The following is a 72,089-nucleotide window of genomic DNA, read 5'->3' on the forward strand; positions in this document are numbered from 1 at the left end:
CCCAAAAAACAAAGGCCAAATGATTTGTGGATCTAACCTCAAACAAGGGCCATAGGGGAGGGGAATGATAGAAATCCATTGGGCCAGATAAAGGGAAATGAAGGGAAGGGAGGGGAGAGGGGAATTGGAAATTAGAATTAATTGGTCATAACTTTCCTAGCTGTGTATTTGCATACATGACCAGGGTAACTCCACATCACGTACTACCATGAGAGTGGGAATCTACATAGAGTAAGCTATATGTTATGTGTGCATATTCTGCCAAAATACATCCCATTGTCATATATAACTAAAAATCAAAAATAAAAATAATTTTAAAAACAGAATGTTTCCAGTAGCAAATTAGAAATAATCATAGTTCAGTGTGTTTTATGACTATAAGACCAATTTTTTTATTACTCAGAAAATAAAAAATTAAAGATGTTGTTTTAAATAAATAGCAATATGCACAAAAGCTACATAATAATGCATACTTTAAGATGAACGTCTTAAAATCTTATATTTATATTTCATATTCAGGAAAAATAGATGATAGAGCAACAATGAGATAGTATTTCACTTTCATTTTTGGACTATTATATAAACATCTGATATCATAATATTTCACGAGGATGGGAAGCAAGAGGAACTCTTTCACACTAATGGAGGGAATACAAGTTGAAGATCAATGTGACACTACATTGAAAAGTTACACTGCAGCATGTCCACCATACTGCAGTATGATTCCTTAGCACATCCCACAGAGACTTTCCTACAATGGACAATACATAGAGGACTTTTAATAATGGTGTTTGAATTGCAAGACAGTTGGAAAAAAACATAAATATTCATTAATAAGAAGCTAAAATGGTTATAGTTATCATACAGCATTAATAATTGAACTAAGCTATACAGATTTACATGAATAGCTCACAAGTGATTCTGTAATAGGGAAGCAAGTTTGCATAAGAGTACACTAAGTATGTAATATTTAAGTTGAGAATATGTAAACTGTAGTTTATATTTTAAAGAAACAATGTAATAGAAATATAAAGACATTCATAGGAACATTTGGCTCCAAACTCTGAAGAAGATAGGCATCAAATGCATGAATTTTTGACCTCTTAGCTGGGTGACCAAAAGGAAATTATTCACTAGATAAATGTTTATAAACCTTAAATATAAATTTCTCATAATAAATTATAAATATTTTAATGTAAAACTTGTTAAATTAAAACAAAATATTTTAATTTAAAATTTTCTTTGAATTAAATTATTTAATTTAAAATTCTGTTCTTAAAATTTATTACGTAAGCCGAGCACAGTGGTGCATGCCTGTAATCGCAGTGGCTCAGGAGGCAGAGGCAGGAAGATGGTGAGTTCAAAGCCAGCTTCAGCAAAAGCGAGGCCCTAAGCAACTCAGTGAGACGCTGTCTCTAAATAGAATTCAAAATAGGGCTGGGGATGTGGCTCAGTGGTCGAGTTCCCCTCAGTTCAATCCCTGGTAACCCCCCCAAAAAATTATTATGTAAAACATTTTATGTACCTCTCTAATGTATATTTTATGTGAAACTTCTAGAGTAGTACTCATTGAAAATCTTTCAATGTAATCAAGTTTATGGCTGTAAGGTTCTTTTTTCTCTGTGTTCACTAATGTATCTCAACTGTCTAAATAAACTCCTAGCATATGTTAGGCACTTAGTAAGAATTTATTGAATATTTTATATGTGTTGGTTTGGCTTTCTACCTTATTTTGTTCTTATGATTTTGGATGTACTGAATTTTTTATTTTTTGGAATCAGACTTATCAGAATTTGTTCTATTTCTTTACTGTGGTAAAATTATTTTTCTATTATAAATCCTAGTTTGTGACTAGATTTCAAAATGTATTTCTATATTCCACTTGAATATGATATGCTTTTCCGCTCCAATCCTGTTTTTTAAATAAATCATCTTTCTCCACTGACCTATGACACCTCGATTAACATATTTTTAAAATTATTTTGCAAAGGATGTTCTCTTTATGAGCAATTTTTTACTCCATTTTTCCCTCTGATGATATTTGTTCAAGAGCAATATCTACCCTTTGAACCTAGGGGATATATCGTTTAAAAAATGACAAGGTCTTTGAAACAACCCTGTGTATCAGTCTGGGACCTGAGTTTCCGGGGAGCTGGGGAGGGACTGGAGCCTCCTAGTCAGGATTCTGCGCTGTGTTCATCTTTCCAGGCAAGAGCCTGAACAAGCTGCCGTAAACACCACCCAGGAGTCTGGCTCTCTGTCCAGGTCCAGTGAGCAGTGGAGATGGGGTGCTGACACAGAGTACATAGCAAGTGCCCTAAAAAATGAACTGAACTTCTCTGGTCTTCGATTTTGATTTTGTATAATGGAACCAAAAATGGACCTGCCAGAGAAAATCTAAAGATTCAATGACACCATATGAGCCATGTGCTCAGCACAATGTCTGACGTTCTGAGGCTGCTCAGTCATTGACAGTTCTTATAACATCGTGCATTCACCAGAGCACAGAAGGAGAGCAGGGTCAGATGTGCTCAGAGGATGAGCAGATGGAGTCCCCAACTGGCTGCAGAGACCATCCTCCTGTTGACCTACTCTGCAATCCAGTGCAGAGTAGGGACACTCTTCTACCACTGGCCCAAGTGTCTGAAGTGGGGAGGGTGGTCAGAGAGGGCGTCCTGGAGCCTCTGTGTTGCGTGGACTATATCACAGTCCTGCCCTCAGAGTGGAGAGGAATTGTGGAGAATTTCCTGCATGTTGTTAGGAGCCACAGCAAAAATATTGATACAGGCACCTTTGGATTTTATGACTGCCAGCCAGCAATTCACATTCATATGGTAATTGGACTCATGCTGTCTAGCTGGGCCCATTTTCAGGACTCAGGTTACTCATGTCACTCTTGTAATGGGAGAGTTCCCATTGGTTGGGAAAGGATGGTAGGAGGGTGTTCCGGGGGAAGGGGAAACCCCCCGGCTCAGGTAGAAGACACACGTGGCGGACCCACCTGTTAGGGGACGCACACGGCCTCTCTCTAAATAAAACTTTGTCTCAGTTTGACTGGCTTGTGTTTTTGTGCCCAACCGGGTTGCAAGATTGCAAGCCCGCTGCACTGACAGCTCAGCAGGGAATCGCTCAGCAGGGGTGCCGCAGGCAGTGCTCGGCAGCAGGAGCGGGACTCAGCCGGCCCGGGGCCGGGCAGTTTGCGGCATTTTGGTGGCCCTGTACCGGGAACGCCCAAAATTTAAAGGTGAGTAATATCGCTCGCCCCTAAGGAAAGGCGACAGAATGGGTATTTCTGTTTTGATTTATTCTGCTCTTATTTCAGGCTCTCTAGCCTTACAATTTTTTCAGATGAGTTGGGACAAATGGTTAACTCAAGGTTTGAAGTTATTCGGCCCTGAGAGAGAGAAAATTGACATAATCATTTTCCTCCTCTCCGTTTCTGTTTCATTCTGTTTTGGCTTTCTTCTATCCTATCTTATTGGGTTACGTTACCTTTATAGTAGATTAGAATCTAGTAAAAAACAAACCGAAAAACTGTTAAGTAAATTGTTAGAGGTCCAAGCCATGGCAGAAAACATATTAGGTCAAGCAAAACAAAAGGTCTCTCAAGCTAGTCAGATAGAAGAAAATTTGAACAAGGCAAGCTCAGGGAAAAAACGGTCGTCAGATAGGGAGGCTGCTACTAACTCCGTTCCACCACCAGAGGGCATAGTTCAACCAACAGCTTTACCTGCCTCCATAGATGATGAACGGAATCCTGAGGCGGGACCCCAAAAACTAGCATGCCCTGTAGTTGAGCAGGGAGAAGAAAAAGAACGAGTTTACCGTGCCTTAGATTTCAAAATAATAAAGCAATTAAAGGAAGCTGTAGCAGCCTACGGCCCGGCCGCTCCCTTCACAGTCAGTATGGTCGAATCTATTACCGGCTGGAACTTAACACCAGCAGATTGGGCTAACGTGTGTAATTCTGTGCTAAATAGAGGACAGTATTTATTATGGAAAATTGCCAATGAGGAATTTTGCAAGGAGACAGCTAGGCGAAATGCAGAAGCAGGTTACCCTGAACGAGACCTGAAAATGTTACTGGGAAAAGAGGAATTTCAAGAGCAGATGCAACAGCTCAGATATGATCCTGGCGTATACGCTCAGGTCGCTATAAATGCAATTAAGGCATGGAAAACTTTAAAGGGACAAGGGGATTTTCAAGGTCAACTATCTAAGATAATACAAGGAGTAAATGAGCCCTACGCTGACTTTGTAGCTAGACTTATTGAAGCAGCCTCTGAGACATTTGAAAATACAGAACAGGCAATGCCATTTATAAAACAGCTGGCTTACGATCAAGCAAATCGTTGCTGCAAAGAGGTCATTAGACCATGGAAACAGGAAGATTTAAACACATATATTAAATTATGTAGAGACATTAATGAACAAGGACAAGTCATGGCAGCTGAAGTAAAACAGGCTTTAAGTACCAAGCCAAAAACATGCTATAATTGCAATCAAGAAGGGCATTTTAAAAGAAATTGCCCCATAGGAGGAGGGTTTAACAAAGCTAGGTATCAAAAGAGTAGAATCCCGGGTATTTGCCCACGATGCCATAGAGGGAGACATTGGGCTAATGAATGCCATTCTCAAACCACCATAGAGGGTATTCCGTTATCAAAAAATGGACAAAGACCAAGTGTCTACCCACGATATCGTGGAGAAAGGCATCAGGCCCCGTTGTCAAAAAACGAATTGGAGGGCCCAATGCCCCGGGGCCCAAAACCACAAATATACGGGGCAATGGAGGAACCCAGCAGCACCATCAAGGTGGTGCCCAGGACGCATTATCCATCAGATCCCTCATCAGACAGACTAGAGGGAGCGCAGGGTTGGACATCTGTGCCTCTGCCAGAGCAGTATTAACTCCAGAGATGGGAGTTCAAATCATTCCCACAGGAGTAAAGGGACCTCTTCCCCAGGGAACAGTAGGCTTATTATTAGGACGCAGTTCTTCTACACTTAAAGGACTTATGATAAGTCCTGGGGTAATTGATCCCGATTATGAGGGTGAAATAAAAATCATAGCTAGTTCTCCAAGAGGTATATCAGTAATTTCATCAGGAGATAGAATAGCACAGTTATTAATAATACCAAGCCTACATGATAAATTTTCCAGTTGTAATGTAGAAAGAGGTTCCAAGGGATTAGGCTCCACAGGTGTAGATTGGGCTATGCTATCTTTAAATTTAGATTCTCGCCCTATGCTAAAATTAAATATTCAAGGGCATGATTTTAATGGACTGCTGGACACAGGCGCTGACCTCAGCATCATATCTCGCCAGGAATGGCCTAAACATTGGCCATTACAGCAAGCGACCCAAACGCTTAGAGGCCTAGGAGTGGCAACTAATCCCCATAGAAGTGCAATGGTATTAGATTGGAGGGATCCTGAAGGATGTGAAGGAACTATACAGCCCTATGTATTGGACCATCTCCCCATAAATTTATGGGGACGAGACGTCCTAGATCAATTAGGATTGACATTAACAAATAACGTCAATCCTAACGCGCCCACTACTAGGGCAAAACAAGGCTTTAGAAAAGAAAAGAGATTAAGAAATCAAGAACAAGATATAACAGCACCAATTCAAGTAGATCAAGAGATAGATAAACATGGATTGGGTTTTCAAAAAGGGCCACTGAGACAATCAAAATTACTTGGAAATCAGAAAGACCAGTGTGGGTTCCTCAGTGGCCCCTAACTAAAGAAAAGATACAAGTAGCCCATGATCTGGTCAAACAGCAATTAGCGGAAGGACATATACAACCTTCCGTATCTCCCCATAATACTCCCATTTTTGTTATTAAAAAGAAATCTGGTAAATGGAGATTATTACAAGATTTAAGAGCCATTAATAATGAGATGGTTATTATGGGACCTGCTCAATCAGGGATTCCCCAACTGTCTGCTTTACCAAAAACGTGGCATGTTCTAGCTATAGATATTAAAGATTGTTTCTTCTCAATTCCAATTCACCCCGAGGATAGTCCACATTTTGCATTTACTATCCCTGCACTGAATCATGAAGGTCCTGATCAGAGATATGAATGGAAAGTACTCCCTCAAGGGATGGCTAACAGCCCAACTTTGTGCCAAATTTATGTTGATAAAGCAATCCAGCCACTTAGAAATCAAAACCCTGAACTACAGATATTTCACTATATGGATGATGTGTTAATGGCACATAAAGATAAAAACACATTGCTAGAATGTTATGCCACGCTTACAAACTTATTAAAAAATTATAATCTAGAGATAGCAATAGATAAAGTACAATTAAATCTTCCAATTAATTATTTAGGAGTTCTATTATCCTCAACCATGGTCCGTCCACCAAAAATTCAAATACGAGTAGATCAACTCAAATCACTTAATGACTTTCAAAAGTTATTGGGAGATATAAATTGGATAAGGCCTTATCTAGGCATACCAACAGGAGAATTAGGACCTTTATTTGATATTTTAAAAGGTCCATCAGATCCAAATTCACCCCGCATGTTAACGCCTGAAGCTAGAAAGGCATTAAAAATCATTGAAACATATATGGAAAATATGCATTTGGATAGAATTGATATAAGTTTGCCTTTATTATTTATTGTATTACCGACAAAAAATATTCCTACAGGGGTATTTTGGCAAGAAGGTCCATTATTATGGATACATTTATCTTATTCTCCTAATACTATTCTTACTAGATATCCTGAGGCTGTAGGGCAATTAATACTCAAAGGAATAAAAGCAGCAAAAGGAGTGTTTGGGATTTCTCCCAATAAAATTATTACTCCATATACTATGGATCAAATTGATGAGTTAGCTAATGAGTTAAATACTTGGGCAATAATTATGTGTAAATCTAGTGTTGCATTTGATAATCACTTGCCATCTAATCCTTTGTTGTCCTTTTGGTCTAAGCATCCTGTAGTTTTTCCAAAAATAACAAGAAAAACCCCTATCATAAATGCTCCAAATATATTCACTGATGGGTCAAATAATGGTACAGCAGCAGTAGTTACTCCTGATCAAACTTTTACATTTTTAGTACCCAAACAATCAGCTCAAAAGGTAGAGCTCAATGCAGTATTGCAAGCTTTTATGATGTTCAAAGATTCTACATTTAATTTATTTTCTGATAGTCAGTATGTAGTTAATGCTATCGTATCTCTTGAAGATGCTGGTAGGATTTCTCCTTCCTCTACTGTTTTCTCTTTGTTTTCTGCTATACAAAGTCTAATCTGGGATAGAAAGGATCCATTCTTTATAGGACATATCAGAGCACATACAGGATTGCCTGGAGCCCTTAGTTTGGGTAATGAACTAGCAGATAAATCTACACATGACATACATATTTTCTCCACAATAGAAGAAGCTATAAATTTTCATAAAAGGTTCCATGTCAATGCTAATACTTTACAAAAACGTTTTAAAATAACTAAAGAACAAGCCAGACATATAATAAAACAATGTCAAAATTGTGTGACCTTTTTACCACAAGTTAATCTTGGAGTCAATCCTAGAGGACTGATACCTAACCATATTTGGCAGATGGGCGTCACACACTTGCCAGAATTTGGAAAATTAAAATATTTACATGTTACAGTTGATACTTCTTCTGGATTTTTGATGGGCTCCCTTCATCCCGGAGAAAAAACTAAAGATGTTATAGCTCATTGCTTACAAAATTTTGCCACTGTGGGTGTTCCTAAACAGTTAAAAACCGATAACGGTCCTGGTTACATCTCCAAGTCTTTTAAACAATTTTGCTCATCATTTGGCATTACTCATATAACAGGAATCCCATACAACCCACAGGGACAAGGCATAGTTGAAAGAGCTCATCAAACTATAAAAATGTACTTATTAAAGCAAAGGGAGGGAATTAGTAAGGGGTATATATCCCCCAAAGATAAACTTAAAATAACCCTTTTTACTCTAAACTTTCTAAATTTGGATTCATCAGGACTTAGTGCTGCGGAAAGACATATGTATCCGAAAAATGTACATAAGCCTAAGGTACTTTGGAAAGATATTCTAACAGGACAATGGAAAGGTCCGGACCCAGTAATAGTCTGGAGTCGGGGCTCCGTCTGTGTTTTTCCACAGGAGGAACAGCAACCAATTTGGATTCCAGAGAGATTAACTAAAACAATTTCTACAGAAAAAGAAGATGATTTGACTCAAATCCATAACAGCTGATATCCAGAGTTCCAGCCTGGCTATTCTTGCATCTGCGACAGTGATTTACCACGGTGCCTTTTTCAATATCTATTTTATTATTTGCATTTTTCCCACATCATAAAGTTCTATTTTATTTTATTTTATTTTACCTTATTTTTTAAGCTCATACAAACCTAGGTTAATGTTTTTCTGATCAGTTTTATTTTTTTTACTGTGTTTTATTTATTTATTTTTTTTTAACTGTAAAGTTTTTAAACATTGCAATGGAGATTTCACCTAGCTATAGCTACAAGGCCTTTATTTACTATTGTCTTATATGTTCTATGTTATGTATGCTGTTTTGTGTTGTATGTCTGTATGTGTGTATGTCCATATTTCATTTATAAGGAGCGCTCATGTATATATAGATACAAGTATTCAAAAAAAAAAAAATTTAGTCACGTGACTTATATGGTTTAATTTACTTTAGGTAAACAGCTGTTATTAAATTTTGTTTTTAAAGGTGGTTAACAGATATGTTTGTTTACTTTCACCTTTCCTTTTCATTATATTTCATAATTCTGTTCAGGATAATGTCTCTTTAGCAACATGGCCATAATTCCCATCTCCATCCCAGTGCCGGTGAAGACTAAGACCAAACTACAACTTTTATGATAGCTATCACTATAAACTGTATAAATTGATACATCAATCAAAATAACTCAATAAGACTGCTCAATCAAGGACTTAATTTACTTTGGGAGGAAATGGACATATTGATAGACTCCTCCAATTTGAACTGCTCAATCAAGGACTTAATTTACCTTGGGAGGAAATGGACATATTGATAGACTCCTCCACTTTGAACTGCTTACACAACTTGCCTGGACTATGTATCACCTGTATGCATTGTGCTCTATTTGTTGATACAGCGAACTGGTAGTGCTATATCTTAGCCGATGTGTCACCAGTGTTTCCAAAGGAGCCGTCTATTGGCTTGGTGTCGTGGCAATTCTGCGTCTTTCTCCCTTCTGCTAGTGATGGTCTGATTTTGGGGGCCAACAGAGGTGAGGCAAGAACCTCACCCCCCCACTGGCACCAAGGTTAAATTTGGGGGCCAACAGAGGTGAGGCAAGAACCTCACCCCCCCACTGGTGCATAGGCCTATTACACAGGTATGGCTATATACTGGACCGGTAGTCAGTGACAGGTATGATTCGGTTACAGTGGTATCAACCTAAGCCAGGAGACTGACGCAATAAGGTCAGTTTTCCCATGACGGGTAAGAACCATATGTGAATTGGACATACCTAACAGGCACGGTCCCTAGCCACATTTGCCTGTTGTTTATTTAAACAGAAGGGGGCAGATGTTAGGAGCCACAGCAAAAATATTGATACAGGCACCTTTGGATTTTATGACTGCCAGCCAGCAATTCACATTCATTTGGTAATTGGACTCATGCTGTCTAGCTGGGCCCATTTTCAGGACTCAGGTTACTCATGTCACTCTTGTAATGGGAGAGTTCCCATTGGTTGGGAAAGGATGGTAGGAGGGTGTTCCGGGGGAAGGGGAAACCCCCCGGCTCAGGTAGAACACACACGTGGCGGACCCACCTGTTAGGGGACGCACACGGCCTCTCTCTAAATAAAACTTTGTCTCAGTTTGACTGGCTTGTGTTTTTGTGCCCAACCGGGTTGCAAGATTGCAAGCCCGCGTGCACTGACAGCTCAGCAGGGGATCGCTCAGCAGGGGTGCCGCAGGCAGTGCTGGGCAGCAGGAGCGGGACTCAGCCGACCCGGGGCCGGGCAGTTTGCGGCAGCATGTGAGCAGGAAAAACCTCATGGGTGGCAGAGAGAGGGTCATCCAACCCTCAGTGCATGACACTGGCTTCTGGATTCATCAAAGTGCCATGGGGACAAGAGAAGGAGAGACTCACAAGAACCCTGGAGGGAATTGTGTTGAAGAGGTCGCTGCCCTTAAATCATCCACCAGTCCCCACTAAGTGTCTTGGGTCCTGGGAACTTGGAAAAAGCAGGAAAGAAGAGATGATGCCATCCCCTCCAGGTGGGGTGCTCTGGAGATGCCCCATCTTCCTGGAGAAGCCCCTAAGCCAAGGCACAGGTTCCCCCCCTAGGAGGCCCCCAGGGTGAGTAAAGAAGCCCAGTTCTTGTCTCCAGGAAGCCCTCTGTGTGACGCCATAACTTGGAAGTCCTTCACCCGGGTGTCCTTTGACTATCTCTGTCCCAGTGCCAAGAGGTCCAGGTGTTGCAGGGTTACAATTCTCAGGGATCGGAAAGGCCCCTTCTCCAGGGACCCCATGCCACTGGGCAGAGAGGAAATGCAGGGGGGCGGTCCCGGGAGGGGAGAAGCAACAGGAGGGTAGGGAGAGAAGCTAACCCAGGAATGTCACCGTTACAGGATGGAAGTGTCCAAGTGTGTGACAGAGGGAGAAATACCAGGCCAGCTCCCTGGAAGTGGAGGAGGCTCACTGTGGCTGACAGTCCCCCGGACCCCAACCCTCCAATCAGAGCCAGAGTGCCTTCCCAGAGCGCTGGACACTGTTTCCAGGGCCCGGACACCCAGGATGAAGACTGGTGTGTGAGTGTGTGTGTGTGTGTGTGTGTGTGTGTGTGTGTGTGTCGGGGTGTGCGTGTGCAATTAGTGGTTCTATTCATATAGGCAGTGGAGCCAACAGGAACCCCTGGAGGCCTGTTTTCCACAGAAGGCTAAGATGTATTCAGCAGGAGCAGTCTGCATTTACAGTTTACGTGGATTGTTTTGCCATTTTTGCTAAGAAGTGAGGTACGATTCCTGGGGGGCAGATGGGGAGAGGGAGGGCATCAGGAGGAAGGCGGTCACAGCTGAGTGGGCAGTGTCTGTCCCTGCCTGCGGCGTGTGCTGGCTCAGGGCTCAGAGTTGCTCGGCTTCACACCCTGCCTCCACACCCGCTCTCATGACACTAGGGCTGCCGGCTGGCCTCCTGCGTGTCCACCCGGAGAGGGAGAGGGAGAGGGAGAGGGAGAGACCACAGAAGGCAGAAGCACACTCCCCCTCCTCTGCTCCCTGTTTGCCTCCTTACATCCTCCTTGGACCTGGGGTGTTTCACCCAAACCTGGACACAGCACCCTCCGTGCCACCCTACCCTGACTTCCTGGCCCACGAGGGACCCAGTAACAACAGTGCTTGGTCGTCGGTTCTCACAGAATTACCCTTGGGCCTTCTTAGAGACTCCAGGACCAGCACCTAACAGCACCCTTTCTCAGAAGCCTGGCTCCCATCCACAGGGGGACCCTCTTCCAAGCACAGAGATTCCTGTGTAAGTGAGAGGGGCCCACTCCTCAGGTGCTGAGCTTCAGCTTCATGGGATCCCTCCTGCGAGGGTCCAAGTTTTAGTAATTCCAGCATGCAACCTTTCCTCCCACCCGCGGGAGCAGTAGTCAGTCCCTCCCTCCATCAACCCAGTTTGTCCCCTTGGCGTGCTCTACTTTCCAATGCCAAATTAACATTTTTAAAAAAAAAAAAAAAGTTCTGCCTGTTAAAGTAAACAACGTAATATTCTGTTTTTTGACTGATGCACTGAGCAGTTGCTTTCAGATCTCAGGAGGACCAGGAATTGAAAGAGTTGTGTTCACAGGACTCTGGGAATCTCCGAACCAGCTGCTGCTGCTGCTGGGCCCAGGTGATAAGGAAGACGGAGCCAAGACCAGATCCTCTTTCTCGCACATTGTCAAGTAAGAGAAAAGCAGTCTGCAACAATACAGGGACAGGTTGCTTTATTGTTTCATTGAGGTAGGGGCCTGATGAGAACGGCATAAAAGCTAGGGATGGGGCCCCCCGGAGAGCTGCCGAGATGGGACTGGAGATCAGAGAAGAGCTCCGGTGAGAGGACGTAGATTTCTGGACTCCAGGTCAGAGGAGGATTCCAGCACAGAGTTTGAAGGCTTCACTGAACCACAGCAATGCACCCAGGTTCCAGAGGTTGAGGCTGCTCCTTGTGTGCTTCAAATTCTGCTCTTCCAGGCTCAGGGTCCACTTCAGCAGCAGCCTCCAGACTGCTGGCTGCTGCCCCCTCCACAGCAGCCTGAGCCCCCTGAGGGCTGGCTGCAGCAGCCAGAGCTCTGTCTGTGGCGGTGGGACCTGCGGGGCCTGTGGTGGCTCAGGCAGCAGCCCCCACCCCCAGAGCTGCAGCAGCCCCCACCCCCAGAGCTGCAGCAGCCCCCAGAGCTGGAGCCACAGCAGCCCCCACCCCCAGAGCTGCAGCAGCCCCCGGAGCTGACACTGCAGCAGGAAGGGGCTGGAGGGCACTTAGGGGGGCACTTCGGGGGGCACTTAGGGGGGCACTTAGGGGCCTGGCACTTTTGAGGGCACTTGGGGGGGCACTTGGGAGGGGGCTGGCACTGCTGCTGGCTCTGCTGGCAGGACATCCTGGCAGGTGGGTGTTCAGGAGCTGAGGGAGGGACAAACACAGTCAGACCAGGACACAGGCCATCTGCCCACACTCGCCCTTTCTGTTTCATTCCCAGTTCACTCATTTTGAAAATGTTTTGATCATGCACAAGAAAACCACTTGATTTTTAAATTACTTTTTATAGTTTACTAAAATGCTTTCTTTGAGAGTCTCATTTCTAACCTTATTTTGGAGGTTGTAATATAATCTCCAAATAGGCAAAGAAAGCAGCCAGTTATTAAAGTGTAGGAAAAAAGACATGGAAATAAATAGACTCTAACCCAACATCTTCTCCATCACATCAGCAAGAATTATGAAAATGTCCAACATAGGGACCAGTTGGAAGCTCAAAATCCCTTTAAGAAAATAGCCAAAGCATTCCCTCTTGGAAGAATCTGAAACATTTTGGTTTTGCAGTAATAGGGACAACTTAACTGCAAAGGACTCACAGTCAGTGTGTCCCAATCTATCTATAATTTAAACCAAAAAGGTGACCTCGCTGGGCAGCACTATTCCCCAGAATATCATCTTTCTGTTTGCACATTCTCTGACCTCCAGTCCACATTTCCTTCAAACCAGTCTCCTCACTGAGTCTAACCAGAGTCACAGGTGTCTCTAATCCTATCTTCTAAGTACCAACATCTTCCTTACGTCTTTCCTCCACGGGGATAAAGCTGTGTTTCCAAACTATAGACCCACCATGAAGTTCACTCCAGTGGCCAACATGTTATTCCCAAAGCCAAAGAAACACACTCAGAAACAGAAAACAACTTCACTTCTCTAAAACTAGAGCACATAGCCCCTCTAATCTTCCCGGTTGCTCCTGATCTCTCACCACATGCTCCCCAGGTCCCTGCTGAGTGTCCCTTCCTGCTCTGGTTATAGCATCCCTCTGGGGAAGCCCCTGCTCCTGTTCCCAGTGGACACTCACCAGGTCACAGGAAGCACAGAGTCCGTGGACACCTCGGGAGGTGAATGGATGGAGACGTTCTGTCCTGAGCCTTTTTATACTGGCTTGGGCTCTACCCCAGCAGGTGACACAGGGCCTGGGCATGGGCGGACCTGCTTCCTGGCGCCCACACCGACCTGTGACAGGCGATGACTGGACGCTCCATCCATGGGACTCAGGATGTGCTTGAGCGGGAAACTTGGATGGGCAGAGAGGAGTGGCACCCTTCTTTTTTTAAAAATTTTTTATTAGTTGCTCAAAACATTAGAATGATCTTGACATATATACATTTGATTCAAATGGGGTGCATAATCTTATTTTTCCACGTGTACAGATTCCAGGATCTAAGAAGACCTTGAAATTTCCCATGGAAAATCTGAAAGGATGAGAGAAAAGCAGTAACTGAGACGATTTTGAACTGTGGTGTGGAGTGACGTAACTGGCATTTAAAAACACAAACATATTCAATTTGAAACTTTTTGTATTATGGTAATATATATATTTTCTGTGTTTATTTCCATAGCTTCGCATGTTAAAAATAACTAAATGGAAATTTAAAAATCAAAATTACAATATCTGAAAAAAATAAATATGTCCAAATTAAATATAACATTAAAAATCTATTGGGTGGTTTCAATAGATTGTAAACTATAGAAGTGATTGGTGCACTGGAACGTGAAGTAATTATCCAAAATGAAATGAAGAAAGGGAAAAATACTGAAGAAATGAACAGAAGATTAGTAACCTCTTGAATAATATGTAGTCTAATATATATGTATATATGTGTGTGTATGTATATGTCTGTGTGTGTATGTATATGTCTGTGTGTATGTATATGTATATATGTGTGTATATATACTTATATACACTATAAATATAATATATATTATATTTATATATAATATATATTATGTTTATATATTATATATATATATTATGTTTATATATAATATGTATATTTAGAGTCCTGAGGCAGCAGTCCTGAGGCTGAGACAGGAGGATCATGAGTTCAAAGCCAACATCAGCAAAAGTGAGGTGATAAGCAACTCAGTGAGACCCTCTCTCTAAATAAAATACAAAGTAGGACTGGGGATGTGGTTCAGTGGTCAAGGGCCCTGAGTTCAATCACTGTCAAAGGAAAAGAAGAAAGAACAAAAGAAAGAAAGAAAGAAAGAAAGAAAGAAAGAAAGAAAGAAAGAAAGAAAGAAAGAAAGAAAGAAAGAAAGAAAGAAAGAAAGAAAGGAAAATATTTCAAATTAATGGTCATTTTCCAAATATGGCGAAAACCATCCAACTCCAAGACCAAAAAATTAATAAATTTGTTTAAAAATTAATAAAACAGGATACATAAAAAGAAAGCCAATAAGTGGCTTCAACGATCCACAGGGAGAATGTAAGTTAGTCTTGGACTAAAAATTCTGAAGAAGTGTATTGAGGAAAGATTGGTTGAAGAGATCTGGTCAGATGGAGACTTTAAAATACCAGATCTGTGCAATAGTGGGATGGAGAGAGGGGGAACGGGAGAGGATCCCGGGGTAAGGGGTGCGAGGAGAGCTACCCATGGCCCAGCCTGACTGGAACCCTGTCCCTGTGTGATGGAGCGTGGGAGAGAATGAGGCTCAGAGAGGCTGAGAGGACCGGGTCCAGTCTGTGGGGAACCCATGGCTAGGAAAAGTCACTTGGGTTTTATTGAATGTTCACCAGAAATCCAGTGAAGGTTTATTTAATTTTACTGTTGTCACTGGACGTTTGCTGTTTTATTTAGCAGGGGAAGAATAATGACGTTAGTGTTCTACCCTAACACAGAAGATGTCTTTGGGGGAGACTTTGAAAACGAAGGCAACTGGGAATAAGATGAAACGATATGGTAACCAATAATCCCCCAAATGATACTAGGTGTTCATACTCCCATATTTGCAATTCCCAAATCTAAAAAGTACCAAAAAATTGAGTATTTATTTAATTATTGTCAATACTCATCTGGTAGCAAAACCGGGCCTGAACCAATAGTCATGTCAACTATTGTGAATGTTCCTGTGTTCTCTTGTAGAAATATTATGCCCTCCCCAGGGAGGTAGGACCCCTGGTGCCGTAGGAATGGTGGGGGGCAGGTTTCTGAGCCGTCCACCCTGCCTGTCTAAGAGGCTCTAGGATTCTGGGTTCGAATTCTGAGGCATTGGATTGGATGGGCTGACTCTGCAGTATACCTGTAGTTAATTCTATCCATTGCATTACTCTCCTTAGAAAAATCAAAATGTCCTGAATTTCAAAACACCCTTATCACCATGGATTTCAGGTAAGTGTCGTTAAAGGAGCACCAAAGCGTAACAGTTTTCAGCCATGACAGCTTTTCACTGAGCATTGCTATTTTGGTGAGGAGAGCCTGCGGGACACTCTGTCTGTCCAAATTCTCAGACTGGAACAAGTGTCCAATTCTCCCCATCTTTAACTGGTCCCCCAAGATTTTCTCAGCTCATATCCACCCCATTTGCTCTGATTCATGGTAAATTCTTACACGGTGTGTTTTCTTATTTTTCAATCATTCCATGATGTCCGTGGAGGAACTGAAAGCATAGCGTGTGCTCCTGCTAAGTGGAGGCCCACCCAGGGCCCCTGCGGGTTTCTGACCCATTCTCCTTTCACCTGTTAACTCCACTAAGCAGCCTTCAATACAAATCCCTTCTCTTTGTCTTAAAATATCCTATCACAATTTTTCAAGACGGTTGAAATTCCGACTTACATTTTTTCCATGTTGTTACTGGCATTCCATAGCAGACAAACCAGGTTAGAGAGTGAGCATTCTTTTTATTTTTCATGGGTGGCCCTCGGTTGGGACAGAGGTAAGGACAAGGCTTGGATTCCCTGTTGAACTGAGGGTGCCCCGAGGGCAAGGTTTGAATATTTTCCCTGTAAGTTAGCAAATCTTTGAACGCTTCTCCCTCATCTTCATTTCAAAAGAGAACATCTGACACTTTGGAGACATTCTGGTCATCACCGCTGCTAATGTCTAGTAGAAGAATCCAGGGGTGCTGCTAAATACCTACAAGGCCCAGAATGGCCGTCCCACAACACAGTATTGCCTGGCCCCAAACCAGCTTTCCTATGGGGAAATGAAGACCTTTCAGAGGTAACAGCTCCTGAATTTCTAATAGAACAAAACAAATCTCTAAAGAATGTTGGTGAGATACTGTGGAAATGACTGAGTAAGTGATTTATTGCCCGATCCAGACTTTTTATCCAGGCCAGGTCACATCTTTCAGTGACCGAGTGTATTTCTGATGGATTGCTGGGCTTCCTTCCCCTCTCTGGTATTTCCTCTTCCTCTGGCTGACCCCAGGAACAATGCCAAGGTAGGCTGGGTGTACTCATGTGCTGATGACCATTTGTGATGACTCTTTGCGTCGCTGTCCTTCAATCCAACATTCACCAGGGTATCGGAGCTTCCTGTCCCCCAGATATTTTACGTCTTCTTGACTTGACATTTTCCCAAGCCACTTTCCACCCCATCCCTCTCCTCTGCTATTCCCCGTCCCTCGGTCCTCCAGTGCCTCCTCCCTCCATGACACCTGCCCTCTACATTTCTAGATATGCATCCTTTCAGTTCATCTGGCCTCGGCTTGAGCCTGGATGTGACCTGCCTGGGTGACCAACCTCCCTCCTCAGACAGACAGTTCCTCGAGCCAATCATCTCCTTTCTTCCCTACTTCTCCTCTTAGGGGTGAATGTTTCACTGCCCAGAGCAAATGCACTTCATGTGTATTTAGTGTTTTATACTATACAGAACATTTTAATCTAAGTTATCTCATTTACTTATCAGAGCAACCCAGACACAATACATTTTGAGCCCCATTCTGTAGCTGGGGGAAAACCGTGTTAGGGAAGGTGCCTAAGCCAAGACCTGTCACTAAGTGAGTGGTGGGGACTAGGCTCAAACCCACATCTCACGATGCCTCTCCCATGCCACGTGCCTCTCCCTGGTTCATGGTCCCACACTCTGTGGGTCCCTCACCCCACACTCTCAGCTCAGTCTCCACCCCCTTCTTATCCTGGGATTTCCACCCACATCCTCCCTCGGTTGTCCCTGTTCTTAGTTCCAAAGCAGTTCATATATTCTAATGTGCTATATATAACTTTAAAAATTGTGTCCACTTTTCCATCCCCCCCCCCACCCCCGGTCACAACGTAAACTCCTTCAGAACCAGGATCTTTGTTTTATCCACTGATCTACCCAAAGCACCCAGAGGAGTGCGTGGCCCATGATAAAATCTCAAGTAACATTTGACTACGTGTCTTGCATGCACGGAAAACAAGTGCATTCCACTTCCAAAACAATTCTATTTCTTCCATATTTCTAGCAATAACCTTCCTAAGGGTTCATGGTCATTGAATTTAAGCTCTTGAGTTTTATGTAAAGGATGATTCTTTTTTATGAATGAAAGTTCTCCAAATAATGGAAGATGGAAGCATGTTGCTCCTTTAAACATAGCATGATTCCTCCTTGTACAGGGAGATAGATGGAGTTTGGGAGAAGGTAAGCCTGGGCTTGGATTCCAGTATTAGATTATGACCTCTCTAAATTAGTTACCTTCTCTAAATTTTTTTCTAACATCTATAAAATTAAGAGACTACTAATAGATTTTCAAGTTGTTGGAAGTATGAGGAAGGATTTCTGACCGTGGGTGGACTTCTGACGTTATGGAGGCTAGTTCCTGTGCAGCCATCAGAAAACCTTCCTCACACCCGCACACAGTAGGTCACCACCTTCCAGCCTCATTGCATTTGACCTGAGCTGAACACCACCGCATGGACCACAAAGAAGGGCACCATCAGGCACAGCTATAAGAACAGAAGTCTATTGCCGTTTGGCACAGACCGTCTTTGCCGTGGCCCATCCTAAGATTTTAATCCATCAAGCTTTCTTTGTATATCAGCTGTGTGTCCAACTATTCATCTTCTACAAATGCAGCTGACCTAAAATTCATAACTTCACACTGAACTTGTTTATATTTCCTTTGTCACATCAATTCCATGATCCTAACCCATGTTGAATCAGAAATTCACAGCTCAATACTCTCTCATAACCTGAAGCCTCCTGAAATGTCGGTTACTTTTTTTTCAAAGTTTTTCTCTGAGGTGTTGATTTAAAAAAAAAAAAAAAAGTCTATTTGAGCAAGACTTAGAATGGAGTCCAGAGACCAGCAGAAGATGTCCATACAGGGTTAGGCACCAGGAAGGGTGTTGATCCACTGAGGCCACCTCTCCCTCCTGGGGCTGTCATTGTGAGTCGTAACACACATGAGCCTGCTGTTACCTCTACTTGGGAAACATTCCTCTTCTCCATCCATCACCTCACTCCACTCACCTCTATGTCTCTGATTTGTAGTTGCTGCCTCTGGGCACTTGACCCACGGTGCCCCTCCTCCTGCGGACTTGCAGGGAGCTCTGACTCCCAGGTGGGAACTTATCAATCATCTGCCCTGTTTACCATCACAGCTTCAGGATCAAGCACAGCTTCCGGAAGACTACTGAGTCCCAATAATTAATTTACCAAGTGAATGGAGGTGTTGGTGCACCGGCGATAAATGGTTTTCTCCTGGGGGATGTAACACTAAAGAATAGAGAAAAGACATTGAACCAATTTAATTCTCAGGATGAGATATGGTGGTGACCAACCCAACGGGTAGATTTGGCACAGTCTGGGCTATTCCTAGTCCTTCAGACACTTCTAGTTTCAGATCAGGAAGCCTCATCTTTAGGAGGATGAGAAAGATGCTCCCTGGCAATAGGAAGCTTGAGATCATCAAGCAGCATGACTAATCTCAGATCAGCCCTGTGGAGGATCTGGGATGTCTAGGCATGCCAGGATTCGGGACAATGCTGTAGGCAGGGACCAAGTCTAGCTCATCACCTGGGTATTCTCCAGCACATCCCCAAAGCATCCATAGCTTCACTTCCTGAAACGATGGGATCACTATTACTCTCCATGGATGCATTCCGATTTAAATAGAACTGTTCTCTGACATATCACAGTCCTATCTGACTATGCATTCAATGTATTTTAGTCTGAAGAACAAACTTACGGGATGTAGAATTTCTTCCTTTTACTGTTTTGGGATCACCTAGATTAAAAAATAGATACTCCATCACTAGAATCCCATGCCTTAGTAGAAACACCTCTAACATGTGCCAGACCTCTCCTCATTCAGCCATGCACACCAGATGGAGGATTTAACAGAAATAAAGGAAAACATTTCTTGGACTCAAGGTACTTCTAGACCGAGGAGTAGAAAATTTGACTCCTCACACAGGTAAGTACATGAACTTCCCACAAAAGAGGGTTAACAGGTCTGGTTTTGGCACCATGTCCACATCCTACCCAACTTGAGGCCAGACATGCACCATTTCAACTGATCCTCTAGGTATTGAATAAACCCATTCATTTTACCTGTATCTTCTAGCTCCAGATGGCTAGAATAAGTTTCAAATGGAGGTCCTAGATTCTTGTTTTGAAGATCAAAATTGAGTAGGTCTGGGATTCTGTGTTTTTAAGTGAGTAACCAAAGCAATTTCACTCCTGCATAGTATCTACCATAAAGAAGGAATTTATATAACCCATCAGGTTGGGAAGGAATCACTGAGAACATCTAGTACCATATCTTCATTTTACAGTGAAGAACCCAGGGCAGGATATTTAGAAAGAAAAAGAAAATGATAGAGATCTGCAGAGACATGGAAGTAGGGTTCTAAGGTGGGAATCATCGTCTGCAGGTTTAATCTCTTATATTCACTTGGAGTGGTTCACCCTCATCTCTGGAAGCCAGGCTCTTATTCTAAGGCAGCATGAAGAATTCCAGCCTGACACCTGCTTCAAACTGCTTGGGGGCTGTCCGATGCATTTCTGGGCAAAGGTCCGCCAAACTGAGACAGAAACAATGTTTTGCAACATGTGAACTACCTAATGCTAATGTGAGGTTCAAAGGGGAGTCCCTCTCGTGGGTCTCTGAGTGCCTTGAAGGGCTTTATAATTTTGGTTTTGTTTTGTTTTACATTTTTTGAGTCCTTCGTCCTGGTTCTAGAGAAACTGTAAGATTTTCCCAAATGGTTGTACAGAAAGAAAGGTAGGAAGTGGGAAGGTGAGACATCAGGAACGTGGCAGGGCATTGGGAACAGAAGAGACGACTGGAAAATGTCTTCCAAACATTCTTGAAGGGCCGTGGGATATTTTCTAAACCATGCTCCTACCATCACAGCCGGTATGACCAAATGCAATAAACATCTCCCATCTTCACGAGCACGTGGATGAACACAGGCACAAAGAAGCATGAAAACCCCACAGACGATCGCGCACACACATGCTCTTGGTGCCTCTTTGACCCAAGGCCTTTGTCCCTGGCTCTGGAGACGACATGGGGGCTGGATCCTGCACAGCTTCGGTCAGTGGGAGAGAAGGCCATCAGGGAACGCCTAGCTCAACCAAAGACCCCTCCATTCTACCGACATCCAGCTCCTTTCCATATTCTAGTAATGGGTGGAGTCTGTCTCCAAAGGACAGTGCAGGCCACACCACTTGTCCCTGTAGGGTGACCTGCCCCCTGAACTTGAGGGTGGTTGGGGCTTCTCAGTGGTAAATGCCCTTTTCTCCAGTCAGCTCTGTGTATCTTTTGCATCTTGAGAGGATCTCTATCCCAACCTACTCCCAAACAGGAAGATACTTGTCTAACAGTGCATTTAAGAGACTGGGGTGCATTTTTAAAAATCCTCATCTAGAGCTCCCAAGCCTCTCCCCATGCCATGCTCTTAGGTGATGGAAACCTAGGATGTTCCCTAGGGGAGCTGTTGTCCCTGACAAGCCCCTCTGGGAATGTGACACAAAGCAGATGCAGCCTGAGAGCTTCCTGCAGTTTAAGAGGCAAATGTGGAACGAATAAAAGTTACCTGGTCAGTAATGGAGAGAACCCCAAGACTGTTGGGAAAATAACTGGGTTAATACAGGAAAGAGCTCTGGGAGAGGGACAGTGACGAAGAGCAAAGGGACCCAGGGTGGTGGAAAGAAGTGGAGAAGGGAGTCAAGTCTGGCTACGAGGCTTTAGAAAGTCACTCAGATCCCGTGCGCCTACATCTTCAGCTCCAGAATGACAGGATAATAATGCCTGCCTGATGGGTTGTTGTGGGAATTGGTGTATAGCCAAACAGACAGACAGACTGACTGAGTGACCTGTGTAGATGGGTGGACAGGCCGGCATCCTGTTAGGGCTTGGATATGAGTGTCCCCCCAAAACTCCGGTGTTGGAGCAGGAATATTCAGAGGTGACAGGACTGGATTAGGAGAGCCATACCCTAGTTCGTCCGTCCTGGTTTGAATGGACTCACTGCAGCCGTGGGGAGGGTGTGGCTGGAGGAGGAGGGGCACTCTTAGCACGCCCCGGAAGGGTTCCTCTTCTCTGACCCCCTTCCCCTTCTGTCTCTGCTTCCCAGCCACCATGAGTAGAGGAGTGCACCTCCGCCACGCCCTTCCGCCAGGCCAGAGCCATGGAGTTGGCTGACTAAAACTGTGAGCCAGAGTAAACTTTTTCCTCCTCTAAGTTGTGCTTGTCGGCCTCTTGGTCGTAGTAATGAAAACCTCCCTCATACACACTAGTTTCTGACACCCATAGGTACATGCTCTCTATGTAGAACGTGTGGGTGGATGGATTCACATTTTACCTGCAGAAGAAAATTCCACTAAACCCGTGATGAACCAAGGCTGCTGGGTGTCAGAAACACCTGAGGACTGGTTAGAACACTGCCTGCCCAGGGTCTCTGCTTTGGTAGGCTCAGTGAGGTGCACTTACATTCCCATCAAGGGCCTAGGTGACACTTATCTGCTGATCCTGGTACACCCTTTAAGAACCACTGTTCAAGGTGGCATGCTGAGGACAAAAAAAAAAAAAAAAAAGTCATGTCTGACCCTTTTAGAGGCCCTTCCCAACAGCTAAGTGATGAGTGTTTGTCAGTCGGTGCCTAAGTGGGTGGATTTCACACAGGTGCCATTTTCTTTAGATTGCGCAGGGTTTTGCCAGGTGATCTCCAAGGTCTTCTCCACCACCACTGCAGGGCGAGGTCCTCGGGCGAGAGACAGGTATCCTCAGAGCTAGGCCCTGGGCCTGTGGGGTCCAGCTTTGGCTCTATAAGTGCTAACTTCTGGGGCGTGGCCTGCGAGGAAGGGGCTCTGGATCAGACCTTCCAGGACCCAGGCCCTGCCTCTTAGAGGCCCCTTTCATCCTCTACTGACTGTCCTCAGAGCTGTCTCCTCAGGGGAGGGCCTGTCCTCAGGATCTCATCTCCCAGGGCCATATGCATACAGCTCTCCTCCCACCTGCAGGAACAGGAGAAGGAGGCACCTCTGTGCCATATGCATACAGCTCTCCTCCCACCTGCAGGAACAGGAGAAGGAGGCACCTCTGTCTCATCTCTCCTGTCTCTCCAACCTGCCCCCAGCACACTGACATGACTGCCATGCCTAACGGAATTTCAGAGTAACTTGGAAATGCAGAGCCTCGCTCCTACTCTTTTCTATAACCTCAGGGGGAAAAAAAAAGAGCAAATAATTTAGCTCTGAAAGAAGAGGCCTGTGTCCCCAGAAGGCTTCCAGGGACTTCCTCTCTGTTGTCTGTGGTTCCCGAAATACAGCCCTAGGGCTGAGCAACCTGCCAAACGCAGGCCCAAAGGCCTTCTTCGCTTCTAGCTTTGACAGCAATAGCCACCCTCCCTGTTCCCCCATAACAACAGGAACAGAGATGTGGAACAGAGATAGAAAACCCACAAGGCAACTCATTGTTAGAAAAGCTAACAATGATATCTGCCCCAAGATAGGCACAGAAATTTGGGGATACTCAAATTTGGGTACAGTAAATCTAAGAAGAAAAGTAGAAAATTAAAATGGAAGTTCGTATTACCTTATAATCATTGATATGGCTGTTAGAAAATCCAGAAAAATCACAAAATTTGGCCAGGATGTGGGGAAATAGGACTTGTGCACTGTTCCTAAGAGTGCAAAATGATGCAGCCACACTGGAAAACTGTATGGTGTTTCCTCAAAAATGTAAAAATAGATGGGCTGGGGATATAACTCAGTGGCAGATTGCTTGTCTCACATGCACAAGGCCACGGGTTCAATCCCCAGCACCACAAAAAAAAATTAAAAATAGAGTTATCATATGATCTAGGAATTCTACTTCTGTATATCCACACACAAGAACTGAAAACTATAAACTCAAAGAGGTATTTTACACCCTCGTTTGTTGCAGCACTGTTAATTATAGCTTTAAAAGATGGAAGCAGTCCAAGTGTTTATCCATCCATCAATGAACAAATGAACAAAATGTGGTATATACCACACTGGAATATTATACGCCCTTAAAAATGTGACACACCCTATAATATAGAAGAACGCAGAGGACATTATGCTAAATGAAATAAGCCAGTCTAAAGGACAAAACACTAATGATTCCACTTATAGATGGTACCTAGAATAGTCAAATTTATTCAGACAGAAAGGAGAATGGTGTTTGGTAGGCGCAGAGGGAAGTGGGGAATGAAAAGTTGTTATTAAATTTAATGAGTACTGAGTTTTAGTTCTACAAGCTAAAAAGAGGTTTGTGGAAGAGCAGTGGTGGATGGGAGCACCAGGAGGGGACAGGGTTTAATTTCCCCGACCTGCACACCTGGAAATGGTGCGGATGATAAATGTTGTGTCATACATATTTCATCGCAACTAAAAAACAGAAACTCGTGGCAGCAAACACGAAAGGAATGAAAAGCAGGCATTACTCGGGACGCAGGAGGAGAGCAGGTCAAGATCTTTATTGCCAGGTGGCCTCCTCTGTTGTCCATCAGGATAGAACATGGCTTAAGCTGCTGACCCACAGGTCCTTGTGAGCAGCAGCCTGCCCCAAGAGAGGCACAGAAATTGGGGGATATTCTGACTCCTCGGATGGGAGTTCACAATCTCGCTGAGCCTATGAAACGGACACACCTGACTAGGGAATAACCATTCAAGAGCTATTGCGAAGCAGTTGTCAGGTGGGTGGTGGGGCCAGTGCAACGGGTCCTAGGAAACCAGCACAGGTTCCTATTGGTGGGAAGAGGCAAGAATCTCCAAGGCAGAGGCACTGAAAGATGGGTAGGTTTTGGACGCTGGGTCATGGGGGAGAAATGATCCAAGCAGAGGGAGAGAGTGATCACAGGCTCGGTGGCGTGGACTCCTAGGGAATGTCCTAAGGAGCATCCACCACGTGCCCTGGTGGCCTGGCTGGTCTGGCTAGGGCTGAAGATGTGTAGGGACTGGGTCGACTTGCTGCTGGAGAGACGTCTAAGACTGAGGTGTGGAACCTGAGATCATAGGAAAAGGAGTCCGGACGAGGCCTTTGAAGCAGGGAGGCTTTGGGTGTCTTTGGAGAGATGCGAACAAGAACACGCTGGAAATTGTTGCTGGTGGAAGAGGGAGAGGAAGGGCAAGGTTTCCCAGGCAGGAGACCGCGGCATCTCAGCCCCTTTAAAAGTAAGCACCCTTTGCTCCTGAAAAAGGCCCACCTTTGACACCAGCAAAGCCACTTCCCTGGTCTCCGCAGCCACCTGAGCCCTGTGGCTCTGGAAACACATCACCAGGTCCGCAGCCAGCTCCACTCTCTTGCCCCTGGTTGCAACTATATGGGCCGTAGCTGGGGCCTTCCGTGTCTAAACGGCACGGATTGGACTCACAACAGCCTAGGTCTTGTGGGTACGGGATTGGATTGGGGCTGGAGCAGGGGCTGGGACATCGAACGGGCTCCCCACACGGCTCAGGGCTGGAGCAGGGTGCTGGAAGGGGAATTGGCTCTGAGTGCTCACAGGGCTGTGGGCATGGGCGTGGCCCTGGATTCTCACACTGCACTGGGCGAGGCCTGGGAGCTGGACGCGGAGCTGGGCGTGGAGCTGGACACGGAGCTGGACACGGAGCTGGACGTGGTTCTGGACTCAAGCAGGGTTCTGAAAATCGCCGTGCTGGGGGACACGGGCGGGGTTCTGGAATTATGCATGGTTCTGGGCGAGGCCGGGGACGTGGAGCAGGAAGTGGGCATCGTTGCCTAGACGGCTCTGGATAGCGGTCAATGCGCTGCGGTGGGCAGGACCTTGGGAATGGACGTGGCTCTACCCGTGGCCTCAGATCTGGGCAGGAAGCACCACCAGAGGGCTGTGGGGCACAGCTCTGAGAGCAGCCTCTGATGGGAGGGATCTGGACAGGACACCTCTGTGGTGGGACTTGCCTGGGGCAGCACGGGGAGGAGATCTCCACTCGGCACTTGGGCCCACATCTCTGCGAGCAGCTTGAAGGGCGGCCTCGGGGACAGTGGCTGTGGTAGATGGGTTCCGAGCGGCGGGGTGGGGTGCAGTAGGAACCTGAAGGGCATCGTGATGGCAGGCAGCTGCTGTAACGTCGTGGCGGGGAACAGCTGCGGTAGGAAGGCTGCAGCCGGCGCGGAGGGAGGCACCGGCCGGTGCTCTGCGACCGACGCTGCCCACTGAAGCTCCCATAGGAACCCTGGGTCTGGCATTGGGGAGCGCAGCTGCTGTAGGAACCCTGGGACTGACGCTGGGGGGCGCAGCTGCTGTAGGAACCCTGGGACTGACGCTGGGGGGCGCAGCTGCTGTAGGAACCCTGGGACTGACGCTGGGGGGCGCAGCTGCTGTAGGAAGCCTGGCACTGTCGCTGGGGGGCGCAGCTGCCGTAGGAAGCCCGTGACTGGTACTGGGAGGCACAGCCGTTGTAGGAAGCCTGGGACTGCCGCTGCCGCTGGGGGGCGCAGTTGCCATAGGAACCTTGATACTGGCCCTGGGTGGAGAAGCCTCCCTGAGCCTGGCCCACTGGTGTACATTCCACGTAGGTGTGCACAGCCTGGGGAGCTGGAGCCGGCACGTAGGTCTGGACTGGGTATTCCACATAGCGAGTTTCCGTGTAACAAACTGGAGCACATTGTACGTAGCAGGTCTGAGCAGGGCATGGGACTTCATATTGCACGTAGGTAACCTCAGGCTGGCATGGAGCCTGGCCCTGGACGCAGGAAATTTGAGACTGGGAGGGAGCCTGCGTGGTCTGGGACTGGCATGGATCCTGGCACTTCGCTTGCTTGGTTTTAGATTTACTTGGAGCCTGGCTCTTTACCTGGGTGGTCTTAGACTGGCCTGAAGCTTGGCCCTTCACCTGGGTGGTCTTGGACTGGCATGGAGTCTGGGAAATTTGAACTGGGCATAGTGTAGGACACTCCAAAATTTGCATCTCACAAGGGGCTTGGACCAGCACCTCGTTATTGGCATATGGGCCGAAGGAGGGTCCGAAGGAGGTGCCGAAGGAGGGTCCGAAGGAGGAGCCCTTGACACAGCACTGGGGCAGGCAATACTGAATCTGCTGCTGGTCACACATGGTCCTAATGCAGGTGGGTGAGTGGGACCTAAGGGCAGAGAGAGAAACGTCAGGAGGGTGAGAATTGGAAGGAGAGACCAGGACCTAAGAAAACAGATCTTTCATATATCCCTGAACTTTCTTCCTCTCCCTTCAACCTGCACCCAAGGATCCTTACTGACTTAGTTGGACCCAGAATTAGTCACTATTGCTCATGAGACCTGCCCTGGGTATGCCTAAAGGCCTGATTGTAGATAGCCAGGTTAGAGAGGTCCAGGATCTTCCCCGGGAGGATGGGTATACCCGTGTCGACACCAGAGGGCGCCGATGACTGGCGGATTCTCCACACTTCCTAAAGGGCTGTGCTGGGAACAGGCTTAGGAGGAAAGGAAATAAATGTCTTGCTCCCAGAGCTTGGATTTACTCACACGTGCATATTGGCAGCACATATGTATGTGCACGCACTTTAAAATGAACTATGGAACAAGTACTCGGGCACCATCTACACTCACATGAATGTCAAGGCATCCATTGGAGAGTAATGGATCCAGTTACCGGTCAACTCAAACTCAACATTGAATATTTGTTTCTCTGTATTTGATCTTTTTAGATGAATTCAGTTAAATAGAGCCTCGTAAATATGCAAAATCATTCACATTCAAAACGTTCCAGCCTTGGAAGGGCCTGGGATCAACTTGGTGACTTGTCTAGACAGGTTGCTGATATTAATCATCCAGCATTTGACAACCTGCTGGCTTCAGGAATGTTTTGTTTATTTTTCTTTCCTTTTTTTTTTTTTCCTCCTCAGCTCCACTGATGAATTACTAAGATGGAGTAACTCAGTACAAGATTCTTAATCACAAGACATTGTTCAGTCCCATGTCAAGACCTACAGCCAGGGCCTTACAAACACAACCCAAGGCACGCAGGCACCCACTCCAATACCACCCTTAGCCTGGGAGAAAACACGGGTGGCTGACACTTCTCTGTGGACAGGCACCCCAGTGAGCACTACAGAAGAGGGGTGGTTGGATAAAACCAGCTCAGACAGCAAAACACCTCTCAATAAACTCCCAGGATGCTGCAGAAGCTCCCAAAGAACAAAACCAGACATTTTCCATTTATAGAGACTAAGTACATCTCCCCTTGGGGAAGGTGATCCTCCCTCACCCGACTCTGTTCACAAGATACAAATAACTAATTTATTAATTAGTTGTTAGTTTTCCAGAAAGAGCAGGTACTGAGGAGGAAATCAGTTACCTGAGGATGAAGCCAACATTATTAAAGACAAATACACTGGCTTCATAGCCCTGTCTCTTCTCATGAACTCTAAAAATATTCTTATGTCTCCTAAGATGCTCCAGGCTGTTCCTCGGGCCAATTTCCCCCTCTTCCTCTGTTCCCAGCTTCTCCTTCACTGTGCCTGACTCCTGTGAATGTGTCCACCCATTGAACACACCCCCCCCCAACCCCAAGAACCAGCTCCTGCACTCACCCTCCTCAGCAGACACTCGATCATTCAGGCTAAGGCATCTGGGCAGAGGACCGTCTTTATATAAAGGGCCCTGGGTCTGGCTCAGGATGAAACAGCCTGTTGGCATCTTCCTGGCTCATGGCCCAGGTTGGCATTCCAACCACTGGGGCCCTCCCCTGTGTGCCTGTCTTCGCAATCACCTAGAGTCAGGAGTGTCTTGCTTCAATGTCAAATCTTCCAGTCTATGAAAGAGCAGATCATTGTTTTCTTCCTCTCTCTTCACCCTGTCAGTTTCTTCTCCATCCCTAAGAAGGGCTGGTAGTGGGCTTGATGAGGAGTGACAAAGGACTTGATGGTGCTATCACCTCCCTTCCTCCTTGCCTCAGATTCTCTCACGATGGAAGATTTCCTAAATTAAAGCAACCAAAATTACCTCAAGGCCAGAGACACTATGCAGAACGGAGAGGGCACAGGGTCAGAGCTGATTCTAAACCCAGGTTGGCTTACTTACAGCTGTGGGACCATTATTACTAAACCCAGTCTTAATTTACTCCTTTGCAAAATGGGTATAATTAAATATCCCTTTCTAATTATCATAAAGATTAAGGCAGTTATTATATCTAAAACCAGCCAAGAATGATTTTCAAAATAGCCAACATCCACTCAGAGTAAATGCATTTCATAAGCAGCAGACACAGCTGGATCAATGGGCAGCTGCGATAGCCCCGTCTTGAGTTGAGAAAACCGATGGCCACATAGCAGGTGATCAGCTAATGCTGCAGGGGAGTACTTGACGGCAGCAGGAGGCTGCTGGGGCTGTGAAGTGGTTCTTGAAGACAGCACCGTGCAGAACAGAAGTATTAAACTGGCATCCTGTGGGTCAGAAGCAGGCAAGATGGATATCATTCCATGCTTTTCCTGCATAAGATTGCAATTAGTTATTTTATATTTATAAATAGAGAGATTTCACCTGGGATTCCAGACATCCAGATTTTCTTCAGAAATGAAAAGACCTGATGGACTGTCAACCTGCCTTCCACCCACCTGATTCCCAGCGGCCCTCCTTGGACAGGACACACACTTTTCTACAAAGCTTCCTCATCCTCTACTCTATGTACAATGCTTTTCAAAGTGTGGATTTCCTTGTTTTAATTTACTTGTGCTCTTATTCTTCTTTGCTGAAATTAGAAAAGAAAGTAAAAAAAAAAAATCCTTCTGCATGGATCATTTCACTTGTTCTAATCACCCTCCAGCCTTTGTGTGCATTTAGATCCTGAGCAAGCTCATGAGCAGAGATTTTAGATTTAGGCAGCTTTTGAGCCTTAGTACTTACTAATGAAAGCTACTCAGCTATCATGAGCCTTGGACCCAGTATCTATAAAACAGAAAAGAGGTGGAGGGGGTGGAATGGTGGATACTTAACCAGCCATTTAGCTCTGTGGGCTCCAGGGTCTTCATATGAAGACAGAAGTGATAATACATTTTCCACCAGGTTCTCAGGAAGATACAATCAGATAATCAGTATGAAAGTGATTTGTAACCTGCAGTGCACGTGCCGATCATGTTGATGAAGTCTCTCCCATGGGGATGTCTCCCAGTTGAACGTGACTTCAGAGTCTTACCTTTGGGTCCCGTCACTCATTCCAAAGGAGTCCCCAGATAACATTGTAGACTTGAATAGGATTATAGACTTTCAAATGTTACAGCAACAAGACCCCCAGCAATGACCTGGTTCTACCCTGCCCTTCTATATAAGAGGACTTTAAAACCCAGGAAGAAAACCCTAATTGGGGAGGGAAAGCTAATGGCTCTGTGTCTTCTCTTCAGTTCCATTGGTCATCTTGGCCGTCTTGGTGCCCATACCCTGCTGTTTTGGTTACTATAGCTCCATGGTATAACTTAAATCTGGTATTGTGGTGCCTCCTGCTTTGCTTCTCTCTAAGATTTGCTTTGGCTATTTTGGGCTTCTTATTTTTTCAAATGAGTTTTATGACTGCTTTTTCTATTTCCTTGAAGAATGTCATTGGAATTTTGATAGGGATTGCATTGAATCTGTATAGTGCTTTTGGTAGTGTGGTCATCCTGAAAATATTAATTCTGCCCATCCAAGAACATGGGAGGTCTTTCCATCTTCTAAGATCTTCCTCAATTTCTTTCTTTAGTGTTTTGTGGTTTTCATTGTAGAGGTCTTTCCTCTCTCTCTCTCTCTTTCTAAATATCTTTTTTAGTTGTAGGTGGACACACAAGTCCTTTATTTTATTTTTATGTGGTGCTGAGGATCGAACCCAGTGCCTCATACGTGCTAAGCAACTGCTCTACCACTGAGCCACACAACCCCAGTCCCCTCTTTTCTCTCTTTTGTTAGATTGATTCCCAAGGTTTTTTTGTTTGTTTGTTGTTTTTTTTTTTTTTTTTTTTTGCTTTTGTTTTTTCTTTGAGGCTATTGTGAATGGGATGGTTTTCCTTAGTGAACTAAATTCCAAGTAACCCTAGTTCCAGAAAAGGACTCTTTCCACTTCAAGTTATTTCTCTGGCCACACATTTTGGTCAAGGAGTTCTGAACATGGATAGCATCCGGCTTTGGTGTTGACTGAGAAGGTATTCTGGAAAGCAGTAAAAAAAGAAAACTGAGAACATGAACCAGCTGTTCCCACCTAAATGTGAATTCTTGAGTCCTAATAGCTTTGTGTCTCTCCCATGCATCTTTTGATGAAATGTGTAGTTTTTAAGGGGAAAATACCTTTGCATCTCTGTATCCTGACATAATGTGTCTGTTGGTGGATGATGGATAGATGATTGGAAAGCTGGGCATGAAGCTGGGCTTGGTGCACATATCTTAGATCACTGGAGGATGAGTGGGTAGGCCAGAGTAGCACAGCAACCCTCGGTGCTTCTTAAAAGAGAAGATGTGGGTAAGGGTGTAAAGGGCCTGGAAGGTAAGTCTTACAGACCCCAGTGGTAGAGTCTTCAATGATATGATTTCAGAAATGAGTCATTAGACTAAAAGCAAAAATATTTAACTTCCAATCCTCTTCCTTCTCTGAGCTGTAATACTCTAGAGCCCAAATGTTCTCATTGGTTGAAGAACTAGAATGAGTACTGAGGTAGTTTAAAGGCCGAGATAAAGGTAGCATGGTCTTTATTCTTCAGTAGTCTAGAGTCCTACTTCCAAAGCGCATTCCTTATCTGGCAGAGCCTTCACACTAAATCGCCCCTTTAGATTGCCCTGGGGTGGACTTCTAGTCTCTGTGAGCCCATATGTGTTTTTAGATTTTGGGGGTTTTGACTCAACCAACTCAAAGATAAGTCATTCTCTCCCCTTGGAAAGTTCCTCCTCCTGAGGGTCTGTTCTTGCACAGGGGCTTTTTAGAATAGTGACCAAGTCACTCTCGGTCCTCCTTCTAACTTAACCCAACATACAGTCCCCACGTACTCTTCATTCTACTCCATATTTCTCTCAAATATTCCTCCTAATGTCCCTACCCACTGCCCCTGCTGGATCTCGGTGTTTAAGCACCTACGTGGTACAACAAATCCACTGTTTTCTCTGCTTTTAGTCTTTCTCCCATTTAACTTCCAAGTTGCCGCTAGAATGATCATCCTTAGAAAACAGTTCCCTTTGCTTCTCGTGGCCTCCTGGGACGATGGGCAAACTCCTTAGCAAAGCTTACAAATCCCGGTATAAACCGCTTCCTTCTGGCCTTCCAGGTTCATGGCCCTCCCCACTTACCTACCACCCCCCTAACATCGAATGAAGCCAGGCCAAGTGGTTTCCATCCCCACACGTGCCTCAGTGCCCCTGACAGCAGACCTGCTTCCCTTCCTGGGATGGCCTCTCAGCTCTCCTCCACTCAGGAGTCATTATTACTCATCCTCTGAGACAGTCCCAAGTCACCTCCTTGGTGGTGTCCCGCTCCCAAGGCCATGATTCACTCTCTGCTCCGGCAGCACTTGAGACACGCCTGTTTGGGGTTGTCACGTGCTCTGATTATTTACATTCCCAGCTCCCACACTAACTGGGAGCTCCTCAGGGAAAACAAGTCGTGTTGTAGAACACTTTATGAAACGGACACTGGGCCAGTGCATAGGATTTACTTTACCTCCTGGTTTAACTATTTAACTCTAATTTATACAGATAGGCACACATCCACACATTTACACGATGCCTGGTCTATGTCTTATGTTGCAGTTTATACACTGAGTTTTCCATTATCTATTGAAATCTAATCAATAGATACATGATAACATATTAAAGCCATATTCAAGTCCACAACAGAATCAAAGAGAAAGGGTGAGATAGATGGAACAGATAGGCAGAGGCTATCTCCAGAGAGAGATCACTCATTTTAGAGAATGGTCCAGAGGATATTTAGATAGAAGGGGCCGTTCAGAAATAGCAGTGCAGGTGGGAATACACATAGCTAGAAATATGACATAAATCTGAGAACATTTGATTCACAAAATTCTACAGTTATCAAATTATAAAAATTGAGATAGATAACAAAAGGTAGAGATGGAGTTATAGATTTTCTAAAAACATGGAAGCATAAGTGGTGCAAATTGGGAATGGAACCGAAGTGAAGGAGGCCTGGCGGTACAGGGGAGGACCTGTGGACGCCTTGATGCTGAGAGAGGGGAAGCCACGTGGAACGCACACGGGCGTCTAGGGACAATTCAGTGAGAATTGGCTACATCACTAGCCAACCTGGCACGGTTAGTTAACTGTCTTTTTTTTTTTTTTTTTTTTTTTAACAGAATCTCTTTATCCATCTTTTCAGACAATGTGATATCCTACTTGATTTTTACTTTATGGAATTTCAGAAATTATAAAGCTTATGATTTAAAGTTTTCCTTGGTGAAATAGGCAAATAGAACTGAAAGATCACACACACTATTTTTATAATTGCTTAACTTTATTTTTTCCCTTTTTGGTACCAGGGATTGAACCCAGGGGTGCTTTAACCACTGAGCCACATTCCCAGTCCGTTTTTGTTGTTGTTATTGTTATTTTAATTTTTATTTCATTTTATTTTTAAAATTCTGCTCCAGGGTCTATCAAAGTTGCTTAGAACCTCGCTAAGTTGCTGAGGCTGGCTTTGAACGTTCGATCCTCCCTGCGTTTCAGGTTGCTTCCATTCCTTTAGCACGAAGGCATGTCCTCTCCTGCGCCTCTGTGGCTCCCTCACCTCAGTGGTCCACTCCCTGCTGAGCTGCTGGGATTACAGGTGTGTGCCACCCTGCCTGGCTGTTAGCTGTCTTGATCTTTAAAATAGCCCTGAGTGGTGCATTTCCTTATCATTATGCTATCACTGAGAGAACAGAGATTCACAAAGAAAGTAAGTTGTGGTAGGTTATTAGCTTGGGAATGGCAGATTCAGGATTCAGTGCCAAGTTAATCTACCAAACAGGCCTGTGGGAGAATATAGATCCTGAGAGGAAGGCGGCCTTGAGTTAGGGATACGCAGAGATGCTCTGTGTTTATTGCAGACCCTTTCCAAGAGTTATGACCCTTTGAGACTATAACTTGTCAAACCTTAAAGCAATTTTGTGAGGTCTTGATTACGAGACCTAGGACATAAATACCTGCCCTCTGCTGCAACGATGAGTGATCCCAACGGATCGTGTCATTTCGTAAGGTTTCATTTTATGCTCCCTCTTATCACTGGAATAGCCAGAGGCGGTAGGGCTCATCCCTGAAATGGAGGTGAGACTTGTCCTCTAAGGTGTCTTTCAGCCTTGCCCTATAAATCGTGAGCTCTGCTTTTGAGCATTGAAGAAACCACTAATCACTAAGATACCACTGAGTTTCTCCTCCCTAAGCCCAGCTTGAACCGTCAGAGGCAAAACCTAAACCACATGGTACCTATGTGTCATTACACTAAAGGAAAAGGTAAAAAAAAAAAAAAAATGTACAATTATATCAGGTTTTCACCATAATACTAAATAGCTGAACAAACAAACACACCCAAGGTTTGTGTCCAGGGGCTCAAAGAAAAGTGAATATTGAACAGAAGAACTCCCCACTTCTGTTTGCAGCTATCACTAGCAGAGGCATGGAAAGTTTAAACAGAAAGCACAGAAATCAGTGGTAGAGAAGGCCAAATGGTTATGCAGGGAGACGTGGAGAGGGATAGAGAGAAGCTGGTGCTGGAAGCTCACAAAGGGCCCATTTTGACTCTTTTCCACACTTTGAAATTTGATACCATTGCTTAGGTATATTTTATTGGCAGAATGAACACTCACCGAGGCCAGTTGTGACTCTACTGACACGGAGAATTGGGGCTTTTGACAGGCTTACTATTTCACAACAGTCATTTCACTGAACCCATAGCATTCTAGGCCTAATGCAGAGCTAAATCAACTGCTTCTTAAACCTGAGTAACTTCTCAGGTAATCATCACAGTTGGTGAATCGTGCTTAATCAGATCCTCAAGTAAAACAGAGATTAATGTTACAAGTTCATCATTGAGCTTTCAGTATCCGATGATTTAGAAAGCAGCCAAGGAAGCTCTCTAGCAAAGGTAGAGCAAATACCCACCAGTCTTCCTGGGAAGCCTTTGACTACGTTCAACTCACATCAAAATCACCCCTAGGCCCGGTGCAGTGGCCCATGCCTACAACCCCAGCAGCTTGGGAGGCTGAGACAGGAGGATCACGAGGTCAGAGTCAGCCTCAGCCACAGTGAGGGGCTAAGCAACTCAGTGAGACCCTGTCTCTAAATACAATACAAAATAGGGCTGGGGGTGTGGCTTAGGGGTTGAGTGCCCCTGAGTTCAATTCCTGGTATCAAAAAAAAAAAAAAAATCAGGCCCAGGGACCAATAAAAATAATAGATTGATAGGATGCTAGGAAAGACTTCAGGATGCCTACACTGGTTAGAAAGAAAATAGAATATCAATTATTAAATCAAAATTTGAATATATAGATGAACTTTTGATGTTCAAATTATTTGTTATGGGTTTCAGAAATATACTGCCTTCCAATTTAAGACTTCACACACACACACACACACACACACACACACACACGTATATAACATATAAGTATATGTATATATAAATAAATCTTGGGGTTAATTTATTACTGTAAAAATCTATATATTCATTAGAAATCTGTTTTATTACTATAAAGGCATTAGAAGTTGTGTCATAGCCAACAAAATCACTTAAATTACCTGAGCCTCAGGTGGATTATATAAATCCCCATACTAATTTATGATATTAATATGAGATTTAAATTAGAGAGGCAGAGATAAAATTAGGAAGAGAGAACTACAGATTGAGTCAAAACAATGAATGAAATACACATAAAGCTGTGAAGTAGTGTGAGTATTAGATATGAATAAAAATGAGAAGAGAAATATGTGCAGTAAGATTATATAAATTGTTTATAAGAAAAATTTCAGGGGAAATTAAGATTAAAAATATATGGGGCTGAGGCTGGGGCTCAGTGGTAAAGCACTTGCCTGGCGTGTGTTAGTCACTGGGTTCGATCCTCAGCACCCCATAAAAATAAAAAAAAAAGGCATTCTGTCCATCTACAGCTACAAAAAATATTTAAAATATATATAATTCCTCACACCATACACAAAATTTAATTTAATTAGGTTATACACCTAGATGCAAATGCTAAAATTGTAAAATTCTTAGAAGAAACATAGGAGTTGGTCTCCATGACCTTGGGTTAAGCATTGCTTTCTTAGATATAGCACCAAAAGTAGAATAGAAAAAGTGGACTTATAAAAATTGAAAACTTTTATGCTATAAGTTATATCATTAAAATGAAAAAATTATCCACAGAAGAAAAAAAAATACCTACAAAGGACTCTTACACTCAATAATAAAAAGAGATGATGCAATTTTAAAATGGGCAATGGCTAAATAGACAAGTCTTCAAAGAAGACATACGCGCAACCAAGAGGCACAAGAAAAGAGGTTCAACATAACGAATTGTTAAGGAAATGCAAATTAAGGCCATAATGACATACCATTTCACATTCACTAAAATTACTGTAATAAAAAAGATAATTACAAGTGTTGCAGAGGATATTGAAAAATTGAGCACCTCAATATATTGCTGGTGAAAATATACATGCTAAAGTCACTGTGGAAAAGAGTTTGGCAGTTTTCTCAAAAAGCAAAATATAGTTACTACATGTTTCATCGATCCCACTCATAGTAAAATGAAAATTCCACCCATGCAAAATGAAAACATACATCCAATCACAACTCATAAATGAATATTTCATAGCGGCATTATTCCCAACTGGTGAATGGACAAACATAATGTGGTATGCCCATAAAATGGAATATTAATTGGCCATAAAAATGATTGAAAATCTGATCCATTGCTACAACATGGTTGAACCCTGACTCTTTCACTTTCACTTACGCTGAGAGAAAGAAGCCAGTCATGACAGACCACGTACTGTATAATTTGATTTATATGAAATATCCATAATAGGCAAATGCATAGAGACAGAAAGTAGGACTTGAGGGAATGGGACTGCTAATGGCCACAGTATTTCAGAATGAGGTGATGAAAATATTCCAAAATCAGATTGCAGTGATAATTACACAGCTCTGTGAAGATACTAAAAACACTGAATTTTAGACTAATTGGAAGAACTATGAATTGTATCTCAATAAGGATTATATATCTATATATTTGTGTATAAATGCATAAGTGTATGTTGCATGTATACAGATGGATACAAATGCATAGACGTGTAGCTATGTAGATGATATACGTACATTTATATCCATGAATCCTAGTGAAACCAAAATCACATTCATGAAACATAGTATCACAAACTTCGTGAGATCCAGTCTCTGAGCCACACCTGACACCCTCTGCAATATCCCCAGGGATCAGCCTCTGCTTAAACCTCAGCCAGGGAACTTCCCCAAGCATCTTGGGCATGCAAACACAGTTCACCTGGAAGGCAAACTAAAACCCAAGGAAGCAGTTATTCCTCTTGATGATAACAATTTGTTGGATGGTCCGGGGTGGTACCTGGGATTAAACTCAGGGGCACTCAACTACTGAGCCACATCTCCAACCTTTTTTCTTTTTCTTTCTTTCTTTCTTTTTTTTCTTTTCTTTTTTTTTTTTTTCTTTTTTTTTTTTTCTTGTATTTTATTTAGAGACAGGGTCTCAGTTGCTTAGCGCCTTGCTGTTGCTGAGGCTGGCTTTGAACTCACAATCCTCCTGCCTCAGCCTCCCAAACTACAGGGTTAAGAAGCATGGCTATCCCACCCACCGGGCATGACCCTTCTTTTATTTCTTCCCTGCTGATAGTCATTGTCTCACATAATGGACAGGACATTAGCGCATCAAGTGGAGCTGATTCAATTCAGTTCACCTAACGAGTATTTGCAGACCACCTATCAGGTTCCTAGAATAGGTTAGGGACAGACATCATCCATTCAGTCCACAAACACTCCCTGGCACCAATTCCTAGTCTCTGCCCTCAGGGATCTTATAGGCTAATGAGGAAGACGGGAAGATAAACAATGGTGGCCGCATAATAAGATCTCTGGGAGATCCAAGTTCAGAGTAGAAGCCCAGGAGGAAGAAGCGTCAGGAGTCCCAGCCTTCCAAAGCCTTTACCTTCTACTCAGGAGGAAAAGCTACACATTACACCAGGGAGAGAATGGAACCAGGAGCCCCTCAACATGAGGCTGGGGGGCCCGGGACACATGAGGCTGGTACCTGGGATAGAGTTTCGAGATTTAGCAAGTAAAAATACCAGATGCCCAGAAGAATATGAATTTTACAAAGACTGCGAATATTCTCAGTGCATGTATGTCCCACAGTGTTAAAACAGTTAAAAACGATGTTTCAGACTAGTACAGATGGGCAGGATGATAGTGATCATGGTAATGGCGCTGACTCATTCGTCCCTGCATGCCTTTACTCATCCAGAAAATATTCATTCAGCAATATTCACCACGTAAAAAGCGTGCTGCGCCCCACAGATGCAGAGGTAGTACACAAAAACAAACAAACAGCGCAAGCCTTCGGCTGAGCGGGCAAATATTAATGGAGAGGCCCCACAGAGAGCCGGCGACGCCCTCCTTAGTGTTTAATAGGGAGATCCAGAGGGCAGTGGAGAGCTCTAGGGCTGGGGCATGGGTGGGGACAAGCCATGAGACAGAAGGAGCTTTTCTGGGTGAGCAAACATGGGACTGAGTTTAAAGGCTCAGCAGAAGTGCAAAGAGCAAGCTAGAACAGGGGACACCGTACGCCAAGGGACAGCAGGGGGACTTGAGGGACGGCAGCACGTTCATGCAGCTGCAGGCAGTGGCAGAGAGCAGGAGGAGGGAACCAGGGCGTGCGTGGCTATAAGAAGCCAGATCTGTGTCCTCCGGCGGCTGGCCGCCACTTTAGGTAGAGGCGTGTTGTGCTCCAACTCTGGGTGCCCTGGGAGGGATGCTAGAGCAGAATCGGGGAAACAGGGCTGGAAACTGGGTCATAGCCCAGGAGGAAGGTCATGGTGACAGGCACTGTCCAACACCACTGACCCTATCTGATTTGACCTCAAGAACAAATAATAATGATGAAATGCAACAATAAAAATAAAATTAAAAAGAGCCAGTTGCAGGATGGAGCCCACACAGGACAGGGCGGAGCGTGAGAGAGGAACGAAACCAAGGCTCTCACCCTACAAAATTTAAAGCCCTGCCCATCTCCAACCTCTCAATCATGCCAGCCAATACATGCCCTGTGCGGGGAGCAAAATTAAAAAGAAGAAGTAAAAGCCACAGTTAGGGGGCTGAGCACCCCAGGGCATAGTCTTCCAGGTCAGACATTTGTGCCAACGCTAAGCCGGTCCTTCCATCAACTGTGTGGCAGCACAAGTCACTTGCCCTCTCTGAGCCTTGGTTAGTTCCGTCATATATAAAAAGGTAAATAACACCTGCTTCCTAGGTTGCTATTAAGGTGAATAAAAGGTATGTGAAGGGTCAAGTCATGAATAGGTCCTCAATAAAGGTAATTATTTTATTAGCATCATTATATTATCATCACTGTTACTTAAAATTATAGGTATTGTTATTACATTATGATTCAGCTAATGGAAAAATAATAATTTCCGTAACAGTTTGCAATGAGCCAAAATTATTTGGAAATCAAAGAATGTGCTCATGTGACATTGGGTGTCATTGAAAGAGTCGCAGATTAGGGCTCAATGGTGCTCCCCAGGTAACCTCTCTGAATCTTCAGTTCCTCATCTCTCCTTTCTGCTGGTTCTATTTGTTGCTTACTTTCCAAAGAATGTTATAAAAATAATACGTAGGATAAAATTACAACATTGATATAAAAAGTTGATATAAATCACTCTAGGCAAGGGGGTTGTACCCCTCTGCCTGTGGGCCAGTTTTAATCCCCAAACCTGGGACTGATTAAATGACGAGATCACTGACCTGCTCTGAGCCTGCGTCCTGGGAGTGGCCTGGACAAAGTGACCTACTCCCTAGAATGTGTGGATACTTGAACTGGGCCACACTGCCTGGAGGAGCACGGATCAGCCCTGGGGTGCAGGAGAGGCGGTATGAGTGTGTGTGTGTGGTGTGTGTGTGTGTGTAAAGGGTTAAGTCATGAATAGGCCCTCAATAAAGGGGGGGGGGGTGTGTGTTCAAGAGCAAGAAGCAAGAGGCACTGAAAGAAGAGACTTCATTATTTCCCAAAGTGCAATTCAGCGTCTGAAGTTCCCGTAGAGGGGATTTTCAGGGGCAGAGGTCCAGGGGAAAAGGAATTTGTTTGGAATATAGGAATGAGGCCTCTGAAAAAGTCAGTTTTAGCATCTCAAACTCCAAGCCTGGAGAAGGAATGGAGGGGAGGGAAAGTTGAGAGGAAGGTGGTCAGCGTTCACCTGGGGCCTCCCACAGTTGCTCCTCTGGAGAAAGGGCTCAGGTCAGCAGCAGCCCCAGGGCCACGGCAATCTCCAGAACCCCGTAAAGCTGACACTCAAACACAGGGGCTCTGGGACACCAGAACTGGGGAGAAGGTGGTTCTGTGGTGCCCCAGGCGGAAGCCACAACCCCCAGGGCTATAGCAGCCCCAGCAGCCAGAGCCTCAGCCACGCAGGGAGCAATTACACAGGCACATGGAGCTGGGCACTGCGGAGGGGACTTCAGAGGGCAGCTGAGGGGACATTTAGGAGTGTGACGTTTTATCAGGACTTGTAAAGGGGCTGGCACTGCTAGTGGTGCTGTTGGCACCCAACTTGGCTCTATAAAAGCTCTATATAAGCTTCTTGTCCCCAAAGGAAACAGGTCATTCATTCATTTTTGATCCCTAATTTCAGTGATGTCTGGTGACGTATTTGAGAATGTTTCTTTTCTTTTCATTCTACGTGTGTGTGTGTGTGTGTGTGTGTGTGTGTGTGGTGTTGCTGGGAACTGAGCCCAGGCCCTCAAGCCTGCCAAGCAAGTGCTCTACCACTGAGCCACAGTCCCGGCCCAAGGACCCGCATTTACCAAGGAGTGCATTCTACAGACCACAGCTTCCCTCACGTACCCCCAGCCCAATAACCTCTTGCTTTTTCTCTGACTTCTGTTTTTCCACACAGCTCTACTCCCCTGGAGCGGTTTTGATGTTTTGTTTTGTATTTTACCAAGCATTCACCTGACTCAGTGCAGGAGCAAGAGCCACCACTGACCTGCGATAGGGCTGGGAACTGAAGGCCCAGCGCTGGAGCTTTTCACCCTGAGCCTGCTGCGTCTTTCCTGGAGTGAGGCGCAGCCTGTGTGTACAGAACAGTCACTTTCACATCCTTGGAGCAGGCTGACTCTTACAACCCTGGGGCTCCAGGATTTCCCTGGCCAGAGGCCAAGGGGAACCCCAGAAGCCAGAGATTGCCCAGATATCTGCTCCCCGGGCCTCCTGTGGTCAGCCATTCCACTCGAGGGCCTTCACTCATTCATTAATTCAATAAATATGCATTGTCTGGTTTGGTCCCAGGTTTTGCAGTCTTTGTCATGAAGATGAGCCAAGTTGCCTTGAGGACATATGTGTAAACAATGCACAGTAAAAATTCTGCTATGTGCAATAAGAAGGCACCATGACGCAAGTGTGCACATCAGGACAATGTCATGCCTGTGTGCGTGCTTTTCTGCTTCTCCAGATGGAGGACCTGTGAGGGCAGAATTCATTCATCTCCATATGCTGGGAATACCATCAACAGAATGGGTAGCCTCGGAAAAGGAATGAATTAATTGACCGACTAAATAAAGGAATGAACAACTGGGTGCTTTTTAGACCCATGGGAAGAGGCTTGGGACACCTTCCTTTGGGCTTCAGAAGCTCCTGCAGCCAGGTCCAATGGGACGCAACCCAGGGATGTCATTATCTATCAATGTCCCCACAATATGAGATGAACCGAGAGCACAGGCAAGGAGACCGCCTGGGGAATTGTGGCGCCATGTTGGAGCAGGTGCTCTGAGGGGCAGTGGGAGCTGGGGAGGGCAGGAGACAGTGCCAAAGGTGATCTGGTCATGAGAGAGTCCGTTGGACTTTGCTTGAAGGCAGGGTTTAAGTGTAGAGGATGGTCAGATAAGTGAAAATCCATATTGTCTCATGGGTGAATTTGAAATTGGAGGCAAAGAAGGCTTAATTAAGCAGACAGTTAATTAGTTTCTATCTCTATTAAGTATTAAGCAGACAGTTAATTAGTTTCTATCTCTATTAAGTACTCAAAATATAAGAGCAATCCATTTCTGAAGAATTTAGGCTGGTGGGGAAGACGGAGGGGTACACACGTGGTTTCTCTACCGAGAAGCTCTGGGTGCTGCTGGACCGTGGAGGACACATGACTCAAGACCAGGGAGGATCATAGGGACCTAACTCACGCTAGGAACAAAGGGGAGGCCATTGTGGACGTCAGGATCAAAGACAACCGGGATTCCAGGCTTGAAATGTGGATAGAGATGAAAAGAGGGGACAGGCACTGCATAAAAGGGTCAGCATTAGTCTAGGAGAAGAAAAAGATCAGGACAAAGAAAAGTTATTATTCAGAGGAAGAGAAGATTCTTGAAGATGATCACCTTTGTCAAACGTTCCAATGAGCCCACTCCACTTGACTGTTTTGACCTTGATTGCAACCTCAGAGAGGCTGATTCCAGAGAATGAAGAGCAGGAGCCATTATTTAATTTCTTTATTAATGAATGGGCTTAATGAAGAGGTAAATAATCCAGGGGTAAATTGCAACTTTACATGGGATTAAAAGGACAAATAAAATAAAGGCACTGTTTCTTGAGAGTTAAAAAAAAAACTTTAATGGAATATAAAGCAATATCCAATGGAGTACCCAAAAAATGTAGAAAAATAATGCAAGAATTTCAAATATTTCAAAGGAAGTGAATAATGAGGGTTGGGTTAGTTAAAGAGGTTTGCTCATAGATTCAAGGTCACTGTTGGGAGTGGCCATGATCACGGTGAGGTGATGATGCTCTTGTTAATGATGATGATGATCTGAACAGGGTGGTGATGTCAAAAGAACTGTACCCTGTGGAATAAATGTATTTCTTTGGGCTTTGAATTACAATGATGGAAAACTTAAACACACACACACACACACACACACACACACACACACAGTACTTAGTGTTTATCCTGGTTCCTGGCACAGAACTCCAAAATTCTTAGATTTCCTTAGTTGTGGGCATATCTTTTGTTATCCAGAGCAAATCCCTTTAGGCCTTACCTGAGTTTATGGTCATGAGGTGCCTTAGGATGCAGCTCTGGAGAGCTTCAAGATTGGGGCTGGCCAACGCGATCAGAAGGATGGGAACTGCAAGGTCAGGGATTTAATCAATGAGGCTCACATAAGTAAACCTGGGTAAACTCCCTAAAGCACAGGGTTCCCTCAGCTTCTGGGTTGAACGTGGTCAATCACTGGCAGAGTGGACTGATGCAGGAAGGCGTAGGAGCTCGGCACCCCTGCCCCCCATATACAGGCCCTAATGTGTCTGCTGTGGTGTGGGTAAAAGTCCCTCACAGGCCCATGTGTTAAAGGCTTGGTCCCCAGTCTGAGGGATTGTTGGGAGGTGGGGAACCTTTAGAAGATGGGTCCTAGTGGGGGACATTAGGGCACTGGAAGCATGGCCTTGGAGGGAATATTGGGGCCCTGGCCTTTCCTTTTTTCTCTTTCTTTTACTTTTGGCCATACAATGAGGATTGCTGCTAGGTTCTCCTACCATGATGTGCTGCCTGGCTGCAGACCCAAGTTCAATGGGCCAACCAAACACGGACTGAAAACTTCAAAACAGTGAGCCCAAATCAACCTTTTCTCCTTATACGTTGATTATCTTGGGAAATTTGTCACAGTGATACATAGCTGACTAACACAGCGTCTCTCCCACGGGACTGCTCCTGAGTGGTGTCATTTATAATAAACCTGTAAGTAAGTAAAACACTTTCCTGAGTTCTGAGAGTCATTCTCCTGAATTGTTGAACTCAGAAGGGGTTCATGCTAACTCCAGGCAGATGTATGAGTAGCCTGGGCACCCCATTTGCAGCCGGCAGCTAAAATGAGAGACTCTTGAAGAACTGAGCCAATAAACGTGGGATTTAGCCTTGCTCTGGGAGTTGGTGTCAGAATGGTATTGAATTGTGGGACCCTCAGTGAGTGCTAGGGAATCGCAGAATTGGAGTAGAAAATCAACATGTCTGTGGTGTCAGAATGTACTTCTCAGCTGTCCAAAATCATTCAGACACATTTATTCCTGGGTTAAAGTTAATCTTCATAATAGCCTGACGTAGGCAACTATACTTAAATAACCCCCAGTCCCTGCTAAAAGGAGTATTTTCTAGTGTAGAAAAGCTAATAACTTACTTCAAGTTCACGTAACCAGAGTTCTACTGACATAAGATATACTCTAATTCATGTGTATCAACAATGAAAACCCATTTCAGTGATGTAATAAAAGGTCCATTCCCTGTGTAAATGGAATAATCATTATTTTGTAGTGCAGCATTTTTAGACAGTGGCCCGAGTGTCATTTGGGTTAGTAAAGGCACAGTCTCTTCTTGGCCAAAGCAACCCACAGAAAGAGGTCCACACAGAAGCTCTGACTGGGCCTCGGGGCTCACCTGCAGTCCCAGAGGCCTGACATGCTGAGGCAGGGGGATTACAAGTTTGAGGCCAGCCTCAGCAACACAACTTATCCAGACTCTGTCTCAAAATACAAACACACAGATAAAGATGTAGGGTGTAGCTAGGAGTGGAGTGTCCCTGGGTTAAATTCACAGTACCACAAAAAATAAAGCCCTGAGCCCAGGCAGACCTAAGAGGCCTGTGCAGGCACAGCCAGAATCACAGCTCTGGTCTCCATCATTCGATATTATTTTGTATCTCCCTTTCGATGCCAACAGAATTATTTGCTTCTGGAAATAATCTGGGGTTATCTTTCTCTTTTCGAAATTCTCTTGCTGCATCGCCCCATATGGGAGAAGAGCCCTCTCACCACGAGTCAAAGAGGGGTTTGCTCCAGATGTGCCTCTGGAGACTGTCCCTTTAGCCATCCTCGTGGCTATGTCCAGTGGGTTCCTAAATCTCTCAGAAAGAACCAACCGCACAGCAGAGGTGGGGGCCGAGTGGTGACCAGGAGGGAGTCCAGGCTTCCCCGAGACTTTCCTGAGACGTGGTGGATTAGAAGGACACGGAGCCCTGAAGCCTGCACACTGGCAGCACCAATGCGTCACGTGCCAAGAACCCCCAGGCCTTCTGATCCTTGAGCCGTGAGAGATGTAAAGCCCGGGACTAATGGGTTCAGACGGATGCTTGGAAAGATCGTGGGCTGCAGTGTCGAGACAGATGGGAACAGAGTAAGACCACAGCCAGGAGGCTCCTCTTTAGTGTTTGGTGGTTTAGGTGAGGGGTGGGTATAAGGGACAAAAGAGTTCAGAATGTGTCTGGCTTCTGGGCTAGACAGATAATAATGCATTATTCACTAAGCTGTAAGTGAACGCAGGGAAGGCTTACTGAGTGGATACCAGGAGTTGAGGTTCATTTTGTAAAGTTAGAGTTTGAAACTGGAATGAAATTCTTGACTGGTGAAATCTAAATGGCAGCCAGAGGCATCAAACAGGAGCTCAGGGAACAAATTCAGACTTCCTCTGTTGACGTGGAAGCCATTTAGTTGAAAATAGCTTTTGCAATCCCAGATAAGCCTGCTGTGGGGGCTAGAAAGACTGCAGGAGGCCGGACAGCAACGCCCCTACTCCCATGAAATTGACATTAGAGTTGAGAAAGGTGGAAGGAAAAAAAAAAGTAGATAAGAAACCAGGAATCTGTGGTAAGGACATTAAAATAAATAAAACAGAATGAAGTGATTAGGAGGGACACCGGTGTATTTTAGACTCTAGGGCACTGTGGTCTCTCCGCCATCCGCATGGTGGTGTTCACCGATACCAAGGACTAGGAGAGAATGCTCAGGACAGAGGAGGAGATTGAGAGCCGAGGGAGCCGACAGTAAAGGGCAGATTCTGACAGGCCCAGGGTCTTGCTCTTCCTGTGTGAACCTGGGCAAATTCTTTAATTTCTGAATCTCAATTTCCTTGCATATAAAATTAATGGAGGATCAAAATAATACATTTTAAAAGTTGTGAGAACTAGTTGAGAACATTATATGAGGGAGTGCATAGAACACTTTCTGCAAAAGCAGGGCCGTGGATGTACAGAATTGGAGAAATCAGGATTCTTGGACCGTGACAGAGCTGTCACTGGTTCATGCAAGGTCCCCTTAATTTTTCAGATAGTTAATCCTCCCATCTTCTCATTCATTCATTTGAAAAGAATGAGAACCCACTAAACAAAAGCTGGGATCTTGAGAATAACCCCCATGCTCAGCCCACTCTCCATCTCTGCTCCTTCCCACCCAAAGGACTTATTATTCTGAAACAAATTTTCACCCACATTTTCTTTTTCTTTTCATATTGTAGTCACATATGTAACAACATAAAAAGGATCACTTTTTCCTGGTTTAAATGTATGAATAGGCTGTCATGCTTTACATAATCTTTCAGAAATTACTTATTTTGTCTACTCATATTGTTTTGTGTTGATTCAGCTGATTCATTTTCAATGTTGAATCCATCGGCTGAGTGCATATCTAATAATGAATCGTCGGCCTCCCACTTAATGGGCAGTGGGTTTGTCCCCATATATGACTGTTGTGAGGAGTGCTAGCAGTCTCTAAGTTTTCGCTCATGTCAGAAATACTATTATTGTTATTATTAAGAAAATAGAGTAATAGGCCTAAAATCAGAGGAAATTCACATTACCCAGAAGAAGACAATGTCCTCCATGGGCACTAGACTGGTCTCTCGGCAGGAAAGGGAAACCACAGACTGGACTCTGCATACCCCGTGCAGGGTGCCTGACCACCGGACCCACACTCCCAGGCCAGGCTTCCATCCCAGCCCGGCCAGGCTGAGCCCTGGGGGACACAGGAACCTGTGGGGGTGACGCTGGTGACAATAAGCGAGGGACACTGAGGTGCAGTAGGAAGACTTTATTATTCTGTGACACAGAAGGAGTGCTGGGGAGGGGAGAAGCTTCTGCAGGAAGGTTTCAGCTTCTCAGAGCCCAGGACGTGGGGGACGAGAGAGGGAGGGAGGACTGGAGGCGGGACAGGTCTTCTGCACTCGGGTGGCTCGGGGTCCTCAGGGCCCAGGTTAGCAGCAGCCCCCAGACTGCTGGCCACCTCCACTGCTGCTGCCGCAGCAGCCACCGCTGCCCCCGCTGCTGCCACCACTGCTGCAGCAGCCACCGCTGCCCCCACTGCTGCCACAGCAGCCACTACTGCCACCTCCACTGCTGCAGCAGCCACCGCCACCTCCGCTGCTGCAGCAGCCAGAGCTCTGGTGTCGGCGGCGGAGAGACCTGCGGGGCCGGTGGTGGCTCAGGCAGCAGCCCCCACCCCCGGAGCTGCAGCAGCCGCCACCCCCCAAGCTGCAGCAGCCCCCGGAGCTGGAGCTGCAGCAGGAAGAGACTTGAGGGCTCTTAGGGGGACACTTTGGGGGGCACTTGGGGGCCTGACACTTCTGAGGGCACTTGGGAGGGGGCTGGCACTGCTGGCTCTGCTGGCAGGACATCTTTGAGAGGAAGGCAGTGAACCTAGAGAGACGGTTGAGAAGCCATCAGCAGAGTGGCAAGCAGAACTATGTCCTTCCTGCACTCTGGTCTCCAGATCCTCCCTCCACGGCAGCTTATTTGTGAACAAGGTCTGTAGCCGACATTTGGAGGCTGATGTAAAGTATGAGGAAGACTCTCCCTCCCTCTCTTGCTCTTTCTCCCCTGACCACCTTCTCATGGGCTCCGGTCAGGCCCCTGGTAGGCTGCCAGCTCTGCAAACAGCCAGCCTGCGGCTCAGAGCCTCCTTTGCTGGATGGACCACCCTGTGCCTGTCGGGTGGGTCCTCTGGGAGAACTCACTGGAAGAGGGTTAGAGGGGAAGCACCGAAGGCTCAGAGGTCAGCAGGTAACCCCAGGGCTCCTGTGGTCTCCTCCTGACCCCACTGTCCGCAGAGCAGTTCTGCTCGCTCTCCCACCCTAAGCTGGGACCCTCACAGCCTGCTTCTCCCCAGCTCCTTACCAGACCACGAGAAGTCGGGAGAGGAGGTCACCAGCCTGGGCCCTGGTCAAGCACAGTCCCTCACACGGGCTGCCCCTACCTTCCCCTGCCCTCCCTCCACGCAGTCCCATCTGCCTTCCTCCCTGTCCAAGGACTCACCTAGTCAGCGGAGGACGCTGGAGCTGTCACAGGCAAGGCCGAGGACTGAAGAGCCCAGTGCTGGAGCCCTTTTATCTTGCCATCTTTCCGGGAGTGAGGCACAGCCTGTGCATGAAGATCAGTCACTTTCACAGCCCAGGAGGAGGGTGACTCTCTTACACTCCCAGCCCCTGGGCACCAGGATCTCCCTGGGCAGGTGCCAGGAGGAATTCCAGAAGCCAGAGATGGCCCAGATATCTCCTCCAGAGGCCTGCTGCAAGCCAGCCATTCCACCTTATCCACTCATTCACTGCTTAATTCCATAGATATGCAATGTCTAGCTGGGGCCCATGATTTTGCAAGCTATCAGTGACACAAAGATGACCTGCTGCTCTGAGGAACTTATAGTCTTCAAGCATGAATATGGAAGTAATGATCTGCACGTTTATGTGCCAGCTGATCTTGATCTTTTGTTCAGTTCCCTGTAGCTCTTCCCTTGGGTGTCTGATGATCTGTCCAAGTTATGAACCACTTGAAAATAGCATAGGTTTTGATTGCCTCTGCATTCCAAGTGCTCGGTGTAGTCTCGGGCATAGTCATCTTGAGAAGATTAAACATCAGGAAAGAAGCAGGCAGATATTTATAAATCACGGAGGCAAAGACTCGGGCTGTGGTGTGGAGGGCGTGAGAGTAGGTGGGCAGAGTGCAGACCCAGAGGGACCTATGGGATGTGGAAGCTAAGGCCTTGGAAAGCCGGATGACCCCTGGAGAGCACTGGGCACACGATGGGGTGGTGCCCCCATTACAGGGAGGGGGAACTCGAGCTGTGGAAGAGTCAGGACAGACAAATATTATTTTGAAATTAGAAGTTCCTATAAGGTTTTGCTTCAGGAGAGAAGAGGCCTGAGAATTAGAACAGCTTTGGCATTGAACTCTTATACATCTTTAGGTAGCTATTCACAGAGAAGAGGGGTTTTAATGTTGACGTTAATTCAGCACCTATCAAACGGGGTCACATTGCTGTGAATAAGGAAATATCCCTAAATATAATGAGCTCATAATGTATTCAGGTATCACCCGCTGGCCGGACTGGTGATATGACCTGGGTTCAAAGGAGCTGTGTGTATCAATAACTAGGAAAACGGTGAAGAAACCACACAGTACCAAACTTAAGTCTCTAAGGCAGGACGGCTCGATGACCCAAGGGTCAGCACAGCACTGGAAGAAGCAAGAGGGGGAGCATACCCGAAATCTTCTATTTATTGGGGAAAAGACATTCGAGAAAGTTCCACCCAAATAAGGCAAGGGATTGGGCTTGGAAGGGTGGAGTCTTGCTTGGTGATGTCCTGTGGTCAGCAGGTTGACCGACATCTTGGAAAGCCACACCCATCTCAGGTGCTATGTGGGATCACAGGCAGAGCAAGAGAAAAGGCCCCATATGTCACAAGGCCAAATCAGGCAGCAATGTCAGGCCAGTCCCCTCATACGCTCAAATGCTCATAGCTCACACACACAGCCCACGGCTGGCTGGCGACATTCAGGGTGTTTTTTCAGAGAACAGAATAAGGAGCTGAGGTTGTGGCTCAGTGGTAGAGCGCTCGCCTGGCATGTGTAAGGCTCGGGGTTTGATCCTCAGCACCACATAAAAATAAATGAAGAAAATAAAGGTATTGTGTTCATCAACAACTAAAAATATTAGAGAGAGAGAGAGAGAGAGAGAGAGAGAGAGAACAATTTTCTGAGAGACGTCTGCCAGAGTCTAATAGGTATATATCTATAGCAGGGCATGACCTAAAATAAATCTAATTGCCTTCTTGATAATTAAACAATGAATTGAAGAGGTACCGAGGTTGAGGTCGCTAAAAGAGAGCGTGCCTGCTAAAAAAAAAAGAGACAAAATGGGAGCTGGAACTTCTAATGGGCAGGTAGGAGATGTATCAGTCTGCCTTCTGTTACAATCACAAAACACCTGAGACCGGTATTTTCTGTTACTATAACAAAATATCTACCCTGAAAGGAACAGAGTCTTCCTTTGGCTCATGATTCTGGAGATACAAGGTTTAGGGGCCACATCTGGTGATATCCTCTTTGCTGGCGGAGTCCCAAGGCAATGCAGGGCATCCCATAGTAAAAGACGGAGAACACACATGGTTTTGTGTGGTTTCTCTCCATCTTCTTACTGAGCCACGAGGATCTAATCATGGCTCTACCCTAACGACTTTAATGCTATCACTTTCCAAATGCCCTGCCCGTAAACATCACAGCTGACTAAGTTTCCACCCTCTTAGTACCTCACAACAAAACGTAGGGGGGAGATGGAAAACTGAAGTAGTCTGAGAAAGAAAGTTGAGATACTCACCTGAGAAAAAATCAGAAGAAAAATATGACATTTTAGAGAAACATGGGAAAAGAGATGATAGACAGCAAAAATAAGAATACTCACAATGTCCAATGCTCCAGAGACAGAGTCCACTGGGGACATGGAAATACTGATTGAGTGGTGAGGACTGAAGTTACTTTATAATAATTTTAGAAAAGACTAGGATATGTAAAGCAGAGACGATCATTTCAAGGAGTTTATGGATAAATAAATGATGAGTTTTCTGAAAAAATACAGGAACCACAATTTTTATACTACACAATGCAATTTTTCCTATTATAAATTTGTATTAGGGCTGGGGCTGGGGCTCAGTGGTGAAGCACTTGCCTAGTATGTGTGAGGCACTGGGTTCGATCCTCAGCACCCCATCGAAAATAAATAAATAAATAAAACAAAGACATTGTGTTTATCTACAATTAAGAAAATTTTTAAAAAATTGTATTATGCATGATCATGATGGCCAACTGTCCATTAGATTGTGGTATTATGTGGCAATTCAGAAAGCTTAGTTTTTGAAAAAAAATATTTTTCTTAAAACTTGATTTTTAAGAGTATATGGAGTCTTAGAAATGATTATTCAAAAGCCAATAAGTGATGAAAGTGGTGATGACACCCACCCTGATTATATCTGTAGTGAGAAGAAGTAGGGTTGACATCAGGGAAAGAGAAGATTGAAATAGAGCTGAGAGAAACAATGAGAAACATTTCAGAGATTACCACCAAGATTACTGCTGATCAGTATCTCTTCACAAGCTTTGGTATTTAAATGGGCATCATTCTGCCTAACAAGATTCCTTGCCCCAGAAAACTGGTGCTACCTGAGGTGGTCAGAAGTCTTCGTTTTGTCCTGTTTTCCTTGTTGGACTCAAGTGAGGCCATAGTAGGTATTTATGAAGATAAAGATGGCAAAAGAATGAGGGTTGGGTGTGTCGATAGCTATTGAATGTTCTACATGCAGAACATGATTCTGGATAATCTGGAAGTTTGGGAGAGATTTGACACCACCCTCACCTTCAAAGATGACTTTAGAAGTAAAGTTTAGCATTTAGGAGGCCAAACAAACAGGTACTCTGCTTTTATATCAGGCAGACAGAGCCTAGTGCACACAGGTTATTTTCTGTGAGATCAAGCTGTGACTCTCTGGAGGGAGAGACCATGCCATGGAAATGAACACAGGTGCAAGCAGAGATGTGCGAGAGTGAGACGGAGGGAGGGGTGAATAAAGCATCCAGGGCAAGGATTTTATATAATCAGAGTGTTAGTAATATGAAAACGGTGAAGAAGAGATTGTCATATAAAGTAATATGGGGAAAAGAGGTAAAACTCTTTGAACTTAATGGAAACTAGAGAGCCACACTTTACCCTCTAATTGAATGACTGATTCTGTGTAGCGTACAAATTTAGAGACTATTATCCTATGTGCAAGAAAAATGAAGACTCGTTTAATGGGAATTACAGCCAATAAGTACTCCAGTGGAATCAATACTAGTGGAGGTCACATGTTCTTGATTCAAGAGACTCAAGGGATTGTATCAAATGAGTTGACGATAATCTCCGTATTTTCACTTTTTCTTATGGTAGTAAGGATTGACTCCTTTCTAGATTATCTATTTGCTGGCTGTAGGTAGGAAGTCTGGCTTGTTAGCCACAACTGTTTTTCTTTTTTATTGTGTTTGCTCTTTTTGCATATACATGACAGTAGAATGTGCTTTGACCTGTTATACATACATGGAGTCTAACTTAAATTAGGGTCCCATTCTTGTGGTTGTTCATGATGCGGGGTTTCATGGTGGTGTGTTCACATATGAACAAAGGAAAGTGATGTTGGAATCATTCTACTGTCTTTCTAATTCTATCCCCACTCCCTTCCCTTCATTCCCCATTGTCTAATCCAATGAACTTCTACCCCCACCCCCACCCCCACCCCCCACACACTCCTTATTGTAGGTTAGCATCCACCTATCCGAGGGAACATTCCACCTTTGGTCTTTGGGGATTGGCTTATTTCACTTAGCATGATAATCTCCAGTTCCACCCACTTACCAGAAAATGCTCTAATTTCATTCTTTTTTATGGCTGAGTAATATGCTATGGTGTGTATGTATATCACATTTTTTTTTATCCACTCATTTGTTGAAGGGCACCTAGGTTGATTCCATACCTTAGTCATTGTAAATCGAGCTGCTGTAAACATTGATGAGGCTGTGTCACTGTAGTGTGCTAATTTTAAGTCCTTTGGGTATAAATGAGGAGTAGGATAACTGGGTCAAATGGTGGTGCCCTTCCTGTTTTCTGAGGAATCTCCATCCTGCTTTCCAGAGTGGTTGCACCAATTTTCAGTCCCACCAGCAATGTTTGAGTTTACCTTTCTCTCTGCATCCTCACCAACATCTACTGTTACTTGTATTGTTGATGATTGCCATTCTGACTGGAGGGAGATGGAATCTCAGTGTAGTTGTGATCTGCATTCCTCTAATTGCTAGAGATGGTGACCATTTTTCACATGTCTGTTGGCCATTTGAGTTTCTTCTGTGAAGTGCCTGTTCAGTACCTGCCCGTTGGGTTGTTTGTGTCACAACTGCTTTTCATAAACCAACCACAGCCTTCTCGTCCTCAAGGAAAACGCAACAGCTGGAGAGCTGTACAAACCACACACAAAGGGCAGGACTGGGGATCTACAGAGGAGTCCCTGCTCACCACCCACCAGGCTCCTCCAGCCCATCCTCAGTGCAGCCTCAGGTCCCCCGGAGCCTCCCCTTTCTCCTGGCCTCACCCACACCTGCCCCACCTACCTGGCCCACCCACACCTGCCCCACCCACCTGCCCCACAGCCTCTTCTCCTGAGGTCAGACTGTGAGTTCCTCCGCCCACACGGGGAACCCTGCATACCAGGGGCAGCACCGCCCTGGATCCCGCCTACAGAGCAGGCGTCCTGACCCAGAGGACCGGGGGATGGCAGGATGGCATGAGCATGAGACCAGAGGGTCCTCGTCACCAACAGAGCAGAGAGCGGAGCCACCCAGCCCCACTCACTCAGTTCCAGGCACTGGTTCCTATTGACCCCGGAGCTGGGAGGAGCTGGGGACAGGAGAGGGTCTTGAGGGTCTGCCAGCCTGCCGCTAGGAGAAGCCACACTTCTCTTTAGACTGATGACTCGCTTCCAATTTTTAGTGAGGTTCATTGGTGACATTCTCCAACAACACTCAGGGGCTGACCACACTTTGTACACGTTCCACACACTGTGACATTCACCACGTTTCTGGAACCTTCAAAGACTGCCAAGGAGGAGTCTCTTTCTGGGCCTTCACTGAGTTGTAAATGGAGCTCAGCTTGAGGTTTGTTCCCATAGCTCTCTTAGCTCCTTCATGGAAATTTCCGTGTTATTTTTCTTTGTTCTTTCTATTCCTTTGCACTAATGAAGATAAGGAGACCATAAGGCTGGAGGTGATATGGGACAGGGTGGAGTTTAATCTAAAACCTGTAGCTAACTTGTGATTTTGCCTTAGACTGGACAGTTAAGCTTGCCCTAAAATGAAGAGAGTATAACAGCTAATAAAGACTTCTTCAAAACTAACATTTTAACTCTATAAATTTCATTTTCTTTCAGATGAATTCCTCTTCATATCTCCCTCAATACTCAGCCCTCCTTGAAGCCATGCCCCCCAAAAGCACAGTCCCAGAGGTCATGCTCACGGGGTCAGGAATGTAGGTCCCATGGCATGTTCCCCCCAGGGGACAGCCCCATACTGATAGCTCTATCCCAAGGCACAGTAGAAGCTCAAACTGGGCCTGAACGCCTTTGTTCATCTTCCATGGTAAAAGGAGAGCAGCACAGTGGTAAAGATGGGGTGCCTAGAGAAAGGGAGGGGCTTGAATAAGAATGTAGGGGAACTGGATGCTGCTAGGTGATTTTTCTCAGTTTCAAATTTTCTTCTCTCAGCCTGGTGACAGGGACTTCTCTCCATAGTTTTGCTTAATTTTCTAATGTGTGGCAGAAGTCATGTTTTCCCCACGTGTTCTATACACATCCGAGAATTCTAGGGGCCAAAGAGAGACAGAAACGCAGACTCCAGCAGTCTTCCAAGTTCTGATTTTCCTGTTAGACTATCTATCTCATGTACAAATGATTGACACCAAGAACACCCATTTAATTAGAGGGAGGGTCCACCTGTCAGTCACAGGACCATGGATAGCTCATGGCTCCTTCAAGACAACTGCATCAGATACCAGACTCCAGTCTCAATCTGCTCATCTCCCTGCCCCCCTCCAAAAAACACAGAGCAATAACCAGGAACCGATTAGTAGTGCAGACCCCAGACTAGGTCCTAAAAATTCTTCCTGTAGAGATTCCAGGATATAAGCTTTCTGCATAGGAGATAGAATAGAAAAGGGGAAGAAAAGAGATGTTATGGGCTTGTAAAATCCCCATGTGTCATTTTATCTAACCCTTACAATAGAGCCACAAAGCCACTACTGTTATTTCTATTTTAGAAATTAAGTCTCAAAGAAGCAAACCCCTCCTGCCTGAGTTCACTGAACTTGCTGTGAGTGGTAGAAGTGAAGTCAGAACCTTGAGGCGTTTGATTCCAAAGCTCCTGTTCTTCCCGCTGTGCGAGTAGCTGCTTTTGCCTAAGGGTGAAACCCACAAGCTTGTTATTCTGGGGAGCTTGCTGATGGGGGTGTAAGTTAGACCCGTCTCTGGACAGGCTGGGAACTCTGAGAGGAGACCACCCTGTGTTAGCCTGGCTCACTCTCCAGGTGGGCTGAGCCCAAGGAACCACCTGCACACGCCTGCTGCTGTGCTCGGGGAACCTCCACCCACGAGCTTTGCTGAAGGTGGTCCCAGAACAGGTCCTCTGGTCCTCAGCAGGAGCCAACGCGAATCAGCTCCAGAGGGCGGCCCTCCCCTCCTGGGCTTCAGTGGTTCTCACACGTCCATCTCAAGTGAGAGCCACTGTCCTCTCCCCGACTCTGGCTTAAGTTTTGTTACTGGCTTGTCGTAGCCTGACCCAGCCTTCCCCTCCAAACAAGATGAGCCTCTTCATGCTCCGGGCCCGTCAGGCCTCATTTATTGTAAGTATCATTTCCTTTAGTTGTTGGACAGTGGAGAACATGCTTCCTTCATCTCCCCCACGCAGCACGGAGTACAGAGCACGTGGTCAGTGCAGGCTCATCAGGGAATGAAGGAGCCCTTCCTGAGGCTGGGGGACCTGAGGTCCAGAGCTCCAGGTGGGGGTTAGGGGGGAACTCCTTAGACGTGAGGCCAAACTCCACTAGCTCTGGGCTTTCTGGAGCCTCCTTGGGACAGTCCCAGGCTAAAAGTCCAGAATCGTAGGGACGATGAACATCAAGCTTTTAGGAGATCTGACTTAGAAGGAACAGGCTCATTCTGAAAAGCTCTTTTAGGTGAACAGAGGAACACGAGAACCAAAGGGATCAAGAAGCAGATGGACGAGGAAAAGAAAAAGAGTAGAAAGAACCAAGGGGCACTAAGTGTCATGAAAATGAGAATTAGAATGTTTTATGTGAATAACTTCTGTTCTGGGTCCCAACCCCTCCCCTGCCCACCCCCCCCACCATGTGGATCTGGGTCCGATCATTTAACTTCTCTGAACTCCAGTTTCCTCATCGGTTACCACAAAGCATTAATGATATTGATCTTTCCCTTACTCTTGCCTACAGCTGCTTTTAAAATGGGATAACAGACTTAAAATTGCTTTGTGATTCCAAAAGACCATGACAACTAAATTTAACCTTGCTGCTCCCAATTTCAGGGGGATTTTATTCCAACAGGAAAAGCAAAACAATCAACAGATGAATGTGGAACAAAGTATCAGGTAGTAAAACAATCAGGCCGAGCAGCCCCAAGGCAGGGTGAGGGACGGAGGATGGCGCTGAGTCGGGGTGATTGAGGAGGGCTACGCGGAGCACTTGGCACCGTGATGGTTTCGTGACAGTAGACAGGATCTAGCTTGGTGTCTTCCGGTCTGAGAAAGCCTTAGAAACTGAACCCATGAGTGTTCTCCCGTGTCCCCTGAGTAACAGAATGGAGTCACACAACATGGGGAACCTTCCCCAGGACAGACACAGGAATGGGGGAAGATTCCGTCCTTTATTCGGCAAGAATATATCAAGTGTCACCTTGTGCTTGTCCTGGGAGACAACAAAGCAAATAAGGCCTGGCTCCCAGCTCGCGCTGTGCCCCGGCTGGTAGGTTAGGATGAACAGGTCTCCCAGCGGGTCGTCCACGTGGGCCAAACACGAGGCTGGCCACGGGGATCTCTGCGAATATTACTCACCACCGGCCTTTCTCAGCCCGGTGCTGCACATGCTATTCCACCCCCTCTCCGTCCCTCGGGGCCCAGCCCACCCCAACACCCCAACACCCGTCTGTGTCACCCGGCAGATGTGTAATCAGGTCAGCGGCAGCCTTCCAGGGGCGGAGCTGCCTACGGGAATCAGATCTGATCGGAACATTTTCTCCACCAACTCCTGTCTCAGGACTGTTCAGATTCCCCTTCTCGCCCAGCACCGAACCCAGGAGAAGGGCTGTTCCCGGGGATGGAGGAGGTGATCCACCAACCTCTGCCTATCTCCAGCATCTCAGGAAGACACCTCTGAACTTTGAGGAAGATCCAAGGAATTGACACGGAGGCTGTGAGAGCTGGAGCAGGCTCCGGTGATGGCATCCCCCACCTTACCCATTTTACAGAGGAAGAGAGAAAGCGGCTTCTTCAATGGGATAACAGGAATTTGTGGTAGAGCTGGGCTAAGGAAAAGTTGGGAGACAACGCTTTTTATCTGACATGATTGTCACTTTTTACCAAGTCACTTTTCATATTTATTGGCACAATCCTTCCAAGTGAGGATAGGAAAACTGTGTCACTTAGCTAAGATGTGCTAGGCACTGTCTTAGGCAGTTTTTGTGGGACACAGTTGACCTACATGCAGAGGTCATATTACTTGTCTGGAGTCGCAGGCTCAGTAAACACGTCTGTCTGACTCCAAGGTCCAGCTTTACCACGGTGCCAGCTGTCTCTCCCCCCACCCCCAACTTGCCAAGTAGTGCAGATCCATCATTTTATTGCTCAGGTAAGAGAATATCACATGTAAAGGGAGCAGTGATGTCCACCACATGGAAAGCCCTCAACAAATAAAGGGCGATTCTCTCTGTTCTTCCCTTTAGGTTTCAAGAATAGATTGGAGGGCTGGGTATGTGGCTCAGCGGTAGCGCGCTCGCCTGGCATGCGTGAGGCCCGGGTTCGATCCTCAGCACCACATACCAACAAAGATGTTGTGTCTGCCGAAAACTAAAAAATAAATAAATAAATATAAAAAAAGAATAGATTGGAGTCATTTTTCTTACAGGTACTTATTAACATTGGCTATGTATTCATACACAATCTATTTATAATAGGTGTAAAATAAAAATGTAGATTACATGAGTATGCTGTTCACCACGATGGATTTGGGTGGAATAGGAAGTCTACCTGTATGCATTAGCCTTATTTTTCAGAAGTTATTACAGAAGCATTTTCCTGGAAGAGGAAACATCATAAAAACTATCCTACTCAGGGAAGGGCCTTAGAACTCTACTCTGCAGACTTCTTCTACCACTTCGGAAAAATTGTGGGGAAGCACACTCATTCTGAATTCCAGAGAGCAGCCCCTCAGCCTGTCCACGAGAACTCTCCTCAGTTTCCCAGGGGTTGGACTCTGGATTCTCCCCTCATAGTTCCAGTCATAGATGCATCTTCACTTTGTTTATTGGATTATATTCTCTTTTCTCTCTCTCTCCTATAAGCTCCGAAAATGGTAGAAATAGTGCTGAGAACAGAGTAGATGTTCTGTACCTACTTATTAGGTGAATGAATGAAAATCTGACACAAGTTGCTTATCCTTCTTCCAAACCGCCCAGGCCTCAGGCTGCTCCGTCTCCTGAAGCCCATAAAAGAGGAGGTCCCCACTGTCGGGTGTTAGGGTTCACTGGGGGGTGCTCCTGGCTGCCTCCAGAGTCTGGTTCCCTTGGTGGCCACATCTCTTTACACTGTCTTTTCTACCTGTCTCCTAAACCCACGGCAGGGCTCTTCCAAAGGTTTGTTCTCCAAACTCAGACCCCCACTTCCTGGGGATCGGGGACTGTATTTATTTTCAAAATGACATTAACTTTCTAGGCTCTAGGTGGTGGTCACACAGGTGCGTTCATTGAGTACTAATTTATAATTTGTGAACTTCTCTAGAAGTCTGTTATATTGGAAACATTTTAAAAGCCTTAATAGTCACTCAAATAACAAAAGAGAGAGATGGAGAAGGAAAGAGAAAATCATAAGAGAAATAAATGAAAAAAAAAACAGTAATAAGGGAATGATCAGATAAATCACCGACTAGACACAGGATAGAAATGATAGAATATCAAAAAGAAAGATATGATTATATGCACTAACCAGAATTCATGCTCAACATTCATTTGTTGTAGAACAATATATATTGTGATCCTACAAAATAAAAAAGGGGACTATTAAGACAAGAAATCGACTGAGATTTATTAATGAGTCGGGGTTCATTCCCTGCTCTTCCTTACTCCATATTCCTGAGCAACCACAAAAATCTCATGTTTTTGTCTTTAAGCTTTATAATTCCTTCCCTTCCTCCCATACAGAATCAATACAATTGGCTAGAGAGAGAATTAGGATAGCAGGAGGAAAGAGGAGAGGTTTTTGTTTCTAGGTCAAGTTCTGCAAAACAGAGACGCCAAGATTGGGGGGAGAAGAGAGAAAATGAAGAGGGAGCTGGAAAGATTCAAACCGCATGATTAGGACCAGAACCTTGGGCAGCAGAGGGCAGGAACGCGGTCAGTAAAGAGAGAGAGGAGAGAAGCCGCAGAGCCTGGATATTAGAGAATATTGGGGAGTTTAATGAGGAATTACTAAGCAACTGTGGAGGTTGAATAATGAGAGGAATGGAAAACGGGATTTTTAAAAGTATGCGATGGGTGGCAGAGTGGATTCCCTACAGCATTCTGTGATACACCAGCGCTGGGCTGGACTCCTCAGATGCCATTCTCTGCCGACTAGACCACAGAGGGCTTCAGGAATTACTTAGCTCGTGAGTTCTGTGTATAAGCAATACTTAGACAAGGGTCTAGACCGATAAAACCCAAACCGAAGAAGGCTATCCCTAGAACAAGTACGGAACTAGAAGTTGACCAGCTTTAATTTTGACCTACAACCTCTGTATGTTCTAATAACATTCTTACATAGCTCTGGCTGGCTATATGATTTTAAGTGATAAGTATAAAAAAATCTCATGCTCATATAAGTTGCAGAGTAAGCATATTCCACCTTTCCACTTGGGAATTCCAGAGGAGCACAAGGTCCCCAGTAGGGCTGTCCCTGACTCTGAGGGGACATCCAAAGGCTGGGCCGCCAGTTTAAGCTGTCTGGATGGGCAGAGGGGTATGATCTGAGCAGCTACGTGTTTTCAGATATCCAAAGGCAGCAAACGACTCAAGCTGACTTTCTGCTGGGGTCCCAGCACAAACCAGAGACTGCTTAGGTAACACAGTCTCCCCGGCTCTCACTCATTCTTTTATGCATTCCCCAAACATGTGTTTTCCTGTGCATCAGGTCTGTGGCATTGTTTAAAATAGTTGTGATCCCACTGCCCAATTTTTAATGTGTGCGCTTTAGAGTCTCTTGTTATAAAAGTCCACCCAACAGAACCCTCCACAGATAGCCATGCAAAGGAGAAAGAAGTGCTAATAATGATGGGCAACTGGCCCCGAGGGAGCTCTTCCCCCACGTTCAGCTTCCCCGTGGAGACCTCTCACTGACGGCCAGAGCCAACCTGGGCAGTGTCTACCCACTTCAGGAGAGCTGTAGACTCCTTGTTAGGCCTGGACCCTGTGGCCTATGAGATAAGAAAATGCAATCTACCAAAGTCCCCTGTGGGTTCAAGCTACAGCCACAGCAGTGGGACCGTCATCTGGCAATGGTTCAGAGAAGACTGGGTTTCCCAATCCCTTCAACATCCAGAAAGATAAACCAAGAGCTTACATATGTTAGTCATGCGGCCATGACAGCCTGTTCCTGGCCGGACCTTCTCCTAAGACTCATCAGAGGACAGGAAAGAGGTGGCTCCAGCCCAGATCTTCAGCCTGGATCCTGCTAACTTGCCTAGAGGAGCTATGCCCAGCCCTCTAGAAGGCAGGAGGGCCCAGGCTGGGGGTTGACCAGGTTGGTCTGCTTGCTCATGTTGATGCAGATCATTCTTCTAATTGAAAAACAAGAGTGAGAAGAGAGAGAGAGCTTTTCGGACAGAAAAGCACGACAATGTGAATGAAAGAGACAGACAGGAAGCCACCGGGCATTGCATTCATGGTTTTATTCTTGCCAAAGTTTGGGGTTTGCGCTGACTTTGGCAGGCTGCCTTGTTAAAGAAGCAAAGGACGGAGGTGGAGTGAGGAGGTTCTGCATCACTGGGGTGGGGGCCGGGGAGGGACAGAGCTGGTGAGGGTCTCAGAAGGCAGAGCGGGGCTGTGCGCTCCTGAGCAGGCCCATCTTTTTCTATTTAACAGCAACAGTCATCGTCACGGTCACAACACGCGGGACCTCGGGACCTCATGGGGATGATTCCCAAACAGCAGCACCCAGAGCCGCAGCCCCCAGAGCCGCAGCCCCCGGAGCTGCAGCACCCAGAACTGCAGCAGCCAGAATCCTCACAGCAGCCCGACGATCCTGTGCTGCAGCCCTGAGGACGCTGGACCCAGCGTCTCAGGGGACTGACCCCGAAGGTCCGGGGAGCCAGACAGCAGTAGCTGGTGGAACAGGGAGCAGAGCAGGGGTCAGGGGCACAGCCCTGCGAGGATGAGCCACCCCCAGAGGCCTGAGCGTAGTAGGTCTGGGAAGGAGAAGACTGGACGTAGTACGTCTGGGTCTGGCAGGGAGCTGGACATTTCACATAGGTCGTCTGGCAGGGAGCCGGGCACTTCACATACGTCTGGCAGGGGGTCGGGCATTTCACACAGGTGGTCTGGCAGGGAGCCGGGCACTTCACATAGGTCTGGCAGGGAGCAGGGCACTTCACGTAGGTTTTCGTCTGGCAGGGAACTGGACACTTCACGTAGGTCTGGCAGGGAGCTGGGACCCTCACATAGGTTTGAGCTGGGACTGGAGCTAAGTATGTCACAAAGGTCTGAGGCTGCGAGGGAGCAGGGCCGGTCACACAGACAGTTTGGGTCTGGCCTGGACCCTGGCCCTGAACAGCACCACCACCGGACCCTTGGGCAGACCCCAATCCTGAACCCTTCACACAAGACGGAGCAAACTGTGCCTGCTTCTGCTGGTCACACATCTTGCTGTGGCTTTGTGAAATCTGAAAAGAGAGGTCTCATCAACACTGTGAACCTTAGAAGTCTTCCAGAGAAATATGCAGCTTCCCCTTGAGACAGAGTGACGGGCAGGCGGGGACCTTCCTGAGAAGATCATGGGCACCCAAATGCTTTACCCCTGGCAGCTGCCAACTGTCTCCAGCCAGGGAGCACCCCAAGAAGGAAAACCCATGTCAACAGACCCTGAGCTAACTCCAGGCTCGAGCTGAGCCTGACAGGAGCCAAGAACCAGGACCAGGTTGGCTACGTGTCTGCCGTTTGCTCCCTGATCAGCTGGACCTCATTTTACTTCCTTCATCAGTGGACCTAAGAGAACACCCCACAAGCGCACTCAGAGAAGGGCTGTGGGGAGCACAGGTCTCTGGATTCCCTTCCCACACAGAACCACCTGCTACACCTGTCCCTGGACTCTCGCGTCCCCGGATCCAGGCTTCCCGCCAGCTGTACCGTCGCCTGTCTTCATGGCTGTCCAGGGTCCAGTCCTGGCTCATCCTTCATCCTGGGTCTCTGCAGCCCAACCTCACCCGCTCTGTTTCTTGACAAGTCCCTATCCCAGGTCAAGAGACTTACCTTCTTTCCTGGAAGGAGCAAGACTGCAAGGAGGCAAGGATCTGAGGAACCGGCAGTCGGGAGACTTTTTATAGGGCGGCAATGAGGCAATTTAATGGCATCTAATGAAACACCGCGGACATCACGAGGACCAGGGCTGATGCTGCATTGGCGAGATTCCTCCCCAGTACGCCTGGGTCCTCAGTCACAGGCAGGGCATGTCTCGGCTTGACTTTGAATTTTCCCAAACAGATAAAATGATTCCTGCTGCCTTCTTCATGAAACAAGTCTACCTTCTTTTCCTAGAAGTTATGAGTGATGCTCATGCAATCTGTCCCTAATGGAGCTCTTTCTAGGCCACTGGAGTCTTCAAAGACTTGTCCAAGATACAGCTAGATCCGCCATGTTGGGTACATGGTGTGTTGCTACCTGGATCTGGGTCTTTGTTCAGGGGGCTTTCTTGGTGGTTTATGCTGCTCTAGGTTTTGGGCACAAGAATGTAGTCCATGTTCTCTGGATCAGAATAGCAACAAGCCCCCATGGATCATCAGGCTATTCCAAGTACACTTGAGAAACTGGGTATGTGCTTGGTGATCCTCAGACACCTCTGTTCTAGGGCCTCCTCCTCCTTCCCTTTCTGGGTCTCACTTCCAGGATTAGATTCCCAAGAACCCAGAGTAGGAGGAATTATTATTGTGCCTGGTGTGATCACAATAATAGTAGCATCTAACACCTAGCTCCATGCTTTGTAGGTGTCAAACAATCGACTAGGTGGGTACATTCACAGATGGATGTTACTGAAGCTCGGAAAGATTTAGGGAGTTACTCTCCTCCAAAGTAGGTAGGTAGAGAAACCAGAATTCGTATGCAGGAAACCTGCTTTCACAGACATGATCTTTATCATGTTGGCTTTTCTGTCTGGGCAGAGCACCATCCTGGAATCCTGCCACCTTTCCTTTCCCCAAAGCAGTAGATGTTAGAAGGAAAGACGGAATTATCGCTCTTGAGCACTTAATTTGTACTGTGAGCTCTCTTAGCCTTTTTGTCCGTGTTTAATCTTTGCAGTTAGCTTGTGAGCCGGGTTATGTCAGCCTCATTTTTACATAAGAGGAAACTGAGACCCAGTGGCCTGACTGTCTCAACGGTTAGGTGATGGAGTATCACTGGAACCCAGACCTGTCTATTCCCAGAGCCTGAACTCTCCTTCCTGAGCCATCTTGGGTTGCTCAGTTTAAGAGGCTAGTTTTGAGTCTGAGCCTAACTCTGGCTCCAAATGTCACGTAGGATCAGCCAGAGCCTCTCAGGTAAAAGATGCTCCTGTATTTGTCCAAAATAGATCCTGGATTCCCCTGAATCCAAAAGCTTTTAGGCTCACAAATTTCCTAAACAATAATAACAACAACAACAAAAAAAAGCCCACTATTTCAGCCAGGTCTTGTCAAGTACACTCCTGAACAATTTGGAAGAAATAAAAACAGGAGGTTCTTCCCCAGGCTGGGGAAGTGTCCTGCCTCCTCCTGTCATCTCTGCCTGATGGGCATGTCACACTCCAGAACCTCCTCTATGGAGCCCACCAGTCCCTCTCCCAATGGGAGGGAGGAGTGGGGAGGGACTTTGGTCCAAGTCCCAATCCATTCCTGCTCCTCGAAGCATCTCTCCTTGGGGTGATCCAGGCCTGACGTTCTGTTAATGGAAGGGGAAAGCAGCAACCTCTTAGTAGGGTCAGCTCCTTCCCACGAATAGCTTTTCAAATTTAGTCTTCACAGCAGTGTCTCAAAGAAACAAACAAATAGCTTGCCCAGGCTCACATAGCTAGAAGTCACAGAGCCAGAACTTGAACCAAAGCATGAGGGACTGCAGATTTAATTGGTTGTTCACCATGACATATCGCTCCTGGCATTAAAGTCCGTCTTGTCTTAGGAACCACACTTTTCGGTCACTAAGAAGCGGGCTATGTTGTACGTAGGATGCAACAGTGCACTTCACAGGGAGGAAAGGCCCCTCAAAGCTGGTCAATTCAACTCAGGTCCACAAAATAGAAAAGAGACTGGGGGTGCAGATAGGGAGAGCTGAGCTCTTCTGATTCTACCACAGCCCCATTCTGTGACTCCACAGTGTCCTGCCCTCTCTGGGCATTTCATTTTCTCTAGTTGGGGAAGCCCCTTCCAGCCATGCTATCTGTGATTGTAGGAGCCTGTTCTAAAAAGGAAAGGCAAAGGAAAGGCAGACTTCCACAACCTAGCTCTCCATGGAGCTGTTCCCACTGTGATTTTCATTTTCAAGCCACCATCTAGCATCATAAGACCAGAGAGATGTTAACTGAGTGAACGAATGAATGGATGGATGAATGGATGGATGGATGGATGGATGGATGGATGGATGGATGGATGGAGGAGGGTGCTTTACACTGAGAGTGACTCAGACCAGGCTCCATCCGTGTAGGAAGGGCTGTCCTGTAGTGACCAGTCTGTACATCTCACATCATCTGGGAAGGCTCACTTCCTGCTCTGTGGGGTCAGGATCTCACTAATGGCTTTGACATCTCCAGGCAACGCCGACATCCCTGGTGAGAGACACTGCATCCATGTGCCACCTAAACAGGTGGGTGGGTTGTGCTCCACCCACTTTATAGGAGAAGTCAGATGACAGGAGCCAGCTCCAGGATGAGTCATGGGGTTATCTCCAAAAGTCCCTAGAAGTTTCCTCCCATTTGTTTCTTTGGACACCAGCTCATAGAATCACAGACTTGTGAATCCATGCAATAATAGTCCAGCAGATCCACAGGATCACAGCTGCAGGTACTCATCTCTGGAGGGAGGGGACTAAAACAGCACCTGGGGTGAATACCAGTGTCATTTAGCCCTAATGAGCTGCTCTTCTTAGGAAGATCTACTGTTTTTAAAAGCTTCCTGTAGCCCTCCGAGTTAATTTGTACCATGATACTTAACAGTTAAGAATATATACTAGATTAACACTCAGGTCCCTTACACCATCAGCATCCGTGAGACTGAAGCGGGTGGATGGCGTGAGGAATAGGGCTCTTCTTTCACTCACCTGGACTGCATTCGAGAAAGGTGGTGACCTGTCCATCCAGCCCCAGCCAGGGCAGCCACTGACCTCCGCCCTTTCCCACCCCCATGATGTTGTTGGGTGAACTCCAGAACCAGAGTTTCGGATAGTGTCCTGTGAGCGGTCCCAGCAGGGCTCTCTGGGAGGGTGGAGCAAGGAGGACTGTCTGTTTCTAGCATCCCGAGCCAGTGCAGCTATGTGGCAGGTCCTAGGACCACAACAGGAGTTTGGGTGATGCTGCCCTACCCCTGATGCTTCCCAGATCTCTGAGTATCTCCAAGAATTCCTTTTACTTCTTCAGCCCCTCAAAACCCTTGAGGATAAATAAATCCCCTGCATGGACCTCACTGTATTTCAAAAAGCCAGAGTGTCTGTTTTCATGGCTGCATACTGCTATCCTGAAGCATTTACAGTTTGTCTAACATAGAGAATAAGGTCCACTCTTCTCCAGGAAGAAGAAGAGAGGTACTTAACAAGTGAAAAGAAAAGAAAAAAAATATGTAACTTTAGCTGGTGGTGAGTGTAAGAACAGGAGCAGCAACAACCAACCAGGCTCATTTCAATGACCACTGTGACACCCAGCTCAGTTCGTCTGAACTTGCTCTCAGTAAATGCATCTGAGCTTCCTGCATGACCACATGCAAAGACAGGTCTGCAAGACCAGCTCTATCAAATCCAATGCTTCTGTCCTGGAAGAGAGCCCTTAATCAGCAGAGCTCTGTGGGTAGGGGACTCTTTACCTCTAGGACAGAGAATGGAGAGAAGGAAAACGTTTTGCTGGATTCCAGTCCTGACTACTGGTCTCTGCAAATGGGTTTTCTTTAAAGATTGGGTCTCCACAGTGTTTAACTAACCATATATCCACAGTACAACCAGTGAGAGAAGCTACCAAGACCAGTGCTTTTCCCCATTCCATTCCCAGATGGACATGGGCAGCTCCACTGCCGTAACCTCAATCTTTTAGCAGGGGGAAGTTGCCTTAAAATGTAAGTATAAAGCAACAAGTCAACTTTTACTTACATAGGTAGGATTTTCTGTCTAAAGAATTTGAGTGGCATGTCTATTTCATGACCAAAATATTTTTTAAAGTTAAATTTGTCTGGAATTATAGTCAACCCTTATTTATTAGTTTCACAAATAGTGCAGAACTTTTGATTTTATTGAAGGTATAAACACATGAAGAATATCCCCTGCGTGTGTGATCATGTCAGAATGAACCCCACTATTTCGTATAACTGCAGTGCATTAATAAACGCATTTAAAAAGAAGTAATTTATTGATGTTTATTAGACTGATTTTCCGCCAATAGAATCTAGATAAAAGGAAAAAAAGTGGTACTAAAAGAAAAGTCGTATTGAGGCTTAAAGTAAACTGACTGTTGTGAAGCACTTGCTTTAGGATATTTTCGATGATCTTATGAATGTAGATATTGACATAAGGCAAAAGAAGACAAGTTCACAAAATGCAGAGCTGTGGTGGCCTCTGAGAAGCCAGCCTTGCAGGGTCATTGGATGGATGGAGACAGGGGAGAGCAGAGGAGGGAGGTGGAGGTCACCCTCGAGGCTGGGATAGTCCTTTGCCCTTTAGGTGAATCCTGTTCTTCAGGGATCTCCTGGCCCAGCTCAGCAGCAGCCTCCAGAGCAGCCTCCGGAGCCCCCACACTGCTGGCCACTGCCATCACTGCCACCACAGCAGCCACCGCCACCCCCGCTGCTTTCACCACTGCTGCAGCAGCCACCTCCACCGCCACTGCAGCCGCAGCCAGAGCTCTGGTGTCCGCGACAGAGAGACCTGCGGGGCCTGTGGTGGCTCAGGCTTGCAGCCCCCACCCCCGGAGCCGCAGCAGGAAGAGACCGGAGGTGGGCAAGGGGCTGGGCACTTGGGGGGACACTTCGGGGGACACTTGGGAGTGGGACACTTGGGAGGGGGCTGGCACTGCTGCTGGCTTTGCTGACAGGACGTCTTGGTGGGGTTGGGGGAGACCCAAATGGAAAAAGAAAAGAAAAGAAAGCTACACTGTAACTCAATGTTCAAAGCGGTTCAGTTTTTCCCATTTTGAAGTCTCCCCCCAGGGTGACAGGGAGGGGAGCTAAGCAACCTCTTCACTTTTATCTCCAGATTCTTCTGGTTCTTGGCATTCGACAGATGTTAATAAGTGATTCTTAGCTACTGAATTGGGGCATTGGAAGTACTGGAATGGACATCTCGGGCCATTGCAAGGACACGTTTAGTGTACTGCAATTCTACCCACGTGAATCTATGTACAAATGGAGTCTAGAAATTGGTAGAGAATCGCGTAGAAAAGAAATCTGGAATATGCCTAGTCAGAAAGAGCTTCCGTCAGAACAACGGGCCAGGGGGCAGCAGGCCAGCCTGAGGCCAGGGACGAGGCAATCTGGATCACTTACCACCTCCCTTCCTGTAAGAGCTCAGAGGCCGCCCTTCCCAGTGGGCTCCCGCTTTGTCCAGGGCAGACCCTTATTCCCGACCTCTGTCCTTCCCTGTGGGTCTTCCTCCTCCGCCCTCCACTGCTCCTTCTCCAGAGTCTCTCTCCAGCCCCGTCTCTGTCCTGCTCATCCTCTCCCCCACTGGATTTCATGGAAACACCCTGTTCCCAGACACACTGCAGAGGCTTCCCTGAGGAGCCAGCCGCAGGGACAGTTATAGGGACCCAGGGCTGGGCTTCAGGGCGAGCCAGGCCTCCGGAAGGAGCAGGATGCGCTGTTGCCTAAGTGGAGCGCCAGGGTCACTCCTGACATTCCCTGCCTCTCTGTCCTCCCGGGAGAACAGGGTTGGGAATGCGCAGGCTGCTTCTCTGGGACAAGGGGTGGAGTCAGGCGGCTATGGGGGGTGACTCACTTTCTTCTCTCAGGCCGGGTCTCCCAGCACCACAGGGGAACTCGGACTTCAGGTCGAGGGTCTGATGTGGGGGGTGCCTTCCTTCCCAACCTCCCTCCAACCTCTCAGTCCTTTAGGAAGACCTTTGGCACCAGGAACCCAAGGCCACCCAGGGTTAGCTTCCGCATATTCCAGCCAGATTTCAGCCAAGGGTGGTGGGGTTTTACCAGATGGTCCACCCCAGGTCTCGTGTACCTTCTCCACGCCTTTAGACCACATCAAGTCTCCATTCCCACCTGGGGACAGAGACCCCCTCAGGCGAGGTGCCCTGGTCTTCATATTTCTCCTCTGGTAACCATTCAACCTGGATCCAAGGCTGTCATGTTTGTCTACGTTGACTTGATTTGCCGACGGTTGTTTACCTATCAAAGGGTTTCTTGAACAGAAACTTTCTAGTTTTTCTATCGAATGGTGTGTGTGTGTGTGTGTGTGTGTGTGTGTGTGTGTGTGTGAGAGAGAGAGAGAGAGAGAGAGAGAGAGAGAGAGAGAGAGGTGTATAATTCTGTTCCATTTAAGTAGCTCGTGAAGAGAATTCAGGTGGCCTTAAGACTTATGCCAATTCACAAACCCTTTGTAGCTCTGTGTTTATCAAGTGTATGCATACACACACGTACACACGTACATGTACACACATACGTGTACACATACGTACACACACATGTACACATATATGTACACACATAGTTGCAGTTATTAAAAAAAAAGATTGATTTTTTTTTTTTTGCTCAACAAATATTCAGAGGAAAAGATCTTTCCTATAAGAGAAAAGACTCTTCACCTTTACCCACTGAAACACTGAAACAGACAAGGAACATTTAAAAACGTGGTGCAGGTTCCTCTCACCTTCAGAAGGGCCATAAAGGAAACCAACTCAATGTAACACAAGGTGAATCTCTCTTTTCACATCTGTGATGATATATGTCACACACTATTATGTAGTGCACACAGTCACACAGCACCTCTGGAGGTACCTATGATGGAAAATAGATGACCGACGATGACCAGGTTATACGATGTCACTGCAGATGACAAGGGACATGGCTAAATTCCCAGCCTACATTTCTTCTCTAGGAATACGGAAATCACCTGCTTTTGTGGTCACTTCTGCTATGACTGACTCTGGGACTCAGAGGTGGGGTGGCCCAGGAGTGGGCAGTTTGCTGCAGGTCTGTCTGTGGGAATGACCTCCTGTCCGTCCTCCATCTCTCTTCCTGTCCGAGGTCCTCTGTTCATGTGTTTATGACTGGCAGTCCACCAGCTGTGCAGGGCTGTCCTACCAAGAAAGGGCCACATCAGAGCCAGAACTGCTCTGGTTATGTGAAAAACGAAGCTTCGTTAATCTGGGGAAATAATGAATGTATTAGTAATACCTAAAAAAGAATTTGATCAAATATAGTATTAGATCTTAATGTCAAGTCTTAGAAAAATGGAATATAAACGTGATCTATAACATAACCCATGTCCTCATTCAAACTTGGGTTTTTTTTTTGAAGTTTATAGAAATTTAATAAAATCTAAAAAAAGATATGTAATTATTAGAAAGTAGGATACAAAGTTATTATTTTAAATGTATTAGATTCAGATAACATAAAATATTTCAATGTGCAAACTCTTGGTATTATTAAGAAAAATTTCCTAATAAGATACCATATACTAGTATAACCTAGATTAAAATTAGGAACAGAAATGCCAATTTACGTAACGACACAAAGCTTAAAATTAGAAACCATCTTAATAAAAAGGATCAGATCCCAAATGAATAAGAACTACAAAATGCTCCACAGAGAGTTTAATAGGTAGAGAGACATATTATTCTCTCAAAAGGGATGAAATTATTTTTTTTCTTAGACTAGTTTAGAGATTTCATTACAAAACAAAATTCAGATTTTTTTGTTGAGAACAAAAGTTACTAAAATTTTAAATACCCTTTAATATCATTCATATTATTTGGAATTCTGCTGTAAAAAATATTTTTATGTTTTCCCACATGTGTTATCTTTCTGTTGCTGTGACAAAATACCTGAGACAAATCGACTTGATGATTATTGTCAATGAATCTGACTTACGTGACATTTGACATGGGCCTTTGGAGGGACACCTCACATCCAAATGATAGCACATTTATTTATTCATTCAATCATTGATATCAGTTGGAGCTCATGTATATTTATTGATGCTATACTTTGAGTTATAACTCAATGCTTCATTATCTATTTTTTTCTGAAAATTTCTCTGCTTTGGCCATTGGAAGCTCTTTCGGTTTGACTTCTAGGCCTGTTTGATAAACCATGTGAAACCATGTGGTTAGTTGTTTTTCCAATAGTTCTCATATCTTTTCCTGGACAATGTCATTTCAAAACTAGGATTGGATGACACTATTGGGATGTCATTGCTTCCAGGCCCTCTCAGCAGTCAGGATGAGGTAGTGTGTGTGTGTGTGTGTGTGTGTACCACACTCAGGTGTGCATATGTGGAGTGAAGGGTAGAACCCAGGTCCTTGGCGTTCCAGGCAAGCTCCCCACCACTGAGCTGCATCTCCAGCCAAAGCACATTCTTTTTAAGTGCACTTGACACATTCATTAACATCAACCTTATTTTGTGTCTTGAAACAAAACATAACACATTTAAAAGAACTGAAATTATATAAAAGATGTTTTCAAACCATAATGGAATAGAAACAAACCAATAACTGAAAGATATCTACAGATTTACAAAACATATGGGAAATTAAACATCACGCTTCAAAAGATCTGTGAATCAAAGAGGAAGTCACAAGCCCAGTTAGAAATCATTTTACTTGAATAAAAATGAAAGCGCAGAGCACCAGAGGGAAGGACTAAGGCAGTCCTTAGAGGGTGACTTATGGCCTAGAGCTTTAGAAAAGCTTTAGATGTATCTCAAGTCAATGATGTAACCTTCTTAACAAAGAAAAGAAAACCAAATTAAGTCAAAAGCAAGAGGAAGTCAATAATGGAATTAATAGCATAAATAAATTACCTTGGAAACAGAAAAACAGTAAAGAAAATTTGATTTTTAAAAGCTGATTCTTTGGGGGGAAAATAAACACAATTGGTAAACTTCTAAAGAGTGACCAAGAAAAAAGACACAATTACACATATTATTTAAATGAATCCTTTGAGCAGATGGGCTTCTGGCAAATCCTCTTTGGCGCCTTGGTTTTCTCCGTGGGAAGCCTTTTCCAGTGCTGACTTCTGTTGGAGTCACTCACTCCTTGTTTCAGGTGCCCTCGGTGCTGCCTCTGGCAGCGACTGTCCCTCGGCCTAATTAGAAACGCAGCGTGGACCAGGGCGAGGACTACTGCGTTTCCTCAGGGGACATTTGCTTTTCTGACTTTCCCTTCCCTGTTTACCAAGGGAACCAGGAATGATCCAGGAAGGAGAGGGAAAGGGCCCATCATGACATACCAGAAAGACAGCCTGCAGAGGAGGAATGGAGGGAGGGCAAATCAGCTGTAGGGAAATGCCAATCACCACAAAATGCGGTGACATTTTTCCTGGAAAATATTTAGGACATTTGATAATATCTATAGGTCCTGACAGGAACTTTATTTTATCAACTACTGGAACAACGTG

At 45.7% G+C, this 72,089-nt stretch overlaps 2 protein-coding genes across 2 annotated transcripts; both read right to left on the reverse strand.

Annotated features, from left to right (window-relative positions):
- Positions 1–25,135: 25,135 nt before the first annotated feature.
- On the reverse strand, positions 25,136–27,040 carry Kprp (keratinocyte proline rich protein). Its single transcript, XM_026380198.2, has one exon. The coding sequence runs from the start codon at positions 27,038–27,040 to the stop codon at positions 25,136–25,138; it is 1,905 nt and encodes a 634-aa protein (XP_026235983.2).
- A 34,120-nt stretch (positions 27,041–61,160) lies between these two features.
- Kplce (KPRP N-terminal and LCE C-terminal like protein) lies at positions 61,161–61,943 on the reverse strand. The gene has a single exon (XM_026380199.1). It carries the CDS (start codon positions 61,941–61,943, stop codon positions 61,161–61,163), a length of 783 nt encoding a protein of 260 aa, XP_026235984.1.
- Positions 61,944–72,089: the final 10,146 nt, after the last annotated feature.

The sequence above is a fragment of the Urocitellus parryii genome, chromosome 11, assembly GCF_045843805.1.
Source record: "Urocitellus parryii isolate mUroPar1 chromosome 11, mUroPar1.hap1, whole genome shotgun sequence".
NCBI lineage: Eukaryota > Metazoa > Chordata > Mammalia > Rodentia > Sciuridae > Urocitellus > Urocitellus parryii.

What these genes read in the sequence shown, in the direction of transcription:
- Kplce (XM_026380199.1), bottom strand. Translation starts at nt 61,943, where the DNA reads ATGTGTGACCAGCAGAAGCAGGCACAGTTTGCTCCGTCTTGTGTGAAG.
- Kprp (XM_026380198.2), bottom strand. Translation starts at nt 27,040, where the DNA reads ATGTGTGACCAGCAGCAGATTCAGTATTGCCTGCCCCAGTGCTGTGTC.